This window comes from Lepidochelys kempii, chromosome 4, assembly GCF_965140285.1.
Source record: "Lepidochelys kempii isolate rLepKem1 chromosome 4, rLepKem1.hap1, whole genome shotgun sequence".
Taxonomy (NCBI): domain Eukaryota; kingdom Metazoa; phylum Chordata; order Testudines; family Cheloniidae; genus Lepidochelys; species Lepidochelys kempii.
The window spans coordinates 60,389,930-60,452,294 of NC_136383.1; the positions used below are offsets into that span (position 1 = coordinate 60,389,930).

Here is a 62,365-nt window from a genome sequence, read left to right on the forward strand (position 1 = left end):
AAGCGAAAGCAGTGGATGTATTGTATCTTGACTTTAGCAAAGCTTTTGACACGGTCTCCCACAGTATTCTTGTCAGCAAGTTAAAGAAGTATGGGCTGGATGAATGCACTATAAGATGGGTAGAAAGTTGGCTAGATTGTCGGGCTCAATGGGTAGTGATCAATGGCTCCATGTCTAGTTGGCAGCCGGTGTCAAGTGGAGTGCCCCAGGGGTCAGTCCTGGGGCCGGTTTTGTTCAATATCTTCATAAATGATCTGGAGGATGGTGTGGATTGCACTCTCAGCAAATTTGCGGATGATACTAAACTGGGAGGAGTGGTAGATACGCTGGAGGGCAGGGATAGGATACAGAGGGACCTAGACAAATTAGAGGATTGGGCCAAAAGAAATCTGATGAGGTTCAATAAGGATAAGTGCAGGGTCCTGCACTTAGGACGGAAGAACCCAATGCACAGCTACAGACTAGGGACCGAATGGCTAGGCAGCAGTTCTGCGGAAAAGGACCTAGGGGTAACAGTGGACGAGAAGCTGGATATGAGTCAGCAGTGTGCCCTTGTTGCCAAGAAGGCCAATGGCATTTTGGGATGTATAAGTAGGGGCATAGCGAGCAGATCGAGGGACGTGATCGTCCCCCTCTATTCGACATTGGTGAGGCCTCATCTGCAGTACTGTGTCCCACACTACAAGAAGGATGTGGATAAATTGGAAAGAGTCCAGCGAAGGGCAACAAAAATGATTAGGGGTCTGGAACACATGACTTATGAGGAGAGGCTGAGGGAACTGGGATTGTTTAGTCTGCGGAAGAGAAGAATGAGGGGGGATTTGATAGCTGCTTTCAACTACCTGAGAGGTGGTTCCAGAGAGGATGGTTCTAGACTATTCTCAGTGGTGGAAGAGGACAGGACAAGGAGTAATGGTCTCAAGTTGCAATGGGGGAGGTTTAGGTTGGATATTAGGAAAAACTTTTTCACTAGGAGGGTGGTGAAACACTGGAATGTGTTGCCTAGGGAGGTGGTGGAATCTCCTTCCTTTGAAGTTTTTAAGGTCAGGCTTGACAAAGCCCTGGCTGGGATGATTTAATTGGGGATGGGTCCTGCTTTTGAGCAGGGGGTTGGACTAGATGACCTCCTGAGGTCCCTTCCAACCCTGATATTCTATGATTCTATGATTCTATGATAAGTACCAGATTTAAGATGGATTCCAGTATCATGTGACATGGTCACATATCCTGTGAGACCCTAGGCTCCATTCCTCCTGGGCTGGCCCACAGGTACACAGGAAGATTTGCAAGTAAACAGAGCCATTTAGAGTTCATTGATTCTGAAGCACCCTTAATGGCTTCCACTTAATATGTTTACATCAGTAATACAAGTGTATATCTTATTCTCCTAACTTCAGACATAGAAATAATACATGTAAACAAATAGGATGAACACACTCAGTAGATTATAAGCTTTGTAATGATACCTTACAAGAGACCTTTTGGATAAAGCATATTCTAGTTACATCATATTCACATTCATAAACACATTTTCATAAAGCATATGAAGTGCAAAGTCACACCAAGTACTTCTTAACATTGATTAAAACTAAACTACGCACTTTGCTTGAGGGCTCCACATGGTTTTTCTGCTCAGTTTCCAAGTCAAAACCCTAATCAATTCCTTGCAGTCCTGCAGTATATATGAGAGTAGCTGCTATACTCAGCCATTTCCAGCAGTCACTAGTATCTATTAAGGGCCAGATTCTGTTAATGATAATTCCTTTGCTCACATTAAGAAGCATTTTACTCCACAAGCAGTCCCATTGGCTTTACCTCAGCATGAAACAGGATATCAGCACCCAGGCCTAAATGAACAGGAGATCTAGTCCAATAGCAAATGTTGAGCAAACTCTTCACAGTGTTGTCAATGGGAATTTGCCATTGATTTTAATAGGGGTAGGACTGAAGCCTTTATTTGTATAAATCAGAGTGATTGCAAAGCTGAGGTCAATCTAATTTCATTCCAAATAATGCTGTAGTCCTCTGAATGGAAAAGGCTTAGTTCTGTGTTTCATTTTCTTTTGACGAGGAGAGATGTTTGGAATAGAGTCCGTTTAACCACTCATAACATTTTCCCACACAATGAAGAGTGGATCCAGATGTTGGTAAAAGTGTCCAAAGGAGAATTTTCTTGACATTGTCCAAGAATGTTTTCATGAGTTGTTTATTAGTAGGAAATTGAGAGATTGTGTATATAGGAAGTTGGATCTTATTATTACTATTTATTTGGCATGAAAAAAGATTGCCTCCCCATTGTATCAGGCAGGGTACAAGCAGTGAGTATCTGCACCAAAGGGAAAATGAAATTGGTTATGTATAATTATGAGGTTTTATTTAAATTAGAAGATCAGAGAGCTGAGATATTCAATGAGACATCCCAAATTTGTTGTGCACAATCTTACCAGCGATCTCTAATTTTCAGTTATTCCAGACTGGCAGATGGATTGACCATCTAAGATACAAATGTCATATTGTGTGCAATTTCTTCATCACAGATCAACAGATTTCATAACTGGATTTCATTGAAGTGATGTTGAGGATTTATATAGGAAGTGTATTAGTATAGTAGTGTGCTATGATACATCTTTCTCAATACTGAGGCATCTAGGAATAAATTAATTCTTCCTAAAATCAAACCCATTTTACGATATAAGTGAAAGGTCAAAAATGTAGAAATAACCATGGAAGGGTCATGCTGCCTAAATGCCAGCTTTCCCTCAAGTGTTTAATGTTATTTGTGTGTTTCCCTCTGAATATAAGAAATGTGTTAAATGAATGATCTTTCATGTGTATACCACTTTTCCTCCAAACAGATCCTTTACTATCTGACTGTACATATAGGAATCACTTTGCTCACCAGAGGGTGAAACACAGCAATATTTAGAACAGGAAGACCAGATAGCAAATGTCAAAAATCAGGACACTTTTTGGGGGTGGGTGGTAGGGCAGGAGATGAATAGTAGCATATATAAGATAACGCCCCCAATATTGGGATGGTCCAGATAATATCAGGTCATCTGGTCACCCTAGTTTAGAAACACAACAACACAATAAAGATTTCTTAACAATTGGTCGGGACAGGAAGTAAAGAATGGCATAGCAACTGAAATTACGGGATGAATTTTGATAAATAGCCAAACTTGCTCAGCAATAGAAGCAGAGTGACAAAAAAGGGCTCTAGGATTGGGAGAAACCACCGACTTGCTGGTTGAAAATGCGGGGGAAGAAGGCCAATCAGAATTGCAGGTGGAGGTTCTGCAGGAAGTAAAATAGCAGGAAATGCCTGGTAAAACCAGTGTGCTTCCTCCAATGCAAAAAGAGAGAATAGTCTTGCATATGTGCTGTTGCTGTTAGAGCTGCTGGAATATCATCCATGATTCATTAAGGTATATTGCGTAAGACTTTTTCTTTACCAAAAAAAAGAGAGTATTCAACAGAGTATGTAGAGGTACCTTCAGAGGGAACAACGTAATTCTAGACAACCATCCATGGACAGTATTTTAACAAGGAAAAAAAAATTCCTTCAATTCTGATAAACCATGGGACCCAAGAATGTGCACGCTTGTAAATAAACTGTATGGAGGAATGGGGAGTTTATACATTTGTCTCCAATTTAAACAAAAATTCTCTTCAATAACCTTAACCAATGGGGAGGAAACTCCCTTTGCAAAAATCATATTTTAATAAAAAGTTTAGGCTTTGTTCCCGAAAACTATACTAGGACTGATTTACTACTGCGTTACTCTGGTACTAGCATAAAACCGGAGTAACATAGTGGTGAACCAGCCCCACTGACTAAACTGACAGTATAGTCTTGTATAATTTGAAGATATAAACAGGGGAGAAAGCCTTAGAGAGGAATATGGAAAGGAAATACATTTTAAAATATCTACCATTTTGAAATGCAGTGCATCCCCATGGCGATAAATGTGTTCTTCATAAATGTATTTCTGATCCTTAAGCTCTGGCAAATATGAATTAACAGTACTCAGAAAGGGGCAAATTCAACTGAAGGCATGTCAAGCACCTAAACCTCTTTTGAATTAGATATAATTTTTATATGACACATCAGGCACATCAGTGGAAGTCTATTTACCACAGTGCTTGCAGTTTCCCATTTCAAAGACAAATGAAACAATAATAATAAAGCCAGGAGGCAAAGAAAGTTAATATGTATTTTAAAGTTAAATTACCCTCCACTTTGCAACACATCTTTTGACTCTAAATCTGGGCTGAAAGTGCTCTCCAAAAAATGCAGGGTCTGTCATTACTTTTGTAGCCTCCCATATCCCCTTCTCCCTCCATTTGTTATTGTCATTCTTTGCTTAAAATTGTAAAGCTTAATTTTAATTGTAAGCTCCTTAGTGCAGGCACCTGCCTTTTTATTTGTCTATACAGTGCCATGAGCACCTAAATGTATAAATAATAATTAAATATATTAAAAGAATGCTAAGGTTGCAAAGTGAACCACTCCAAAGTAGAAAATGCAAGAATTAAGTTTGTCTGTGCATTGAGAAGAGACGCAGTCTTCCTACTCACAGTTCTGGTGTCTGGTGCCATAGCAGCAGGGATCATAGAATCTCTGGGTTGGAAGGGACCTCAGGAGGTCATCTAGTCCAACGCCCTGCTCGAAGTAGGACCAATCTCCAATTTTTGCCCCAGTTCCCTAAATGGCCCCCTCAAGGATTGAACTCACAATCCTGGGTTTAGCAGGCCAATGCTCAAACCACTCAGCTATCCCTCCCCCCTACTTGCAGGGAAAGTCCTGTGTAGCCCCTGCAATTCTGGATTGGAGCATGCTGGGTTCAGAGGGCATGTTTGGAGAATTTAGCTGCCAAACTCAAATGTTTTTACTGAGCACTGTGAACCAAGATTTTTCAAAGGCTTGTAACTTGTACAAATTTGGGTGGATTTTCAAAGGGACAAGGAAAAGGCACATCCCTGACACCAGCGTGACCCTGCCCGAAATCCAGTAGGATCAGGGTGACCCCTCCAGGCAAATTCCAAGTCCCTGCTCCAAAACATTGGAGGTGCTAGAACTTCTCAACAAAACAGTTGTAAGACTTTTTTCACATGGGCAACACAATGTATTTTTTTTCTAATTTCATTCTTGGGAATGAAACTTTCCAGAAAAGTCCAGCCTGAGGCACACACTTGGTACGGGAAATTTCAGACTTAAAGTTAGATGTTAATAGCAACTGAAAACAGGGGCTTATAATGGAAAGTGCTGGGCAACCTTAACTACAGATGGTCCTGTCAGCTCTGACTATAATAAATGAATGTAAATACTAGTAACAAGACTCAGGGGATGGAATGTCAAGAGTGAAATCAGATTTTAGGGCTCAACCAGATTATTTGAATACATTTATAAGGCCTTTGATCAGCACTGACCTAGCCTGGCCCACAGATGCCAAGGCCAGAAGGGACCATTGTGATCATCTTGTATGAGCACAGCACAACACAACCAATAGAACATCCCCCCCCCCCCCCCAAATAATTCCTGAAGCATCTCTGTAAGAAAAAAACATCCCATCCTGATTTGAAAATTGCCAGAGATGAATAATCCACGGGGACCCTTGGGAAATTGTTCCTAGACCTTCTTCTTTCTCTCTGAGCCTATTTCCCAGCTCTCTTCCCTCCTTCCCTGTCTCTTTGTCTCTGGTTCCCTCTCCCCCTCCCTGGCAGCCCTGCTCAGCACAGCCCTGATTGGGCCGGGGGGGAGGCCCCACCTGCCGCAGAGTGTGTGGCTGGGGAGGGGACAGGGGGAGCGGCTGCCGTCCGCTGGCCAAATACACGTTTCAAACATGAGTTTGCCGGAGCTAGAAGCTCTGGGAGCGGAGCAGCGCCTTCTCCAGAGCCTCTGAGCGGGCCGGGCCGTGGCACAGGGACAAAGCAGGGGGCAGCGCAGCGCTCGCGCTATGGTGAGCGAAGGCAATTTCGGGCAGCGAGATGCGCGAGTCTCTCTCCTGTGGGGCCGGACTCAAACTCCGGTGGCGCAACAGAAGCGGGGCGGGGATCAGCAGGGCGGGTTGTGTGTGTGTGGGGGGGGGGGGGGGAGGGGGTGGTTCGCCCTCTTGTGCCGCCCCGGGGATGGGGTGGGGAGAGTCCCGCCTGCAGAGCTGAGCAGCTCCCGTGCAGCAGGTGAGGAAGGGAAACAGGTGGCTCCGGGGTGTCTGTGTGTTACCCCCCACCCCCGTAGGGAGCGGCGCTGGGAAGGGGCTCAGCCCGCTCCCCCTTCCAGACTGATTCTCCCCCGTGTCCCTCTCCGGGTTTCACCCCCTGCCCCTCCCCCTCGCTGTTCGCACCCCGAGAAGTGACCGTGACCCGCCCCCTCCCCCGCTCCGTGTCCGCAGTACGGATTCGTCAATCACGCCCTGGAGCTGCTGGTGATCCGGAATTACGGCCCGGAGGTTTGGGAGGACATCAAGTAAGTGCCGCCCCCGGCGCGCTGCGAGAGACCCCGGCTCGCTCGCTCGCTCTGTCCGGGAGCCGCCTCTCCTCGGGGCAAGATGCGCCCCCCGCCCCCGCTGTTCGCCCCGCTCCGCCCCTGGCCTGCCCCTCATCGGGTCCCCCCGGGGGCCCCGCGGCAGGAGGAATCTTTCCCCTGCGGATCGTGGCTCCCTTCCCCCGTCGGGATCCCCCCGCCCGGGCACTCTCAGCGGCAGCCGCGGCTGGTTCCCACGCTCCTGAGCAGGGCGGGAGGGAGCGGAGGCAGCCGCAGCAGCCCGGGGGACACGGGTCAGGGCCGCGGGGCGAGAGGCAGCTCCCGGCTCGCTGGCGCTTCCTGGTCAGCATCGCTCAGGTTCGTGGGAAGGAAGGAGCAAGGTCGGTTCCACAGACTCCGCAGCCTCCTGAATGGGCCGATCCGAGCTCAGTTGCTCGTGGGAATGTTGCAACCGCGCCAGGAGCCTCCAGCGCTGATCCCAGGCTGAGCTCCCGGGTGAGAGTCCAGGGGCTCCAGCGCATCCCCGCTCGCAGCCCGATCCCTCCTTTCACACAGCGCGGCTGCTGAGCTAGGCTACGTGCAGTGAGGGACAAGATATTTATTAGTGCATAGGGCGAAATGTATGTTGCGCGCATGCATTACGGTTGAAGATTCATCACTCTGCAAAGAAATGTGTAAGTACTAACCCTATGGCTTGAAATATGTACGGGACATGGGAAGCTAAGTTAGCTGACAAAATAACGATTTGTAACACTCTCTTTGCTTAACGCAGGCCCATGACTATATACTGAGAAATGTATAGTAAATCCAACAGGAGTCCACATATGATATATGGCTTATGTATATTTCAGATTAATATTTGAAATAATCTCCAAACTAGAATATTAAAATAGGATGTGTGCTTACTGGAGCTTTGTACATTGTGCCTTTGTAAAAGACCTCACCAATTGATAGGAGATGTCAAGTTAGTGAAATCTGACTGGGTAGCTATCTCATTCTTTTCCTGGGTGTGTTTTCTGAATTTATATATAAAATAAAATGTACAAACATGGATTTAGTCAACATAATTATTTTATACTGTATATAATTTTACACTATTTCTTCAGTTTTATACTTTTTATTGCATATTTTCTGTGAAGAAATTGAACCCAAGGACTGTTTTATAATAATTTTTACTAAAAGTTTGCTTTTTTCTGTTAATTTCCCCAGCCTCACTATTTTTAATTTTAAAAAGTTGTTTTTGTCTATGGCTATATGCTTATGGTTTCTTTGTTGGGTTGATGGAGTTCTTTCTGCTTCAGTGGCACCAATTTAAGATTAACATGGGGCTTAGTAGTTAACTTATAAAAATCAGATGAATGTATAAACACTTGAAAAAGCTTCTCTCCAATATAAAGGAGTAGTTTTATGCATCTTAAGTACTCTGTCAAGCTGCTCCTAAAATGGCTGTATTTTCAGAGGTGGCTGTTTGGCCAAGTATGCACTGAGATGGCTTTCTTGTGTTCTGTGGCTGAATTAACAGCGGGAAAAGTCTTATCTAGAGATTTAACATTAATAAAAAATGAATATTAAGGTGCACATAGCTAGTCTCTGTCACAGTATGATGGCTTGTATTATGTGCTTGTTGATCTCTGGGTTACACTGTACTGCATTTGTGTTAGTCTAGGCAAAATTAATAAGACTTCTGACAGATACTGTAATTTTTTGAGGAAAACAGCATATTTGCTCACAAAGACTTTCCATTTTGCAATTATAGAACAATCTAAATGAAGAATTCTTCATTGGAAAATGTAAAGCAATAACAAAACAAAAGATGCTGGTGTTTGCTTATTCATTACATTCGTTAGGCAGTGAACAACGTGGGGTATTAGTAACTCTAAATGGTCTATTTCAGAGTATTTCAGAGTAGCAGCCGTGTTAGTCGTATTCGCAAAAAGAAAAGGAGTACTTGTGACACCTTAGAGACTAGCCAATTTATTTGAGCATAAGCTTTCATGAGTGCATCCGATGAAGTGAGCTGTAGCTCACGAAAGCTTATGCTCAAATAAATTGGTTAGTCTCTAAGGTGCCACAAGTACTCCTTTTCTTTTTTCTAAATGGCCTAATCCAACAACCATTGCTCAGGCAAAACTCCCATAGAAGTCATTAGGTGGTTTCCTTGAGTTAGGAATATGGGATCACCCCCTAATTGCAGAAAATAGGGGTGCAGGAACATGTAAATTAAACTAAGCGAAAGATGATACTTCTAATTTTTCCAGCAATTGTGACAGTACAAGACAAACATGGATTTCCATAATGGAAATCTTCTCTACTTGAAATCAACTGCATAACTAGGTGAATATGCTGGGTTATGCCATTCAAATGTGATATCAATACACTTAATGGGAAATTCAGTTTACTATATAGAAGTACTTGAGACAGCCCGTGGGTCATCAGGGCTGTACATATGGCTGTGGATTCTGTAGCGCTGATCAGCGTCTCTTTACCAATCATAAGAGCATAAGATGAACCACTAAATAAATGTGAGGTAGCATGTGGAGTATTGAGCAACTGGACTGGTTATATGGAAGCCATCAGTATCCACTATGTAAGGACAGCAATGAAATTACTGAAATTCCTCTGATCTACAAGCAGCCAGGGAAGATGAGGAGGAAGGAGAGAGGAAATATGTTTTTGATGTTTGTCTCATGGCATTATGTCAGTCTGCAATGATTGGCATGAAGCAAATACCATCACAGGATGTCAGGATGTTATGCACTGATTATTGTCTTTTTGACTTTGCTGATAAAGTGGCTCCCCATCTTTTCTACCATTGACTTAGCTATGTCTGCATATACGTTTAAAATAATGAAAAGTTTTCTGACGAAAAGAATAAAGGACATCACAGGGTAATATTAATGGTTGTGTCCATTGGTAAAGAGGAAATACAAGAAGGAAAAAGTCCATAGATATTTGTCTTACTGTGAGTAATGTTTGGTTTATTGTCTGTCCACACCCCTGAGAGACGTAGCGAGGCCAACCTAACTCCAGGTGTAGGCAATGCTAGATCGACGGAACACATTGGAAGGCAATTGAAACCTTGTTATGTAATGGAGAAGAATGTAAAATATCACAGAGGTACATACATATGCTATGCACTTGAAATATTGCGATTAAAAACTGTAAAAACAAACCAACCAGAAACCAATAAAATGTTTCATTGTGTTACAAAAATTATATTTGTTTGTTTTGTTAAAAACTGGCTGTGAAATGTTATAATTTTGGAAATTATTCTATAAAATATAAAGTATCTCAGAAATTTTGGAAATCTTGGGAAACAAATAGAATGCTATTCTAAATTCAGTACAAAGAAAGTAGTTAAAAATATGCATTTGTCTTCGTAAGGCAGATATATTTTGACTGGATTTTGCAGCTTTTGTAGAGATTCAGAAAGTGTATTCAGCATACACACAAACTTTTTATTTTTTTAAAACAGCTTCGGAATGGAAAATACAAGCTTTTAAAATATTTGTAAATGGTTTACTGGAAAGGCTTATTGGAAACTAAAGTAAGATATATCTAGAAATCTTTAGGTGCCATGTTGCATATTTTCTTAGCAATTCAAAACTGAGTTATGAAATGCTAACACTTTTTTGTTGCTAGTCATACATTCAGTTCTATCATCACTTTTCAAACCATTTTGTCTACATAGTTATGACAACATTACATTTATTCAACTGTTTAGCATTATATTGAAGTTTTGCACCAAATAAATTTTAAAGGACAAAAAAATCGAGCCATTTGATGTAACATTTGAAGATTCCTTCTACCAGGTATTCAATAACCTGAAGTGGTTTTAAAATGTAGAGCTCCAGTAGGTTTTAAATGGGCTATTTGTACCAATGGTACAGAATCATACTTATTAGATAAATGTGATACTTTAAAATAATATTTAGAGCTACAGCCTCGATTCAGGAAAGAACGCATCCTTTTGAATACAGAGCTTAAACACACACTTAACTTTAAAATTCTATAGGAACTTAAGCACCTTCTTAAAATCAAACAGGTACGATGGATTTAAGCACTTGCATCAGTGCTTTCCTGTACCAGGACCTAAACCCTGAAGTCATTGGTTGTTTTCCTTTAGTAAAGACTCCAGAATTTACTGAAGACAGCAGTTAGTAGTATTAATTTAAATTCTTGTTTATTGCTCTGCTAGTATGAAGCAATTGAAGAGACTGTTCTGTCATCTCTAATGAAGCCTTTTATACATGCTGCACAGCTATTGATTACTACTGATTAAGTAATGTGCTGTTATCCAAAGTTGTTGCTCCTGCTAATGTCATTCTGAGATACACAGCTAGTGTTCTTTAGACATTCTTGGCTCCTCATTTATTTCAGATAATGTGCATTGTGTACGTCTTCGTTCTTCCATATGTGGAGTTTGCAGGAGCTTTTGTTTTGTTTTGAATTTTCTGGTAATAATTTCTAGATGGTAGATTGATCTGACATCCAGCAGTGTGTGATGCAGTGAGATTTTTTCTCTTAAGGAAAACAAAGTGAAATGCTTTACTGCATGATAGTCTAAGTCAGAGCCGTACTATTCTCTAGGGGTAAATTTCAGCTCAGGGCAGAGGGCCCACACAAGGTTCTGTGCACCATTTCAGCTCCATAAGATGACTTTTAGGCTTTACAATGATTAGGGTCTTGCACAGGCCCTCTACCTGTAGATGAATTTCACAGTAAAAAAATGTGTGAATTTTGAGGGGGGAGGGGATTTTATTTAACAACTGAGCCTGCTGGCAGTTGCTCTTATCATTTTTTCTTTAATATTATGTTATGACCTTTATTTTATTTAAAGTAGCATCCATGCCACCTCTAAACATTTGTTACTTCTTTTATTTTTAGCTTTAGGGCCTGTCACTGGGTATGATACCCCACACTCTGCCTCTTACTTTGCAAGCAGTCCTCATACACTCCTGAGTAAGTTCATCACAGTGTGCTTTATTTACAAAGTCTTTGTACAGTTTTGTGTCCCCACAGCATAAGACTTTCCGCAAGCTTCTACCTACTCTCTAGGTATGGGGAGAGGGGTAAAGAGATCTTACTTCTCTGAGATCATGGGCTTCTTTGCCTGCTCTCCCTCCCAACCCCCTCTGTTTCCCTTCCAGTCTCTTATTTAACAGCCCCCAGCTGATGAGCTGAATCTCCTTATTAACTGGTTAATTACTCAATACTCATCAATTATCTCACAATTTGTCCTATGTGGAATGCTTACTAAGTGCACAGAATGATCACTCAGCTCTGGGCTACTCCCATTCTGTCACAAGGCCTTTTTGACTGATCTCATTTTACTAGAAATCTCCCTTTCTAAAATTTAGCAAGACTGTTACTCTTTGGTACCTTACCTCTCCATTGGATGTTGAACCTAATTATATTGTGATCCCTATTACTTAGTGACTCAGCTACTGTCACTTCTTGAACACTTCTGTGTGTTACTTAAGACTTAGTCAAAATTAGCATCTCCTATTGTGTGTGCTCTAGATCTAGTTGTTTCAAGAAGCAATCACTTAAAGTGTCATTAAATTGTTTCTCTGAACCTTGTCTTGTTGTGCCATTAGATCAGTTTATATGTGGGGTTTTTATCATTATTATCTTTTTGTTAGATTTTGTTGCCTCTTTGATGATACTCAGTTGCTTTTACTTGATCTGAAGGCCAGTAGTATAGTGTACTTACTAGTGTATTTACATTCTTACAGCTTGGGGTTTTGTCCATATAGGTTCAACTGTGTGGTCTTCTCCACTCACAAGTTTTATCTCTCTGGATTCTATGAAATTCTTTAAATACAGCTACTCCTCAGTCTCTTTAACTTAGTCTGTCTGTCTTATGTAGTTTATAGCGAGGTATTACAGTATCCCAATGGCTTTTGTCATTTTCCCCAGGTCTCCGTAATGCCTGTTATCTCGATGACTTGCTCCACTGCAGGGCATTCTAGCTCACCTGTTTTTGTTTTTAAACTTCTTGCCTTTGTATAGAGACATTTATAATTTTTATTCTTGAGTAGGAGCCAGGTTTTTTTATTTAACTCCTCAGTTTAGTTTGTTACATTTTCCTTTTAGGGCCCTGTTACTACTATTGTTTATTTGTAGTGCAGTAGCACCCAAAGGTCCCAATCCGCATTGACACTCCCTAGTGCTGGATGCTCTACAAATATATATACCCTGTGAAGATTCAATACCTGCCAGGAGGAGTTTACAATCTAACTGAAAACAAGATGCAAGTGCGGGTAGGGAGAGTAAGGATAGCACAATTACATTCAACCAGTTATGTAGTTAAGTGATATGAATAACTTGATAGTTGTGGTTCATTTGAAGGATTTTTTAAATTAATAAATAAGATCAGCAGTCTCTGACTGTCCTTCATTCTAGTCAATGTTACTGGGCTGATTTCTTGTAGATGTCACAATAGAGGTGAGCCTTGAGGATGGATATGAATGAAGAGAAGGTAGTGACTTTATGTATTATTTCACGGAGGCCATGTCCTGTGTAAGGGACTTCGCTCCACCCCTCAGGCATTGTGCCTTGTCTGAGTGCATGGGGTGACTATACTGTATCTTTTTAGGAGATGCAGCAACTTTCTCCCTCTCCAGCTGCAAAAAGGGATCGACACCCTGAAGAACTGTGCCATAGAAGGGTATCTGTAAGGCACAGTGGTGCCTGGTGCTCCCCCTGGGTCTGTGTCATCTATGCATCACTCTACTCATAGCTGTGTGTATTGGCACACTCTACTGAAAATTGGTCAATCCAATAGTGGAGGAACTCTGGGAGAGTGCATTAGCTGAATACACAATGACCCAGAAAGCAGGGTATGTATGCCATCATGGCAGGTGTGAGCCAGTTCCAAAGACTTGATTAAATGCTGCAGAGTCTGGCCCTTAGGGCTTCATTTGCACTGTTTATTATCATGTAGAGTAACTCATACACGTAGTCCAGGAAGTTAGCTGAGAGTAAAAACTAGTCAATGTGAGGAAAAGGTTTGGAATCAGTCCTCTAGTTATTTCCCCTCTCCAGTTGGTTCTATATGTAAAGCTGAAATTAAAACTGAATTAAATGCACGTTTATGAATGGAAGTCTCCACCAACCAGAATATGGCAGATGATCAGCACAAAAATAACTACTGGTAATTATTTACAATTTGCTTTTTCCTCTGATAGAAATCCTCCTGGCTCTTTGTTTCAGTGACATGCTGGCGTGTCACAGATTCCAGAGATTACAGTGAAACTTCTGGAATCTGTGATGTCATAACACAGATTATGTTTATCCGTTTCCATTTAAGCAAAAGCTATAAAAGAGTTTGCATTTGTTGACTGAATGCAAAACACATTGATTGCATGTAAGCCTAGCCAAAATTAAGAGAAAAGTAATTAAATCATCTCTTTCTAAGCCACAGACATTCCACTGACTAGAGCAGATTAACATAGTAGATCTTATTCCGTTAGGAGAGCACAGAACGGCATTAGAAAAATATGTCTGTGTTGCTTTAGCATTGGTCTGTACAGTACAGCAGAACATGATTTTCCACAAACCTTTTCTGAGAACACTTTACAGTGTTAAGTAATACCATTATAATTTTAGATAATAGATAAGGGAGGAATTAAAAGGTAAAGGGAAGCAATAAAAGATGTCTTTTCAGATTGGCTTTAAAGATTCTAGGTGGCAGCAACTAGAGAAGATTCCTCTTTTTCCAGTTGTGGCCAGATTTTGGTTAGGGACAAAGTACAGTGGAGCTAGATGAGATGAGGCCGTGAGAAGAACAGTAAACAGGAGCAAGCTCTATGTAGGAGGCTGGAGGAAGTCCATGGAGAGTTTTAATAGCAATGCAGGCAATTTTAATTGATTCTGAAGTGCCACGCATGTTTGATTCTGAAGTATGATGTGACTGTTTGTACATGTGAGGAAGCAGGTAGAAGTATTCTGCACATACTGGGAACTGGCTTTTGGGGAAGTGAAAGAAACAGCTGCATTAATAGTCTAGATGAGAGGAGATATAGGCATTGAAGTCGATTTTATCTTTAGTAATTGGAGAAAAATATCTACCAAATGCCAGATTAAAAGATAAAACTGCACAATCTTCCAAAAGATAAAACAAAGGGAAAAAGCTATGTGTATACTGATATAGGACGCATCTCTTTACCATTTGCTTATTATAGTATACAGGGCTGTAGACTGGTACAGTTTGCATCATGTACATGAGAAGTGTAGCTCCCCAGCACTTAAACCTGTCCAACGCCAAATCTGAAAACATTGCTCTCTCTGTTTGAAAGATGATGCTTAAAGTCAATACTTTTACCAATGTATAGGATTTACCACTGCTCAGAGCAGTCACTGTGTGGCTCTTCCAGTATAGCAGGATGAGGCTGAAAATTCTTAACTGAACAAGAACATTGAGATATATGCCTATTTTAATACTCTTGGACATGAGACTTATCTTTAAAAAATCAATGCCATTTTAAAATGGTGTATTCAGAATTTTATTGCTATTGCTGTAATTTATGTACTGTGGATGGCTGGTCTATCTGATGTTAGAAGAAGAATGTGATAGGCGAAGTTCTTATGCAAATGTTTATATAACATATCACTACTATTTTATTTTAACAGTTACTGTACAACTAGTGGAAAACATTCATAATCTTAAGTCAAATATTAACAACTGCTTTCTGAGCCTCAATGCTAAACTTAGGTTTGGCTTTTAGTTACAGAGCTGCATTACTTTGGAATTCACTCCTGTTGTCAGTTTGATGTACTACTAGCAACGGAGGATTTAATCCTCTGTTATAAACAGAGTTGAAAACTCTGTGCAAAGATTTTTAATATTAATGTGTTATAAAGATAGTATTGTAATGCTGTGGTTATACACCACTCCTTCATTTCTCTGTCGCCCTAAGACACCCTTGGGGATTAGATATTTTGTCGCGATGGAAATTTCGTGGTGCAAATATTTTAAATACATTACAAAAATTCCAGTCTGATCTGGGCTCAAAACAAAGAAATAGCAGGGTTCTGATTCTGGCTCCACCTGTATGAGTGAACAAAGCTGGAGAGGATGCTGAAGACTTCTTTCCTCCCTGTATTATGTACCTACATAGGAGACAGTCACAAATCCTAGAGCATAAATACCACAAGATTCAGAATACTGCCAGCAGCGTTAGATACTCCAAAAGAGGTGGTGTTGGGCCCTCATCCTGCTCCACTGTGGTATCCATTGGAATTCTAGGGTCAGCGCTGGAATGGAGTGTGTGCCGCCCTTCACAAAAGAGATGTAAGAGCTGCTTCTTAGCATGCTTTCCCCCTGCGCTTCTGTCCTCTGGGAACTAGCACTCATGCAGCATTCCTGCACACCAAGTAGCAGAGCTGCTATGTCTTCTCCACCCATAGGCTGTCTCTAAGAGATTTTATAGAATCCCTGCTAGCAAGTCTGTGTGTAGTCTGAATTTTGGATTTTTCATATTGTCATTTCATATGTAAGATGGCTCCTTACATAACACACACAATAAGGTTTAACCATCCTTTATGGGGTTTCTAATGTAAACTTCCTACCAGAAAAACTGATTCAATAAAACATTCCTATTTGGGACAATACTCAATTACATGCTTAACTTTAAGCATATGTGTAAGTGCTGTCCTGAATAGAAATGGATTAAGCGGTTGTCTAAATGCTTTCCTGCAGCTGGGTCGGGTTGTTCTTGGGCTGTTTTTAGGGTTGTTCTCCTCAGGTAGATAGACACTCACATTGCTTTATATCGTGGCTTGGAGCTAATTGTAGGAGTGCCAGTGTGAACCAGTAGAGGAGCTCTGAACCTACGCATAGATTCTTAGAACCGGTCTTCCTGTTACAAGACCACCAAAGAGCCATCAAATTAAAATCAGCTTTTGATCATTTGGCTGGAATCTAACTGGTAACCTATGATGAGCATGGTAAAAAAGCTAGATAAATAGGTAGAAAGTTTACATACCTCATTATGATTCCCAGAGCCATCTAGTCTCTTAATATCAGAGTCTTCAAACAGTCATTATCTTATTACCCAAGTCTCCAGTGTAATGAGACTTCTGGAAATTCATTCTGTCTCTAAATGTAATGAAATAATAAGTGCCTCGGCAACAGATGACTTACCCAATTTATATCTTAAGAAAATAATGAGTAAGCACAGAAATTGCTTTATTTTTAAAACGGTGAGTGGGAAATAGTGTCGAATGGCTATAAGTCTGATAAAGCTTAAAATTATTTTTTTATCTCTGTTCAGTACATCTATTATTTCATTAGCTGTTGGGTCAGACAAAAAAAGGAGCCTGCCAATTCTATGTCATGTCATAATACTCTTGTCAAAGTCCCTAGGTAGGCTGTCCCTTCTTAGACCTTCTTCCAGTCCCCCGTGCGCTTCACTTTTCTTTGGGATGGGATCCCGTAATCCAGCTGCTCTCCGAGGGGATCTCTGGGTTACACCCCTGTTCTTGCCAACAGTGATACCTAGTGGGCCCAGTGGATTTGGCACCTGAAAAATTTTCCTTTGGGAGACTGTGGAAAGTAATAATATGCAGAGACACAGAAGCAGTTTCTTAATAGCAAAGTGTGATTTACTTCTAAAATGTACATATTGCTCAGGGAAATTGATTTAAAACAACAAAGAGACCTATATGCATGCTGTTTTACCTACACCTGGCATTCTCCCCAAAACTCTCCTAGGTAGATGGGATTTAGCCTTGGTGCTCCTCCCTGTTCACTTATGGATCAAGTAATAGCCAGCTCACCTCAGTCTGTGTCAGCCTGCAGTGGCAGACAACTTCTCCCTCCATTTCTGCAGGCTAGTACCTTGTAAGCTTTTAGTATCCCCTTTGATCTTAGGTTTGGTCTGAGAAGAGGAGGCTTTGCCAGATTGGAGGGAGCCAGGCACCCTCCATTGTTTGCTTAAGGAGCCTTGGTATTCTCTATGATATTACTTTATTTTTGTCATTGTTTTGCCTTTCCTACTTGATTCCATTAACAACCTCTTTTTATCTCACCTTATAGCAAATAATCCATTGTACATAAACACACAGAACTATGCACAATATTAATAAAAAGTAATTCAGATACTTCTGAATCAATAGGACAACTCACAGAGTAAGATACTACACAATATGAGTAACAGTGATAGAATCTGGCTCCCCTCGTATCTGGCAGAGTTGGGGTGTGAAACGCAGAATATTACAGAATGTGCATTCTTGACTCTTGACTGCAGTACAGGAGTTTGCAAGTTTCACATGAACTCTCCGCAACGGAGGTTGGAATCTTTAAGGAAATCCCATATACAGTGTTTCCTTCTCAGGATTTCAGATGCAGGAAGAAGTGTCATCCCAGTGCTAGTGAAAAAAGGAAATGTAGAGGAGGAAAAGGAGAGATGAAGAAAGGAATGAGATTCTCTGTGGACATTTCATAAAAGTGGAATGAAATATGTTAAAAATGAAATGCAAAGCTATACAATCTCGAATCAGTAACAGTATATAGCCTTACATTTAAATTGCAAATCAATGCAGTTTAAAACAAAATAGTAGGAATTAATTTCCTTCTTAACTTACCTGCCAAGACCAGAGTTCTGGGTTTGGTGTTTTCCCTGCTGCAGCAAATGACCTCACTAATATCTCTGGAAGGTAGTCTGTGAGACTGCAGCTCCCAGCTCCATGGTGTTGGTTAGTGAAACAACCATCAATTGAAGGAAGAAGAAGAAACTCGAAGGCCTTGATGCAGTTCACTTCACCTTTAAGCTTACTTGTATCCTGAACTAGATTAGTTAACAGAAGCAAACAAAACATTTCAGAGGTAGGAGAGCTGTTTGGTGTTTCACAGCTGTTTGGAGCTGTTTAAGCTTTGGTGTTTCACAGAATTCTCAGCAGAGAAAAATGTGAAATAACAAGAGTACCCCCACATTGTCTATGCCCTTTTGATTTTATTTTTCTCTGTTCCATATGTTTTCCCCCTCTCCGTTCCCATATCTTTTTCTCCCTCTTTTTGCCATTTTGTGATCGTTCTTCTCTGCTTTTTTCTGTCCTTTCCCACCTGTTTCCCATTGTATCCTTTTCTGGCTGTTTTAATTTTCTCCTTGTTCTCCTTTATTTTCCCCCTTGTTTCCCCCCATTTTTTCTCCCCTGTGAGATAAGCAGCAGGAACTATTGTCAAGCAATAATAATTTACACCTGGGAAAAAGTTTAACTACAGCAGAGAAATGACTAGGGCTCTGATCTGTATGTGGATTACACAATGTGAATAGTCCCATTGTACTCAGTAGAACTACTCACAGTGTTGCATCAAGGCCTAGGACTGTGCAGGACTATGCAGTTCTAGTAGATTTCCTCTTGCAACTTGCTCCTAGTGCCAAGTGCTCTTGGTCTGGAGTGCTGCTTTGGCTTCAGCTACTGACTGATTGTCTTACACTTAAGGTGAGGTCCACCACAACACACTGATATCAAAATGCCAACTATGTGTGATGGGCCTGCCAAGCAGAAGCATTTCCGGAGTGGAGGCCCAGCAGGCTCTGTACCTTAACCCCATTTATTTGAGCTACAAGACCACCCAATTATTTTAATAATTTATAATAAATATTGTTCCTTCCTTTTGAAGGTTCAAAGCACCATGTAAACACTAGTGTGTCAACATCACCCCCCTGAGTTATTGGAAATATTGTCCCCATTTTACACATGTAGAAACATACAGCAAAAATTAGAGGGCCAAGGTCACACAAGAAGTTCGTGATAGTGCTAGAAATAGAACCCGGATGAACTATTTTGATTTCAGTTGCCTTCCTATTTAAGTCCATACTTTGTGTCCAGATTTAGGGGTCCAGTATTTTTGTACATCTAAATCCATGATTCTACAGTTTCTTGTCCTTTGGTCTTCCCTCATATTTCAATCCCACCAAATTCCTTTATCAGTTTTGTTCCACTTGCAGGCAAACTCTAGGGAGTGCTAATATTTGTCCAATTCAGGAAACCATCCCTGCTCAGGACAGTGCTTAATTACATACCTAAATCCTGTCTATGTGCTGTCCTGAACAAAGACCTTAAGATGCCCAGAACTGAATGTAGTAACTAGATTTTAAAAGGCTGGATGGTCTATTGTTCTGTGGGATACAGTATGCAAATTCAGTAGTTCTGTGAAATGCTGAAATTTTTACACTTACTTGAAGTGGTGTTAGGTGTAGTTTGCAATATGCTAAATATTTTTAAATGTGTTAGTTGTTATAATTAGGACAGCAGCATAGATCAATCATGTTAATCAGCATTTGATAATATTTGGGGCAATGTTTGTAGCAATATTTGCAATGTTGAAGAGTTCTGTGGAGCTCAAAAGCTTGTCTCTTTCACCAACAGAAGATGGTTCAATAAAATATATTACCTCACCCACTTTGTCTCTTAATTAATCTTTTGGCTATACTTTGGAAAATATGACAGTGAATTCTGAAAGTTCAAAGTAATATATATGTCCTCTTTGACTGACTTTTCGGGGATCTGGTTTTCAGTGAAAGTGTTATTAAAACACTAAGCCAGTTTTAGAAATGATTAGCTATTTCTGATGTAACATCTCAGATTTTTAGACCTAGATAACCTGTGTTTCTACTGCAGGCTGTTGCACATACTTTTTAAATATAGTTGTCACATAAGAATTACTATTGTTATTTTCAGATTCTCACTTCAGTCTTTGCACAAAACTCCTACTGATGTCAAGGAGAGTTGCAAATACAGAACAAGGGCAGAACATGGCAATTAGCATGGAGATCATTTTACATGTCCTCTCCCTGTTGCTGTCATTTGCATATGCTGACTTTTCCTGTGCAGAAGTCTTTCCAGAAGCATACTATGCCATTTGACAGTAGCTCTTCCTTTCCACAGTGATGAGAAAGCAGAATATTTTGAATGGAAGGATCTCACAGAAAAGCAGCTGAGATAACTGCAGAAGTCCCACTGAAAACAATGGCCGGCATAGCAGAGATTAAATATCCTAAGAAATACCAAGATTTGCCTTCTGATTTATTTACTTTCCAATTTGTTGCAGAGGTTCAGTAAAGCCTGTTTTGCATACACCTTAATAGAAAGGCTGACAACAAAAGTGTTTGTTCATTTACTGCAGTCAATCCATTGTGCTGCTTTCTCTTAACGTTATGTGTGCAAGATAATAAGCTGGTGAGATCTCAAGGACTGGAGAAGGGCAAACATAATACCTATCTGTAAAAAGGGGAACAAAGAAGACCCGAGGAATTATATATTGATACCTGGAAAGACATCAGAACAAATTATTAAACAATCAATTTTTAGCACCTAGATGATAACAGGGGTATAAGTGATTGCCAATGTGAATTAGTCAAGAACAAATCATGCCAAACCAACCTAATTTCTTTCTTTGGCAGTGCTACTGGCCTTGTGGATGGGGGAAGCAGTAGAAGTGACAAATTTTGATTTTAGTAAGGTTTTTGACTGTCACACATGATATTCTCGTAAGCAAATTAGGGAGATATGGTCTAGATGAAATTACTATAAGGTTGATGCACAACTGGTGGAAAAACCATAGTCAAAGAGTAGTTATCAATAGTTGGCAGTCAAACTTGGGGGGGTTGGGGGAACATATCAACTGGGGTCCCATAGGGTGTCTGTTTTGAGTCTAGTACTATAAAATATTTTCATTAACTTCTTGGATAGTGAAATGGAGAGTATGCTTTTGTGCAGCTGACACCAAGGTGCAGGGGGCGTGGGGGGAGGCGGGGTTGCCAGCCCTTTGGAGGATAGGATTAGAATTCAAAGCGTCCTTGACAAATTGGAGAATTGGTCTGGAAACAAGATGAAGTTCCATAAAGACAAGTGCAAAGTACTACATGTAGAAAGGGAAAATCAAATGCACAATTACAAAATGGGGAATAACTGGCTGAAAAAGATCTGGGGGTGACAATGGATCACAAATTGAATACAAGTCAATAATGTGATGGAGATGCAAAAAAAGCTAATGTCATTCTGGGACGTATTAACAGGTGTGCCGTATAAAACACTGGAGGTAATTGTCCTCTACTTGGAACTGGTCAGAACTCAGCTGGAGTACCGTGTCCAGGTCTGGGCACCACACTTTACAAAAGATGTGGACTAACTGAAGAGAGGGACAGAGGAGAGCAATAAAAATAAAAGGTATAGAAAATCTGGTGGCTGAGGAAAGATTTAAAACAAACAACAAACAAACAAAACCAGGCATGTTTAGTCTTGAGGTAAGAAGACTGGGAGGGTTGGGGAGGAGGGATCTGATAACAGTTTTCAAATATGTTAAAGGCTGTTACAAAAAGGACTGTAATCAATTGTTCTCTATGTCCACTGAAGGTAGGACAAGAAGTAGTGTACTTAATCTGCAGCAAGGGAGATTTAGGTTAGATAATAGAAAAAAATCTTTCTAGGTATAAGGATAGCTAAGCAATGGAACAGGCTTCCAACGGAGGTTGTGGAATCCCCATCACTGGAGGTTTCTAAAAACATGATTTGACAAATACCTGCCGGAGATGGTCTAGATACCTCTCAAGATCCCTTTAAGCCCTATGTTTCTGTGATAAATTTAATCCTGCCTCATCTGCACAAAAATGTTTCACTTTCTGTTTTCCCCATAAATTTGGTGAAAGAATAAAAACCACCCTGGTCTTTTCACATATTGTAGACATACATTTAATTATTAAGCTCTGTGAGAAACATTGTCTGCTTACAATGAGGTGTTTGTAACTCTGAGGTTCTACTGTATATAGCCTCAAATACCCCTTTTCCCCCCAAACCAGAGAAATCATGGACCTATGACCTTCTCGCCCATATGACAAACCATCTTCTCTAATTAGGAAAGTTCCTACTCTTACATAGCCTCCCATGCAGCCTACCTCTTACTAGCTCTCAAGGATCTCAGAGGAGTTGGTTCAGTTGCTACTATCATGTCTAACACATTCACCTGCAAAAGTGCCAGAATGTCAAAAGTCATGGATGTGTTTTCTTTCAAATAGAAGAAAACATGCAAATCTCTGAATCTATTTCCGTGACAACTGTGGCAAAACTACTAGGATCTGATCCAACTACTGTTGGATTCTGAAAACTGTTGTTGACTTCCATGGGAGTTGGCTTGGGCATTTAACTGCCTTTCGTGTTTACTCATAGTTATTAGTGATTATTCTGTGTGAAAGACACAGTAGTGCTACAGGTGGCAAACATTGAGTCAGAAAAACCTGCGGTTAGAATTTGTTTATAAAACACTGCTTGCCTCGAAAGGGCTTAGTTTTCGAACAAATATGTGGGATCCAGAGATTTCAGGGAAACTTTTGGTACACAATTGCTTTTTAAACTTTCTGTTCATTACAATTTAAAACAGTGAACACAACAATATGTACCAGGAAATATTTAGCCATTTAGTATCTTAATACAATCAATGTTTTATACCACCACGTAGTGTCCCAGTGCCTTAGGTAAAACAATGGCAATTGTACTTGTGCAAGCTTGTGGCTTAATATGGCAAACATACATGTTTAACTTTACTGATTATGAAAAAGAGGGGGGGGGTTGTTTCAAGGGCTGTAGGATTTTGGAATCTCTTAATGGCTTGTTTTTAAATTCATCCACTGTTATAAAAAAGAAACAACAAATCTGTTAGATCATGAATATCAAACAAAAATTATAGTTATAGCCACTGTCAGATAAAGGCTATTAATGTTCAGATTTTATTATAATAAAGTATTTACTGTATCACTGCAAGTCAAGTGATTTTGTAGACATGTACACAACTAACTTTATTCCTGAGAGCAGTCATGGGACTACTCAGGTGAGTAAAGTAACTTGGGTGTGTATAAGTTTGTGGGGCCAGGCTGTAAGTATGCAATTAGAGAAGAGGGAGCCAACCAACAGAACACTTGACTGTCACAGTTTTCATCACAATAACTTCATGTTTTTGGACCTGCAATCTCTTTCTCATTTGTTGATTCCAATTTACATTGTTTGAACTGTGGAAAAAATTCTGTTCTCAGTCATATGCATATAACTCCCATTGGTTACCATGGAAGTTGTACCTGAGGACAGGATTTTGCACTATAGGATCAAGAAAAGATTCTGTCACGGGACTATTCGTAGATTTATTTCTTTGACTCCCCATTATTATTCATTACAATTATTCAGTTAAAAGCTTTATTGCATTTTGACAGATTGCAAATCCAGAGAATAAGAGGAAAATATTACATATAAGTCTATGTATTTCACTTAGAAGTATGAAAATACAATTTCCCAAAGTTCAGTGGTGTTTTGAAACCTGGATTTGGGTTGGGTCCATCTCTGAGAAGACTGACTGATAAATCATGATATGCATCTTTGTTCTCTTATATTAATAGTTAATCAACTATTCATGCAGCAGAAACATAAGTCACATGTTAGGTACAAAGCCCTTCATTTTATCTTTAAAATGTACACATCTGTGATTTTTAAAGTCTACTCATGTATTTTATGGAGCCCTCACTTCACATTGATTGCAATGGAACCACTGAGGACTAAGGTGCTACTCAGCATGAGTTGTGGTGGAAGAATCTGATTTAGGAAACTCCCTATCCCCAAACCCTCCCTCCACCTCCAATGTTTTTTCTTCCCCTTATGGTCTATCTCTTGGCTGGACAGCTGGCTAATTTTGCAGTAGCAGAATTATTGGTCCCGTTTTCTCTGACGTAACAGATTTTTAAAAAGAATAAAATATTAAAAATTAGGAGGAGCTATCACACTAGTCTGAGAGAAGGTCTTTCTTGCGGCTCAGAGTGAGATATCAAGCAGGGGAGTAACTGGGATGATGTTCAGTATTTAATTTGGATTTCATAATATGGTTTCATTATTGCAGGAAGTCATTAAGACTTTTAAAGTAATGGTAATCCCATGAATGTTAAATTTCACTATTGATGTTTTGAAATATTAGTTTGTAATCACTGAAATATTTCAGTAATTATTATGACTGCTTAGTACTGTGGCACACCAACCTCTTAAGGTATTCAGTAGCAACAGATGTACCATGCCTTGGAGGCAAGCCTTGAAAGTGCTTCAGTTGTTAGGTCCTATAGTCACCAGCCCTGGTGGATCTCAGTAAGTACTCAGACATGTGGCTAAAATGAAGGGATATTTTATTAGGCAAGAAATGCCAAGGGATATTTTACTAGGACTTGCAAGGATACAAATACCTTGCAGAGCAATAAAAGGTTTGGGAGGCTCGGCCTTAGTGCCTGGGATGCGTCTCCAGTCCAGTGCCCTACTAACAGCAGGTAGCAAACTTGCAGGTTTCCTGGATAAAATCAGTCCATGGTGTGTCTCATCGGGGGGCCCCTTTACATTGTTCACAGCTACTGTGGCAGCATTTTCTGCACAGCTTCTTATAAGGGAATGCTTCAACAACAGTGGCAGCTATGCTATACACCTCCTCTCCCCTCCCACAACATACTCCCTGGCTGAATGTAATTGTCCTGTACAAGGTCAGTGAGCCCTTCTTATGTATCCAACTCCTGGTCACAAAACACTGACCACTTCTCAGACTAATCTCCAGTGTTGAAGGCACTTTGTCTGCAATAGACTTTTTCTGGAGCCTGTATATTTAAGAGCCTGAGCTAGCCACCAGGCCCCCTCCCTGCTCAGTCATCTGGCTGCAGGTCCCATACCTAGTCTCTGCTGTTTCCCTGCAGGTTCTGCAGAACCCTGAATCTGGTAGCAGAGTCTGCCCATCACAGTCTGCTCTGCATTTGGTTGTCCAGCTTCTGCTGCAGCCTGTTCCCTGCTTGCCATGTGGTTCCTCAGCAACTTCTTCCCTGTAGTCAGCATCTTTATTTTGCTATTGGCTCATCATGCAGCAAGTTCTTGGGTCAGAGTCTTTTATAGAGTTTCTGTCCCTCCCCATATTGGTCAAGACAGGGGGCCTGCATCTATGTGTCCATCCTGGAGGGTCACAGGGCAGCCAGGAGGCAGATAGCATTTTTCTGCTTAGCGGATTCATCACTTTTCTTTACATTTAATAATACAGTCCCAGTCCTTGTGGAGTATGGTGCCAGTGTGGACGCTGGCCAGAATCTAAACCTCTGTGTACTACACATGATATAGAATAGATGTTATGCTTTTTAAAGGCTGTATTCTGCCCTTCATCTTGGAATCATGATTATGTTATATGTACCCATAAAATGCCTGTATGCCAAACTCTTCTTGATGCTAATGAGAGTTCTGTGCAAGGAATGAGGACACTCAAGGATAGATTCTCAACTCTCTCCAAGTTCTGCACAAGCAAACTTGATTGTGGCATTTCCTAGCTTTTGAGTGCTAAATTGTGCAATCTTTTAATATTGTTTTCTTTTGTATGTTATAGACATATAAAAATAGGGTTATGTAGTGTTGCCAGTGTTAAATTGGATATCCATTCTATAGTGTGAGTATGAAGAAGTTTCTGGGCCAGATTCTTAGCTGGTGTAAACCGGTGTAGCTCCTTTGGGATCAGTGAGCTACCCTGGTTAATACCAGATGAGGATCTGATGTTTATGAAGTGTATTTTATCGGCCTATTTTTAAATTTTTATATTGTTTTTCATGATTTCTAGGTACTAATGCAATTGCCTCAAGGCAGGTTGGCTGATGTGTTTGCTCTGCTAAAATTAGGTCCAGATTATTGGCAGGAGGCAAGGTGTGGTGTCATCGAACACCTCAATGGGAGAGTTAATCTCATACTGAAAAGACACAAAAAGGTTTAACAAATATCTCATTGAGGAGATGGGCACGTTTGGGATCACATGGGTCACACTCTTCTCCAAGATCTGCAGTACCTAACACAGCAACTGGCACTTGTCCACCTGAAACCACTCTTACTGACACTGAGAATACTGTATGCAGATGTGAATATATCCTCCAATTGTTGAGCTGCTGTGTGCTTGAAAGCAGTCACCAACCCAAAACAAATGAATGTTTCCCTGATATGTGAAGTCTGCATCTGCTTCATAAGGTAACTTACCAACAAAGCAGATGAAGCAGATGAAGAAATACAATTAATTTTTTTATACATATGAGATTTAATGAGATTAAATGAGACTAAACAAATACTTTAAAGTTCTTAAAAGATGAACATGTTTTTTGTTGTGGGTTTGGGGGATCTTCTCTGTGTGTATTTTAACAGAAACTTGATTAAGATGCTTGGGACTAGACAAAGTACTCTCACTTAATTTCAAATCACTGAGGATAAGAGATGCCATAAATCCCCATATTTCACTATATGTCTGTACTCCACATAATTATAAAATCAATCTTTTGGTTTACAGACTAGTTTGCTTATGATTTTTGTCCTATTTGCATGAAATAAGATTATTAAATAGTGCTTGTTAAATGCTAGTTAACAAGTAGTCATGCATCTGCTCTTCATGGAAATTTTAATATTAACCTGTTTTTGAAAGGTATGGTTGATCCATTGCACTGTACTTAACATTTATTTTTCATGGACATTTATTACTAGAGTAAAGAATTCACAGGTAAATAATACAAGTGAGCATAGAGGAAGGCACGTCACCTGGTATACAGGCAAGTATAGATGGAAGTATACTGAAAAGTATTAAAAACAAAAGATTTTGAGCAGTGCAGTAAATATCCTGTATAATTTCATCAGTGTTTTCCTCTGCATAGCATGGTATAATTTTGGACAGAGTCAAATGATCAACACATTTACTGTTTGTTGTTTGATCCTGGGAGCTGTGAGTTTTTTTATTTTAAACTTGCTTCCAAAGGTAAATATAATGACAGTTAATATGAGATAGAGGGAGAACATGAATTAACACTAGACGTTGTCCTGGGATGCACTCTGTAAGAGCAAGATTTGGGCAGGAAGGACAGGGCTAGAAACTTTCCAGGTTTCCTCATATCTCTTTAAATTATTATTTGTTGTCAGTGGGTGTGTTCAAGTATTGTGAGCAACCATCATTCTTCAAACAAGTATTGGGACTGTCTGATTCAGGCTGTGATGTACTCCATGTCCCATATTTCTCATACTTTTTTAAGGCCCATTATAACTGACGATATTTCCCCAGTAAACAGTAGCATGATAATGCATTGTCTTGCTACTGTCAGTATATTAAATACCTATATCTCTATATTGTTTGAATTAGGGAAGTGTCTTCCATAACATAACAAACTTCATTTTCTTACTTCTACCAAACTGAGTGCCAAATACATAATGTAACTTTTCGTGTTCATATGACTAGAATTTGTCTTCTAACAGTTTCAGGAGTGCCTGATATCTCACTTGCCCATATTTTCTCCAGCAGAAGTCAGAATTCAGGGGTTTGTTTTGTTTGTGTTTTGGGAGTGTAAAAGATGCATGTGATGATGTCCTCCTATAATTTCTCTCTGTGATTTTTATAAGGTGGTGGTGTATGGATGCTGGCATGTTACTGTACATGAGTCTGCCAAGACATTGTAGAACTATGTTTCCTACTTTGTTTTCATTAAAGGTTTGATTCTGTGTAAGGCAATGTAGAGGTTCATGGTTTGGCCCTACTTTGTTAGGCTAATTCAGTGCATTGTGGTTTTAAATGGGGATATAGTGTACCAAAGGGCCATCCAGTTTCTTTTTGTAAAAAAGATAATGTACTTAGCGATAGAAATAACAAATCAGTTCTTAGGAATACCTTTGTTAGGAGTAAGCTTCAGCCTTTTCTTAAACTGTTTTGAAATTTAAATATTAGTACAGTAATAATATTTTTATTAATATTATTGGAGTAATTAAGGCTCTAATTCTTCTCACTTGAAAATCTATGAGGGTTTGATATAGACTTCAGTTGAAAGAAGATCAACCTCATGTTTGGAATAGACTTACTGGAGCCATAGGTTCAAATGCTACTGGGATTAACACAACCCTTCAATCTTCAAAAGCTGAGAATTTGAAATTTTCATACAGTTCATTTCTGATCAGAGGCAGTGTGTATAAATGAAGAATTTCATTCATCAGGAGCCACTTTCCAAGGGTCACTGTTTTTCAATGCTACATTGTTTTCCAAAAGATCTTTTCAAAAAGAAAATTTTCTTAAACCCTAGTGTATTTCATACAGTGTTTATATAAAGTGCTTCAGTATTGATATTAAACTGATTCAACATTATTCTTAAAAAGTAAGGCCCCGAATCAGCAAAGCACTGAAGCATGTGCTTAAGGATAATCAAAGACCTAAAAAACATTTTTTGACAACGTAGCACATACATTATTATCAAGCTTGGAAGGATTAGATTTTTTTGGATAAATGTCGGTAAATGTTGATTTCTCCATACATATAGAATTGGTTGAAAAAATATTTCCATAGATGATAATCAGAGTTTACAGATAGGCAAAGAAAGATGAATGCTGCTTGAGAACTTTTTAGAGTCAAAATCCTGTGATTTAGACTTTTGAATGAGACTTATTATAAATGGACTAAAATGAATAGTTAAAACTGGCATGATTTGTTGATTTCTGGATATTTACTTTCTATATTTCGACATGTGATGTTGAAAATTTGTGTTTTAATGGTTTATAAAGCTTGAACTTTTTGAATTTTGTCTATCCCATTCCATAATTGTCTGACCCTGCCCCCAGTCTGGAGGTTAAGTCAAGATATTGCAATTTAGGAGGTAACAGGTACGGCATATACTTGTTACAAAGGGGATATAATTGAGTGATAAACAGGAGTTGGAAGTAGTTTTAAGGAAGCTGGGAAAAGGAGGGTTGGGGCTTCTAAAATCTGGTTCCATGGGAGACAAATCCACCCTTTTCCTATCCCCCTTTAATCCTCATATGAGGGGAGGACTGTGGGGTCGCAGCAAGAGGCTTGGACCAGACTGGAAATGGGGAGAGCTGGTGGCAGCCCTCTCAAATGATTAAGGAAAGAAAGATGACCAGCAACGTACAATGTATTGCTGCATATTCCCAGATGTGTTAAGTGAAAACAGTTGCAGCCTAATTAAACCACATCCACTGCAGCTTGCCTTTCTACCTGCATGGCCAGGACAACAGCCCTGAGCTGAGGGGCTGGATCTTGGCATCCAGGTCTTACATTCCAGAAGTACATCCAACTCTGTCATACTTGCACCGCATATGAATGTGATGCTGTGAGTAGTAAGAGCACTGAGGCTTAAATTCCCATGTTAGTAAAAACAAATCCCATTGTTCCACTTCAGGTAGTTTTTTTGAACAGGAATGAAACATGTTTTCTGACTGTTGTCAGTGTGTCTTTGTTTGTTTTTCAACAGAGACCTATTCCTTCAACATGATCACAGTTACAGTTCAGATAAAATATATTTCTGTATAGCTACCAGGGCCCCAATCCAACATGCACATAAAGTACATCAGTAGTTGAAGTCAATGAAATTATTCATGGGCTTAAAGTTAGGCATGTACTTAAGTTCTTTCTTGGGTGAGAGCCTCTGGGTTATGGTAAGACTGACCTTACCATAACTTGACATTCCCATAGCCATAAGGCAAACTAAATTAGTGTACACTATCAGTCTTTCATGTTTTGATTCTCTTTTTTTCTTTCCTCTTGTTTTGTAGGGTTATAAAGCTACATCTGTTCCTGCAGTGATTTATAACGACAAATAATCTTCCACAGCAATTGCGTTCATCTACTGTTCTGGCTTCTACTGTTAGTCAGCAGAAGAGAATTAAACACAAAGCAAAGCACTCTTAATCTCAATAGACAGAGAGACTTTGTACAGTATGTTCTGTACCAAACTGAAAGACCTGAAGATCACCGGGGAATGTCCTTTCTCCTTACTGACCCAAAGTCATATATCTGATGAACATGAGGAGGAATGTGGAGAAGTGCCAAATAGTTCTAGAGCAGCTTTGCCAATCTGCAAAGAAGTCAGTGAAAAAGACGCTCACAGGAACCTTCCACAAAGGAAAACCAGTAGAAGCCGGGTGTATCTGCACACGTTAGCTGAAAGCATCTGCAAACTGCTCTTTCCTGAGGTAAATGATTACAGGGTACTGATAATAGTATTTTATTAGAGCATTACGGATAAACGTTCAAAGAATGCATTTTAAATAAGCATTAAAGTATATGTAAGTCTTTGAATCAAGTTCAAGCTCCTTGTTCTTCCTTCAGGGCCTTGCCTAGCTCTGTCCTTGCCTACATCTCTGCTCTCATTTCTTCATTCTCCCACTGCTGCTGGATGTAATTGTGCCAAAATCCATTTTGAATCATTGTGCCTCTTTCGCTTCATCCCTTCTTCCATGCTGCCCGGTACTCTTCAAAGGCCTCCCTTCGCCTTTTACATTAATCATCCTCCATCACTTCATTTAAATCACTCCTTAAAAATATGTTTCTTCTGCAAATCATTACACATAATCCACTACAGATAGGTAAATAAATCCTTTTAATAAAAATGCAAAATAGCTATTTCCATACTGAAGGCCCTTCTGGCATATTGCTTGTTTAAACTGTATTGTCTGTGTTTGATTTAGGGCCCAAACCTGTAATGCTTATTCATATAAGTAGTCCTTCTGAAGTCAACAGGATGCCTACGTGCAGTATTGAAACCAGTGGGCCTACTCGCCTCATTAAGGGTTACAGCAGCTAGCTTCCAAACTACTTGAAGCATTTCTTACTGTATTGCACTGAACATAGAATCATAGAGGGTTAGGGTTGGAAGGGACCTCAGGGGGTCATCTAGTCCAACCCCCTGCTTGAAGCAGGACCAATCCCCAATTTTTGCCCCAGATCCCTAAATGGCCCACTCAAGGATTGAACTCACAACCCTAGGTTTAGCAGGCCAGTGCTCAAACCACTGAGCTATCCCTCCCCCCAAATGTCTGTGCTAAATTAATGACAGGTTTCAGAGTAGCAGCCGTGTTAGTCTGTATTCGCAAAAAGAAAAGGAGTACTTGTGGCACCTTAGAGACTAACCAATTTATTTGAGCATAAGCTTTCGTGAGCTACAGCTCACTTCATCGGATGCATAAAGTGGAAAATACAGTGAGGAGATTTATATACACACAGACCATGAAAAAATGGGTGTTTATCATACACATTGTAAGGAGAGTGATCACTTAAGATGAGCTATTACCAGCAGGAGAATGGGGTGGGGGGAGAGAAAACCTTTTGAAGTGATAATCTTGTTTATTCCTCCTCCTCCCCCCTACCCCCACTGTTCCTCAGGCGTTCTTGTTAACTCCTGGAAATGTGCTGGAAATGGCCCACCTTGATTATCACTTCAAAAGGTTTTCTCTCCCCCCACCCCACTCTCCTGCTGGTAATAGCTCAACTTAAGTGATCACTCTCCTTACAATGTGTATGATAAACACCAATTTTTTCATGGTCTGTGTGTATATAAATCTCCTCACTGTATTTTCCACTTTATGCATCCGATGAAGTGAGCTGTAGCTCACGAAAGCTTATGCTCAAATAAATAGGTTAGTCTCTAAGGTGCCACAAGTACTCCTTTTCTTTTTGTGCTAAATTAATAATACAAATAATAGTGACATGCAGAAATAGTAAAGACATATTTTCTCAGGTGCAACTTAAGGCCTAGTGCAAAAAGAAATAGAGGATATACATGCCCTGCTCAAACTAGCTGAGCAGTCAGGTGCCACAATATCGGTTTCAAAAAGTATTGATAGCAGTTGTTTTAAATACTAAAAATAAATAATTAAACATTGCCCAAATAGTGAGGTCCATGCACAGGCAAACTCCATTGATTTCAATAGTAGTGAGAACTGGATTAAGTCCTGAGGGTTTGACTCAATGAAAGGAGCTATGTGAACCTGCACCAAACAGATTTTAGAAAGCATCTGCTTGACCTGCAAGGCAATATGTGCACTGCAGATGAGAGGGAGACTGCCAGTCCATATAGACAGACTTGTGCTAGCTTGCGTGGGTGTTGCAGCATAGGTAGCAGCTTGGGCTAGTCACCCAAGATTGGACCCAGGGGGTTGGATGGGCGTGGACTCAAGTGGCTATCCTGAGCCACCACCCATGCCACAGCATCCACACTGCTATTTTTAGCATGCTAGCTCGAGGAGAGCTAGCGCATGTCTGTCTACTCAGGCTGGGAGACACACTCCCAGCTGCAGTGTAAACATAGTCCAATTGTCTGGCTTAGGCTGAGTTCCATGACAGGTGTGATGTCATGTGTATAGTGCATGCTGGGACCTTCTAGTGGATGGGGAGTTGGTGATCAGTGGTTAAGTTGGTTCTCATGAAGTCTTAATAGGGGGAAATAAATTTTCAATTGTTAATGTTCTGAGTGTCTATGTTAGCTTGGCTGGTGACATTCAGCACACATTGCAGCAAGCGATGGAATGTTGTTCATTCTATTTGCATGTCTGTTTTCACAGCTCTTCCAGTTCTTATACTCAGCCTATCAATTTTTAATAGACTCTCTTCTTTTACTTTCTGCCTGGTGCAGTAACATGAAAGACATCTATCACTTAAAATAAATTCAGAGGAAATTAAATTCTGCAGGCAAATGTATTGGCCACAGTGCCTTCTCGCAGTGGTCCCACCACAGTCATTTGTTAACACATTGTCTGTGACTGAAGCATATTTTGCTTGGCTAATTTTATTTTTAATTTGCTGCTGCTAATTCTCTCTCTCTTGCTCTCTCTCTCGCTCTCTCTCTCTAACAAAATAGATTTTTTGTTTTTTGGAGAATGGTGTAAGTGTACACAGCTCTTCTATATAGAAAGACCATAGTCCAGATCCTCGTTGGGTGAAAAGGGCGCAGCTCCACTAATGCTGTGACCATGTGCACTAGCAGAGGACCTGGCCCAAGGTTACTACAACAGGAGTCAACAGTAGTTGAAATCAGTGGAGCTCTGTGCAGGCACAGCAGTCTGTTTTCATCCTATCAGCTGCAGGATCAGGGCCTGTTTTCCCAATCATCCTCCTTTCTAGATGGATTTAAGTTTGTTTAAAAGCTTATTTCTTACTAGATTACCTTGTGCTTCCTTGCCTAACAGTGACTTATGTCACCCTTTTTTCAATATGAAAACTTCAAAACAAAATGCCAGATTGTGTCCCTGATCAAAGCGTGTCACTTCCATTGACGTCGATGAGACTTATGCGTAGGAATCAAGAGCACAGTATGGCCCAAAATAACTTTTCTTTAGGCTCAAGATAAAAGAGAATGCATGTGGGTTTTTTGTTTCCTTGCTTGTTTGGATTTTTTTTTTTTTTAATGATAGAGTACAGTACTTGGAGTTGAGTGAAGAGTTGGATTGCCCTCCACAATCTGTTCCTGTTGATATGCTCATGTGAATTACGTCTTGTTTAAATGAGGTTTCTTTGGGTTTATTTGAAAACCAAACTATTTGCCTTTCTTATGATATTTGTTTTTCCAGCAGAGTATCCTTCCGTCCTGGCCTGTCTTCTGGAAGCATACAAAGTGGAAATTACAGTGGAACTGATACATTTCCACTGGATATGGACAGGCCAGACCAAAGAGAATCTGCACACAGGGACCCTGAAATGAGAGGATAGCATGCTCCCTGGTGGTTTTCTGTGCTGGACCATGGAGGTGTGGGTTTTGAGTGGTGCTGGGGCATGGTCAATAGATCCAGTCACAGGGCAGATTCACTGGTCTGGAGCCATATATTAGGTGTGTGCAGAGAGCTGTGGCCTGTGTTCCAGACCGGAGGCTGGAGTAGGAACTGCAGAGTGGATGTGCAAGTGTGGGCTGGAGCGGGGTTGGATTATATCCTTCAGACACCCTAGTTGGCCATTCTCACCAAGTCTTTTTACCTGGCTCTTTAAATAACCAGAATTTCACCCTTAGGATGCCTTTTTTAGAATGGGCAGAGTCACGCTGGGGTTATGGGAATTCCTATATTCAAAACTGTTCTCTTTTCTCAGGTATTTTATCATCACAAAAATGGTTGTAGAGGTTATTTGAGGCACTGGTTGGTGGTTATTTTGGAAACTATATTTTATGACTTTTCATCTTGACCCCTTTAACGTGACTTCCTAAAATTGCCAGGAAAAAAATTGCAGCACTTAAAGCCCATAGAAACGTTATTGCTTAAGAGAAGCACTATCTGTTGTCCTTCAATGTGGGATGTACAAGAAATATAATTAGTTTTTTAGGAAAAAGTTAACTGCAATATGAAAACATGGCATTAGTAGGAACATTGCCAGCAGATCGAGGGAAGTGATTATTCCCCTCTATTCAACACTGGTGAGGCCACATCTGGAGTATGGTGTTCAATTTTGGGCCCCCCACTATAGAAAGGATGTGGACAAATTGGAGAGAGTCCAGCGGAGGGCAATGAAAATGATTAGGAGGCTGAGGCACATGACTTATGAGGAGAGGCTGAGGGAACTGGGCTTATTTAGTCTGCAGAGGAGAAGAGTGGGGGGGGGGGTTGATAGCAGCCTTCAACTACCTGAAGGGGGGTTCCAAAGATGATGGAGCTAGGCTGTTCTCAATGATGGCAGATGACAGAACAAGGAGCAATGGTCTCAAGTTGCAGTGAGGGGGATCTAGGTTGGAAATTAGGAAAAACTATTTCACTAGGAGGGTGGTAAAACACTGGAATGGGTTACCTAGGGAGGTGGTGGAATCTCCATCCTTCGAGATTTTTAAGGCCCAGCTTGACAAAGCCCTGGCTGGGATGATTTAGTTGGGGTTGGTCCTGCTTTGAGCAGGGGATTGGACTAGGTGATCTCCTGAGGTCTTTTCCAACCCTTATCTTCTATGATTCTCTGATTATTTTTCTTATCCTTACAGCCACATTTCGTAGGGCAGTTTTGAGCTATGGTGTTTAGTCTTTTTCATTTTTAATTTATGGCAATAGAAAGTAGAGCTGATTATGTCAAAAGCTACATTTTAGAAACAGTGTTTTCGTTATCAGCATCTAGCAACATGGAAGTAAAGCCACATCACAGTATTTAGAATACACCACCATAGTGGCACATTGACACAGATTACTTGATTACAGTGTTACTGGAACTGAAGATACCAAAATAAACTAATCTCTAAAAATTGATATTTTATGCTTTTCTAATGACTTTCACTCTTTGAAAGGGAATATTAATTCTTAAAAAGCAAATAAAGCCTTTTTATAATAATATAATTCTTTTTATTGCATTTTTTGGTTGGGATTCCTCTGAGACCTTTTCTACTCGGCTTATCCAGAACACTTCATCCAGTTCTCTGGGATTCAGAAAACTCAGTTCAACTCCAGAGTTTGTCACTGAGGTTCCTTTATTTGGCATACAGCAACACTATGCTGAGTTGATCCAACTCAAACCCGGGGGTGCGGTGGTGGGGTGAATGCAGGGTAAATCACAGCTCCAAAGTTATACAGAAACTCTCTCCCTTTACATACATTTACACATCTCACTCAAATTAATATACCTTACATCACACGTTTTTGAATTGGCTTGATTACTCTGCAGGAAAAATTCCCAGTGTAGCATGCTCTGTCCCTGAATTGTACATGCGCTACCTATTCCTTACCTACATTCCTGTGAATGATTCTCTGAGTGTTCTCCCTCTTGTCTTAGCTGACTCAGACATTCTATGCTTACTTCCCATTCTGTCTTCCAAGAAATGAAACCTCCTGCTAAGTGTTAATTGCTCATGTCAGGACAGGCCTCAGCTACAATTTTAAGCAACTGACATTTTAATTAACTTATCACTTTTCATTTCCAGTTTGAAAGGTTACATCTTGCACTTCAGAGAACATTAGCAAAGAACAAAATAAAAGAAAGCAGGTATGTTTAATGTGTTCGTGTAAATGACACTTGGTAAAGGAGAGTGGAAAGGAGTAGTTAGTGAAGGTGAATCAGGATTCCTGAGATCTATTTTCAGTTCCACCACTGATTTGATGTGTGGTCTTGTTCATGTCATTTAATTTCTCTGTGCAACAGTTTATTTAAAAATACTTACAGAGGTGTTGTCTGACTTAAATAACTAAAGGGATAATTCAACAACATTGGTGCAGGGACCACCCCTTGGGTAGGGTAGGCAGGAGTGTTTATAGGAGCCCAGCTAGCAGAGGCTGCAACAGATATATGCAGTGTAGATGTTTGTTTGGGTTATGGCTAGAGCAAGAGGGTACCAGAATCTGGGCTCTAGCGTGAACCTAAATGCCTATGCTGCAATTAAACAGCCCCTAGCCCAAGTCAGCTGACACGAGTCATCTGCAGGTGTTTAACTGCAGTGTAGACATACCCTCAGTCAAAGTCAATGGGAGCTAACTGTGCTCAGCATCTCTAAAAGATAAGGCCCCTCAAGGTGTCTCAAGTTGGCTATTCAAAAAGCAAGGCCTCTTGAATTAGTGGATATTTTTGAAAATGTTGGCTTAAGTGTTTATTGTTTATATCTGCAGGAGAAAACAATACTGAATTAGGGGAAAATGTTGCTACTAACTACAACAATATACAATTCCTATGTAGCATATAAATAATATTTTACATTTTAAAAGTACTTTACAAACACTGACTAATCCAAAATTAACCAATTGGATAGTATATGTTAATTGCTGCTTCCTGAACGGTTCATCAATGGGGATTATTTTTTTCTTGATCTTTAATTTTATATTCCTTTTAGAATGTTAGTCTGAAAGAGAAAAAAAATAAGCTATTGAAAATCCGGATGATAATGAAGAATGTAGACATTTCCAGTACTATGGTGATATATATATTTCCAGGTATTTCAGATTCAGAATGTAGGGAACAGTATATGTACAATGTGTTCAAAATGTATTGGTTAAATTAAGGTAAGGATAATCCTTAGTTTAGCTCAAAGTTTGTCAGTGAATGCTGATTACCTCAAAAGAATTCAGTAGGTCTAATTCTTGTCTTGTGCAAATCTGGAGCAACTCCACTGAACTAACTAATTTTGAAATCAATGGAGTTACCCCTGATATTTATCAGTAAAATAGAAATATTTTCTGACATGCATTTTTAATGTAAATTAATTCAGAGAAATGCATAATTTCAATAAATGCCTGATTATATTATAGAGTATAGAATACAAGTACAGGTAAGTAGAAAATGTCACCATAGGTACAAATGCTGAAGTCAATGAGAATTTCAGTCAATTAAGGTCCATAGCATTTGACCTATATTTCTTACCATTTAATTCAAGATCAGACCACTTAAAACATGAATGTATCACAAGTTTACAGGGCAATGCAATATTGTACCAAGGCCCATTTGTGATGAAATGAAAATTTGCATGTTGATCAACAGAGCCAATCTTTACACAGCATGCATGGGGAAAATATTTTATGTTACTTTCCTAGTATTTTTTTCATTGCACTGTGATCTTCATTAAGTTTTATTGTTGATTTTGCAGATTTTTTTTTTAAATTTACATTTTTATGGTCTTTTCAGGAAATACGAGGAGAGAGAAGATTTTGAAAAAATAATCACTGATCATGCAAATGCAGCAGGTAATATGACACCATTAAATAATATTAAGTAATCACTAATCTTGGTTGTACACACCTGGGATTGAACTGGGGACTAAATGCTAAAAGAACTAAAAGCATGAATTGCACAACTTGAGATAAAGAGCCAAAGTGCTTTATGTAGGGCTGTAACAGACTCATATAGAGTGGGACATGTTACACATACTCACCAGTGGATTACAGATATTGCTGGTCAAACATTTTCAATTGAAATTGAAATCCAGATTTGTTTGAACCTGTACTACCCTCTAAATAACTAGCAGCCTACTGCAGTCTGGGGAGAACAGATCAAGTTTGATCTAAAACATGAAATTCATAAGAATGGCTATACTGGGTCAGACTAATGGTCCATCTAGCCCAGTATCCTGTCTTTCGACAGAGGCCAGTGCCAGATGCTTCAGAGGGAGTGAACAGAACAGGGTAATTTAATCAAGTGATCTATATCCCCTGTCACCAGTCCCAGCTTCTAGCCGTCACAGGTATATAGGGACACTCAGAGAGCATTGGGTTGCTTCTCTGGTAATCTTGACTAATAGCCATTGGTGGACCAATCCACCATGAACTTATCTAATTCTTTTTTTTACCCAGTTATACTTTTGGCCTTCACAACATTCTTTGGCAATGAGTTCCACAGGTTGGCTATGGGTTGTGTGAAGAAGTACTTCTGTATATTTGCCAGCCTATTAATTTCATCGGGGACCCCTGGTTCTTGTGTTATGTTAAGGGGTAAATAACATTCCCATATTCACTTTCTCCACACCATTCATGATTTTATAGACCTCTATCATATCCCCTTTAGTCATCTCTTTTCTAACCAGAACAGTCCCTGTCTTGTTTTTAGCTGTGCTGTATATAGGACTAGCTTATTGACCTAGAGGTAAGTGCTGTGCCAAAATATGTTTTAATTCCTGAAGCCAAGAGTGGCTCTTTCTGCATCTCTGGAGGGAAGGTGGAGTCTTGTGTCCTTCAATAGCAAGACCTACTAACTGGTTAGGAATGACACTGGCAAAGTTTTGAGGAGCCCAGTTCAGCACTACTGGGCAGAAGATGTTTAGCTGAGACAAAACTTGTATTTGGTAAGGGAGATTATATAAGGAGAAAACAAGAGGTTAAGGTGCAAGCTCTACCCAGACTCTGTGTTTCCCAGTCACTGGATATTATGACTTAACTAAGTTAATTCTAACCCAGAGTCTCTTTTGACGGCTGTGCTGGGATGGGGAAGTGTAGTGCTAGAAGGGTATGAGTTCGTGCTGGGTGGGGAAAAAGGATTGAAACTCAAAGTGATTGACTGAAATGTGGGTCTACATTTGTAGGTGTTCCAGTTGAAACTGTAAAGGAATCTCTTGGTGAAGAGCTATTCAAAATATGTTATGAAGAGGATGAACACATCTTAGGAGCTGTTGGAGGAACCCTTAAGGACTTCTTGAACAGTTTCAATACCTTTCTGAAGCAGAGTGGCCATTGCCAAGAAGCAGACGAAAAGAGCAAACTTGAGGAAGCCTCCATATTATGCCTGGAAAAAGATCAAGACTTCTTAAATGTGTACTGTTTCTTTCCTAAGAAAATAACTAGTCTCATTCTGCCTGGCATTATTAAGGCAGCAGCTCATATTTTGTATGAAACCGAAGTGGAAGTTATGCTTATGCCCCCCTGCTTTCGTAATGACTGCACGGAGTTTATTAACCAGCCATATTTGTTGTACTCTGTACTAGTCAAAAGCACAAGACCTTCCTTATCTCCATGTAAACCACAGTCCTCTCTTGTGATTTCCGCCTCTCTCTTCTGTAAGACTTTCCCATTTCATTTCATGTTTGACAAGGATATGGCTGTTCTGCAAGTTGGCAATGGGATAAGGAGACTTTTGAACAGGAGAGAATTTCTAGCAAATCCTAACTTTGAGGAGTACTTTGAAATTCTTACCCCTAGAATAAACTGCACATTTAGTGGGATCATGACAATGCTCAATATGCAGTTTACTGTACGAGTGAAGAGATGGGACAATGCTGTTAAGAAGTCATCAAGGGTAAGAACTGATGCATAAGTATTATTTCTGTGAAGCATTTATTTGCTTTTCTTTTCTTTATTGGAGGCAGAGTTATAAATCAATAGCCACTATAAAGAAGGCACAGTCTGTAATCCTAGATTTTCTGCCTCCCATAGCTAATACAACAAATAATGATTATAATAATATTTTCTAAACTTGAGTATCTCCAGGAAACAGGAGACTATACTGTCATCTCTAGTCAGATGCAGAATGTTGTGTAACAAAATGTAGGCCAAATCCTGAAGCTTTTACTCAATCAAAACTCTTTTACTTCCCTAGGAATTTAATCTGAATAAGGACCGCAAGATTTGGCCCTATATTTGTTTATGTTAAGAAAATGTAACAGGTGGTTATTGAGATGAAAAGTAAAGCCAAGGAAGCACTGTCCCTTTGGAGACAGTTACATTCGCTAAGGGACAGAGCAGCTGCAGAACAGAGGCAGAGAAAGTGGCATTGAAAGCTTTACCACACTGCCCTGTTAGTCTGCCTTATCCCTGATCTGGAGAGGGTGAGAGGATAGTTCACTCTCCAGATTCATTCAGCCTTTGATACCTTTGCTGACAGTGTCCTCATGTATACCAATTAGTGATATATTTATTTATTTAGTGCTGTGGACACTGCGTCACTGGCAAACAGGCTGAGACACAGTAGCTCAGACAGCGGCTTTTGATCATCATTGGCCTGTGCTCAGTTCGAACTTATGACTTATATGAGATGGGCTCCAAACCCCCATTAATGAGTAACTGAGCCATTCAGCCCCACCATCTGAAGAACTCTATGTATTAAAGGTTTTAATCAACTTTTACCTTAAAGTGGGGGGAAATGACAATGCTGCTTTAGTGAGTTTATCTAAGGTTTGTTTCTTTTACTGGTAGCTCAAATACAGTAATAGACTGTATCTTAAAGACTCCAAGAGATGACAGATTCCAGAAATATGTGTATTTGTTTGTGCCTGCAAAAGATACATTTGCCTTTGCAGGTACATACACATGCAAATGTCCATTTGCAAACAACATAGGGTATCTGCTCTTTGAAAATTTGCCCATAAAAGCAATGATAATGAAAGCTATGCATTACCTTCATATACTATATGATTAGGTGTGAAAGAGAACAATAGAAAATAGTTAATGCAAAACGTTTTGCTTTCTTTTGTAGAGAATTAAAACATGATGCTCATGTTACTTATGCCTATTTATTTTTAAATTGTGCTAGTTTGTAAAGTTCTTCTGCTGAAATAGAAGCGGATTCCCTCCCCCCCTTCCTTCAGACACACAGACAAACATAAACAAGTTGGTGCATGAAACAGATAATGTAGTTGTTAACTCAGATCTATAGATTTCTGATCAACAAATGCACACCAAAAATGCACAAAATTATGCTCTTGGCTATTGGTTTCTCCCCAGTATACACTGACACTTACTGATGCCATATCAGACATAGGCATTTTATCAGTAAGTACTGCTTTACCCTGGCACCTAGGAGTCCAACAGTAGTTCTGATAATTGCCTGGGTCCACTGGATGGCTTTAAGGGAACTTCAGCACCATATGTTTCCCTTTAATTATTTTTAAAAAATACAAGGCCATAGGACCAAACCGTTCTTTGTGTGATACAGCCTGTCTGCCCTAATTCTTCCCCTTCCTGAATTATTGCCATAGCTGTGGACGACTCTTCTTTCTTTTATTGTCTCAGGTAATGGATCTTAAAGGCCAAATGATCTATATTTTTGAATCCGGTGCCATCTTGTTCTTGGGATCTCCCTGTGTGGACAGATTAGAAGATTTTACAGGACGTGGATTATACCTTTCTGATATTCCAATTCATAATGCACTGAGGGATGTTGTTTTGATAGGAGAACAAGCCAGAGCTCAAGATGGACTAAAGAAGAGATTAGGAAAGCTTAAAGCTACTCTTGAGAAGGCCCACCAAGCTCTGGAAGAGGAGAAGAAGAAGACAGTAGATCTTTTGTGCTCAATTTTTCCTGGTGAGGTTGCTCAGCAGCTGTGGCAGGGACAAGTTGTGCAAGCCAAGAAATTTAATAATGTCACAATGCTTTTCTCTGACATTGTAGGATTCACTGCCATCTGTGCCCAGTGCTCACCTATGCAGGTTATCACCATGCTTAATGAGCTCTATACTCGCTTTGATTACCAGTGCGGAGAGCTAGATGTCTACAAGGTAGAGAATTTATTGCATTTCTATGGCAATCTTGGGGGTCAGAGTAGGAGGAGGGGGGGAAGGAAGGAAAGGGAGACTAAGCTGGTATAGAGAATAATAGGATTTGAAAAATTATTTTGACACAGACCTTAACTATAATAGTTTGACAGGTCACAAAATGAAACAGAGATTGTCTACAAAGTCAGCTGATTGTGCAAACATGTGGGAAATTTGCTGAAAGTTAGGGGCCTTAGGTTAAAGTTCTGCTCTCAGGTACACTCTCAGGTGAATCGGGGGTAAGCATTTGATCAAAGTAGGTGCCAGAGTCCCACAGCAGGGGGTAAGTATTTTAGCATAATAAAGCAATTGCCAGCACCAGTGCAAGGCAGTCTTTGCAACTGCTCTTTGCAGGACTTGATCCAATTATCTTTTAGGACTCAGTCTTTCCTCAGATAAAACTCCAATTGAATCCAGTGGCAGTTTTGTCTTAGTAAGAACTGCAGGGTGTGGCCTATTGAGAGCATTTAAAACTATGCCATATGTCTTCTTCATCTCAGACTGCATAGACAGTAAGAGACAAATGTATATGTTTAGGTGGAGACCATTGGAGATGCTTATTGCGTGGCTGGAGGTTTACACAAAGAAAGCGAGACACACGCTGTTCAAATAGCATTGATGGCACTGAAGATGATGGAGCTGTCAGATGAGGTGATGTCTCCCCATGGAGAGCCTATCAAGGTCAGGCAAATATATTAGAAACATATTCATGTATAGATTTTTTTTGCTGGGGTGGAAATGTTTATTATTTTGTCATCAATGAAATGTCACCTACATAACATTTAATAACTTGGAACAAACAGGGAGAGTGTGGGAATGATCTGACAAGAGGACCAGAGTTTTAATTCTCTTAGGGATTAGGGTTCTATAAGGAAGGAAAGATTAAACCAAAAATGTAAAAATCCATTAGGAGGGCTGAAATTCTCTGAAATCATTTGCAGAACATTAGTGTACTGTTGTTCAGTGTTTCAGCAGCAATAAAGTTGCCATGGATGTGCAATATTCTGCTATGGTACTTTATTTAGGAGACTAAACCTGTCTCTCTCAAATTAAATCAGTGAGAAAATTACATTTGGAAGGGACTATTTTGAGGCAGTGGGTGAATATGAATCACCAAAAGGACAACAATAATCCTTATTGCAAGAGTGTCTAAAACATGACAGTTTTTTCCATCCCAGTTTTGTGTTAAACCATTAACATTAACTTGGGCAAAACTTCAGTCAGCTATGGTGGGGTTACAACAAAGTAAGGCTCCAATTTAACAAAGCATGTGCTTAATTTTAGGCATGGGTTTACATCTCATTAAAAAAAAATGGGACTAGTATGAACAAATTTACTCCTGTGCATGTTTGCATTAAAAGAATGGTCAACTAAACATTTTATCAGTTTCACCAGGAAGTACTAAATATGGCACTAATCCAAAATACATATGTCAAGAGAAGTCTTTCTATTGAATTCAGTGAGATTTGGATTGGATCCTGTTTTTATTAAGTCTATAGGCCTCTGGGACCCCAGACATTATTATTATTATTATTTAGTACATTTCCTTGCATCTTTATTCATTTGTTTTTAAATCCAGTTCCTCTTTTATGGGTTAAAATAATTCTTGTGGCTCAGATAGAAGTCCAAGAAAAGTTATTTTGAGATGGCTATGTACTCCACATTTTATCAGCAAGAACGCCACCCTACTGTTATAAACATGTCCCATTATTTATTATAAGTCACAACAGATTAAAAAAATAAAATGTAATTAGAAAGATGCTGGAAACATTTTAACAATATTTAATGAAGAACTTCACAATTTCCATCACAAATGCTGACGTCATAGTTTTGAAAGACAGATACTATTAAACTTATAAAATTCATTTAAGAGTTGCAGAAAATAATGTGTATTGCATAAGAAGTTACAAGCATCAAATGGAAGCTTTTTATAAATGAAAGTGAAGCTTCCTCCATTTCTGATCTCTTAATAGAATTATTGGCTGTTTTGTGCACTGTGTCTCAGCTTTATTATTCCATTTTTTAAATACATTTTCTAAAAAAGATGCCTGAGTGCACATTTCTTATTTTAAGCTAGCCTGCTATATTAGTGTCCATTAGTGTCAGACATCCGTGGGCTCTGTTGTGTGGTGGATGTTGTTTTTGTTGCAGAGAGCTCTGCTTTTCTATTTAAAACTGTACAGAACGTCAGTTCAGCTCTTGTTAAAGGTGTAGAATTGAGAGTTGTAGAGATGCAAAAGAATGGTCTAGCACAGGTAGTAGCAGTGCAAGCTCCTCCACAGTGTTCCACCACTCTGCCAAACCACTGTTCTGGAGAGACCCGCTCTAAGTGCGAGAGAATCGTTCATCTAAGAGGTCCTTTAAAGGGAGAACAAATAAAACAGAAGGAACACAAAAAACAATATCAAATAAGCAAAATATGCAAACCCTAATACTAATTACAGAAGAAGAGACTCCTGCACACTCCAACCGACCTATGCATTCGATAGCCGGCTTGTTTGATCAATTACTCAATTCCCATGTCTTAGAACCAGGCTTTACTCTAGGTATGCCCACTTCTACCACTGGAACTGTGGTGTACATGTGTCATCATTTTCCTTCTTTAGAGCTCAAACTCTGACCTTAAGACAAAACCCAATGCTTCTTACATTTATTTAATCATGTCACCAGCCCATCTTTCCACTGTATAATTCCCCTTCCCTCTAAATACCCAGGAAGGTAAACTGAGAGTTATTGTGTCTCCTGATGTCATTTCTAGATCAATTTAGGGCTGTAGAGACCAACTTGATCACAGTTATATAAGCAAATGAATGTCTGTTTAATATTTATGGCAGTAAAATTAAGCAGTTTAGTCTCTCCCTGAGCAGGTTTACTTCCGTCTAATGAAAACGGAATACGTGCATCTAAAGGAGATGACCCCCACCTCATGATCATTCTAATTAAGGATGAACCAATAAAATGAACTGATTTCAATAGATTAAACTATTTTAGCTAACAAATATTGTTTTATGTATTTTATTTAAAGATGCGTATTGGCCTCCATTCTGGATCCGTCTTTGCTGGAGTTGTTGGGGTTAAAATGCCACGTTATTGTCTCTTTGGAAACAATGTAACTCTTGCCAACAAGTTTGAGTCTTGCAGTATACCTAGGAAAATAAATGTCAGTCCAACAACTTACAGGTACAGTAATTTACAGCATATAGTTACCAAAAAAATAATCTAAAACTAGTGACTGTTTCTTTAGTACTTTCACAATTGTTTCCCTCATTTTCTTTTCAAAATATTGTTTGCTTTCCTATTTTATCCATTGACCTTACTGCTCATGATTGTACCTTGATTATTTTTACTCAAGAGCTGGACAGCCACAAGCAAAGTGTGGAGTGAGGCTGAGTAGCTAATATGTATTTTCTCCCCGCCCTATTTAGAACAATAAAAAGTCTTGATAACTTAAATACATTTTGCTACTAACCTTGAAGCTTTGTATCTTTTACTTTTTCTTCATCTCCTGGTATCTGGTCTTCATTGAGCTAAGTGATTTTCAATGGGAGCTGGGAAACTAACTCACTTAGGCACCTTCGAAAATAACAGCCTAACTGAACAGTTGGTAGGCTCTTAAGAAAACATCTCTAGACATTGACAAGCATGGCTACTATCACCAGATCTTGAATATTCCTTGTTTAAGAAAGATAACTGAGTAGATTGTAGCAAAGCAACTCTAGTGACATCTGATTTATAAAAATTTCGTTGATGCCATTGACCCCAAGGCATTGTTGACAGTTCTGTGGACACTACTGGAGAGACACAGAGTTGCAGTTAAGTTGCTCTGCTGTTTTCTCACAGGGAGGACCCAGAATACAGGGTTAGGAGATTATTCAATCAGTCAGATAGAGAGCTCTCCCTTGTGAGATACAGAAGGATCCTGTTCTGTCACGCCTCCTGTTGAATGTATATTTGAGGCCACTAGGGGAAATAATGCGGTTTGTTTGAATTTGCTGATGATACACAGCTCTAAGTCTTTATTTCACATCCCCAGATCGATATAATCTGTTGGCTTTTCCAGCATCTGGCCAAGATCACGGCTTGAATAATAATGGGCTGGTTGAAAAATGAATTCAGATAAAGTCTGAGGTGATGACGTTGGGTGGGGGAAGAAACCAGTGACAACAGGGAAGTGATATTTGTTCCTTCTATTAAGGAGGTACCCTGCCTTTTGTTCCTGTAGCTCACAGTGGAGGTCTATTAGATCCCTAGCTTCTTCAGAGTGTCAAGATAACCTTGGTGGCCAAGAATGCTTTTTTTTCTATATGCACATGGCAAAGAAGTTGTGAGGATGTAGTCACATATCAGATGTAGTCCTCAACACCATTATTCATGTCTGTGTCACTTCTAGATTGGATTAGTGCAATATACTTTACTTACGGTTACACCTGAAGAACACCTGGAAACTTCAACTAGTGCAGATTATGTCTTCTTGCTTTCTTAGTAGTGTTTTGCACATAGACCATATTTTACTTGTGTTTCACAGACTGTGCTGGCTTCCACTTCATTTCTGGGTTCAATTCAAGGTGCCAGTTTTGATCTATAGAGTCCTTATGAGTTGGACCCTAAGTATCCAAGTCCATCTCTCTTGTCCTGTTTTACCTGGCAGTTGAGATCAGCTGGAAAGTTTGAGCTGATAGTTCCTTGATGTATACTTCATTGGGAAGTATGCAGTGTTGTTGTATCTGTGTTGGTCCCAGGATACTAGAGAGCCAAAGTGGGTGAGGTAATATCTTTTATTGGACCAACTTCAGAAGTGAAATCCTTGCTGATCTTAAACACAAAAAAGAAGCTTACAAGAAGTGGAAGATTGGACAAATGACCAGGGATGAGTATAAAAATATTGCTCGGGCATGCAGGAGTGAAATCAGGAAGGCCAAATCACACCTGGAGTTGCAGCTAACAAGAGATGTTAAGAGTAACAAGAAGGGTTTCTTCAGGTATGTTAGCAACAAGAAGAAAGTCAAGGAAAGTGTGGGCCCCTTACTGAATGAGGGAGGCAACCTAGTGACAGAGGATGTGGAAAAAGCTAATGTACTCAATGCTTTTTTTGCCTCTGTCTTCACAAACAAGGCCAGCTCCCAGACTGCTGCACTAGGCAGCACAGCATGGGGAGGAGGTGACCAGCCCTCTGTGGAGAAAGAAGTGGTTCAGGATTATTTAGAAAAGCTGGACGTGCACAAGTCCATGGGGCCAGATGCGTTGCATCCGAGAGTGCTAAAGGAGTTGGTGAATGTGATTGCAGAGCCATTGGCCATTATCTTTGAAAACTCATGGCGATCGGGTGAGGTCCCGGACGACTGGAAAAAGGCTAATGTAGTGCCCATCTTTAAAAAAGGGAAGAAGGACATCCTGGGAAATACAGGCCAGTCAGCCTCACCTCAGTCCCTGGAAAAATCATGGAGCAGGTCCTCAAGGAATCAATTCTGAAGCACTTAGAGGAGAGGAAAGTGATCAGGAACAGTCAGCATGGATTCACCAAGGGCAAGTCATGCTTGACTAATCTAATTGCCTTCTATGACGAGATAACTGGCTCTGTGGATAAAGGGAAAGCAGTGGACATGTTGTTCCTTGACTTTAGCAAAGCTTTTGACACGGTCTCCCACAGTATTCTTGCCAGCAAGTTAAAGAAGTATGGGCTGGATGAATGCACTATAAGGTGGATAGAAAGCTGGCTAGATTGTCGGGCTCAACGGGTAGTGATCAATGGCTCCATGTCTAGTTGGCAGCCGGTATCAAGTGGAGTGCCCCAAGGGTCGGTCCGGAGGCTGGTTTTGTTCAATATCTTCATAAATGATCTGGAGGATGGTGTGAATTGCACCCTCAGCAAGTTTGCAGATGACACTAAACGGGGAGGAGAGGTAGATATGCTGGAGGATAGGGATAGGATACAGAGGGACCTAGACAAATTGGAGGATTGGGCCAAAAGAATCTTGATGAGGTTCAACAAGGAGAAGTGCAGAGTCCTGCACTTAGGACGGAAGAATCCAATGCACTGCTACAGACTAGGGACCGAATGGCTCGGCAGCAGTTCTGCAGAAAAGGACCTAGGGGTTACAGTGGACAAGAAGCTGGATATGAGTCAACAGTGTGCCTTTGTTGCCAAGAAGTCCAATGGCATTTTGGAATGTATAAGTAGGGGCATTGCCAGCAGATGGAGGGACGTGATTGTTCCCCTCTGTTGGACACTGGTGAGGCCTCATCTGGAGTACTGTGTCCAGTTTTGGGCCCCACACTACAAGAAGGATGTGGAAAAATTGGAAAGAGTCCAGCGAAGGGCAACAAAAATGATTAGGGGACTGGAACACATGACTTATGAGGAGAAGCTGAGGGAACTGGGGATGTTTAGTTTGCGGAAGAGAAGAATGAGGGGGGATTTGATAGCTGCTTTCAACTACCTGAAAGGGAGTTCCAAAGAGGATGGCTCTAGACTGTTCTCAGTGGTAGCAGATGACAGAACAAGGAGTAATGGTCTCAAGTTGCAGTGGGGGAGATTTAGGTTGGATATTAAGAAAAACTTTTTCACTGGGGGGGGTGGTGAAACACTGGAATGCGTTACCTAGGGAGGTGGTGGAATCTCCTTCCTTAGAAGTTTTTAAGGTCATGCTTGACAAAGCCCTGGCTGGGATGATTTAGTTGGTGTTGGTCCTGCTTTGAGCAGGGGGTTGGACTAGATGACCTCCTGAGGTCCCTTCCAACCCTGATGTTCTATGATTCTATGATTCACCCACCTAGTCTCTCCAACTTCATTGGGAAGGACATTCTCAATGCAGGACACTTAATTATGGAATTTGCTATCTTCCTTGTTGCAAAGGAGCCCAAATCTGTTGACCTTCAGTAAGACCTTCAGTCAGGCTTGTTGTGATGGCAGGGATTTGGCTTAGATGGAGAATTCCTTTCCCTATCATTTCAGCACTATCGTAAGTTGTTGATTACATGTATTCTTGCAGCCTTTTAATAGTTTACACACAAAGGTGTATTAAAACTTCACATATGTTGTGTCAATAATTATCTCTAAAATGTAGAAGTAAACTTTTTGTTTGTAATTCAGATGCCAGAGGAGATGACTGGCTTTAGTGGAAGTTTGTGTAAAATAGCATGAAGGTTATATTTAATATTAGGTCTAAATATTTTACTTGAGAAATCCTTCAGCATCTCATTGGTTGAAAGATGACTTCTGGTGCCAGGTTTATATAATAATTTGATTTATTATTTAATGCTAAATAGTCTCTTGAAATGTTAACAACAAATCTATCATGTACATTCAGAACAAGGAGAAATACAAACATGCCTTGTATGGACAAAAAAGGAGAGACTATGTTCCTGTTTGAGTATCTCATGTACCCGCATGTCAATCAATGAGCAAAGGTTATGCTAAATAAGCAAGACAATATTTTAAAATAACATATAGATACTGGAACAAATTCTGCTCCAATTTACAAGATATGTAAAAAGAAGAATGTTGTCACTAGCAGTAGCAGTTAGTGTTTGATTTCATATTTAATCAAGTCATTTTAATTGTCTCATAGGCTGCTAAAAGAATATCCAGATTTTGTGTTCACACCTCGCTCAAGAGAAGAACTTCCTCCAAACTTTCCCAGTGATATTCCTGGTATTTGTTACTTTCTGGACGCTTATCTTCAAGGAACAAATTCAAAGCCTTGGTTTCAAAAGAGAGCATTTGAAGATGGTAATGCAAATTTCTTGGGCAAGGCAACGGGGGTAGACTAAATTGTACATTCACACATTTACAAAAGAATTTTATAAATATTTTAATTTTGTATAAATTGAGAGTTTAAAAAAGTATGAAACATGAAAGCACTTTAGATTGTTAATACCTGAAAGCCAGTATTAAAATTTCAGGAAGTATGTCAGATACTACTTTTTATTTTTACTTTCCAGAAGATATATAGTCACTAAAATAATATTTCAACTTCATTATTTAAAACACTGTTTAAGAGTACTTTTTCCCCCCGTGGTAATCTGTGCTACATAACGACCATTTCAACTCTACCTGTCCTGAAAATTCCAAACATGTTGTACGTACGGTGTATCAAAAAATGTTGTGTACAAATGATGCAGTCAGATGCGGTTTGGTTCGCTGGTGCATACCAATGACTATTAAAATGCAGTTTTCTTAGTTGCTCCATATGAAAAAGGAAACACCCATTACTGAAATAACTCCTTCCATTGCATCTTTGCATCTTCCATTGCATCTTTACAGTCCTATGTGGTGCTGCCCATCTCCTAGAGGGAGCTGAAGTCAACAGTAATTGAAGGCACTCAGCACCTTGATGGATCAGGTTGCTACTTGTAACTAATGCCAGTATATACAGTGGAATATGGATGCTTACTGTTCCCTGAACTTTGATTTCTTTGTGCATAAAATAAATATTTATAGACTATTCAAATATTGTATAATCATACACTAAAGCCTCTGTAATCAAATAAGATTTTAGTTTTTGGAGTTTTTAAACCCTATTTTAAAAATTATTTCCCTCTGATACTATGTATCATAGCAATAAATGTTTTCTTTTTGTTGTCAATTAATTTTTAATTCTTTTGAGGGAAGTAATAGTACATAATGTAGAGTGTTTATATAGAAAGGAAATTCCAAGCGGACTGTATCGTGTGTAGGATACAAACATATTGCTTTGAACATATGATCTTATACTTCAGCTAGAAATAATGTAGAGGTGAAATGGACTCTGAAATATGTACAGTTCACTCACTTTAAAATTTGTCAATGAGACCTAAAGGTGAAGACAAATGCTTTGAAATATACGAGTACACATCTGCAGCCTTCATATTACTAATACATACGTTTTAAAAGTAAACAGAGGTTTCTTTAGCTATTGAGACTTGACTTCAGGATTCTATTTCTACTGCAAGTTAATAACTTTGCACAGTCACTCTCCTGAGACACACAACTTGGCCCCTATAGTAGATTGGGACTGGCATACCTTGCACTGACTTAGGGTATTTGTGATAACATCAGTTCCTTGCAAGAGAGACACTGATATCTGAACTCATAAACGTTCTTGTGTATTTACTTACTGATTTAAAAAGCATTTCAGTTGTCCTCTAGGGCTGATCCAACAGAAAATATCAGTGGGCTTCGAGTCTGCCCAGGTACTAGAAATCCTGCCCCAGAAAACAACACGGTTAATCACTGCTGAGCTATCCAGGATGTTGGCAGATATCATAAAGTGACTTCTTTACTTTCCAACTCCCCTTCTGATTTTTGGAAAAGAGTTGTGTGTGGGTATTTCTGGGATCATGTGTGTATGCTAAGTGACACCATTAAGATTCTGCAGCTGTATAGTCCTGCTGGTTTTAAAAGTGACACCAAGGACGTGTCCACATGTCGGGGGGAGGAGAAGGTTAATCCACAGTTTTTCGAGTTAATCTGCTTTGAAAACACTTGCATACACATGACGTAATTCATTTTTAGCGCACTGACTCTACATTTATTGCAAACTCTGGAGTGCTCATTCAAAGTGAACTAATTTTGCTGCGAAGCAAGCTAGTCCAGCCTATTGTTCATGTGCATACAATGCTGTGGCAAAATACTTTCACAGTCTGTAATGGCTATCCCACACTCCTTTGGGGGTGACCATTACTGACCTGTCTGTTTACCTTTGTGCCCTCCCCTGCTCTGGGGTCAAGTTGACCAGATGTCCCCTCCCTCATTTATAAACTGGCACACAGTCAGATTTTGTCCATTCTCCCCTGGATTCCAGTTTACCACCGAAGACCTACAACATGCCTTGAGTAGCTTCACCAATATCCTGTCTCATCGCCATCTGGGGAGGTGTCAGTGCAGGGAGCTCTTGTGGCAGCCACTGGAATAAAGACCGTTCTGTAGCCATTGCTAGGCAGATGTCCATGAGGGACCATGACCAGAATGCGGAACAGTGCTGGATAAAGAGCAGACCGCTCTGGAGCACCTCCACTGAAATGACGGAGAACTGAGAAACTCCAGTGGGGGACATGTAACTTGTCCATTTTTGAGGAGCTGGACAGGATTTTATATAACTACAAGCCCACCCAACCTAGGCAGCTTGTGGAGTCTGCTGGCTGCCTTTCTCCCCTCCCCCTACCACCACTAGGATGACCAGCAAGACTCATTGAGGGATGAATCTGAGGAGGCCAGTGAAGAGATCTCCCCAGAAAGCCAGGATCTGTGCAGGACTCAGGACCCTGACAATGGCCAGGTAGAATCGAGCTCAGTTCCTGCTCTGTAGCAACCAACCCTGATTACCAGGTAGTAACCCAGATTGGGGCTGAGGGGGCTGATCCCATGGAGGGAGCTTCAGCATATAAATTTTGTATTATTGTTTTAAAATAAATTTACTATTTACATTTCTATTTATTATTATGCTATCCTGCCATGCTATCTTCTGTTCTGGGTGCGCCCTGGCCACAGCCATTGTAGGCAGATGTGAGCTAGAACCTTTTCCAAATCCAAGGTCCCACTTCCCTCCCTCTGCCCACACCGTCCATTCACTGCCTGCCACCCCTACCTCATACATCTTTCCAAAATGGCAGCTGCTCTGGGGGAAGTCAGCCTGTGTTTCATGTTAATGCCCTGGCTGCTGACTGTTTTCAGAAGGTACATATACTATGTCCCCTATTTTCCTTTCTCTTTCCCTCAGCTGTCCTGCCTGGAGAATGCTGCCCCCACTCCCACACCCTGTTAGCCACTTCCAGAAGCAGGGCAGGCAGCATGATGCAGCCACCATGCCCGTCTGCACCAGATTCGAGTAAGGAAAACATTATTTCATGTGAAACGTAAAAGTTTATTCAGACAGTGATTACAGGAAGAGAAATTTGGTTCATGGTCTCACTTTTCATGAGGTGGACATGGGCATTTCATGCTCATAAAGCCACAAAGAATGGCTACCCAGTAAATGCCCTGTAACACTCATTTTTGCTGATGGGTAACAGTTCCTGAAGCATACAGTCATTGCAGAAACCTATCTATTTTTCTTTATACTTTCAACTTGTCTGCAGGGGAGATAAAGCAAAAATCTCAAGCTGAGAAGTTGCTCAGGTTTTGTTCAGAGATTGAGAAATATCTACACAACCATTCCCACCGGCATAGCTTGGGACTCCCTTCCACTCTGGTAATACTTCTGGCGGGAGCATCTTGGTGAATAACTTCACTGTGTATCTCCCTGATCTTTTGCCTTTTGAATAGGGCCATTCTCTGCCTCTTAGTCACCTAGTATTAAAAAAAAATGCTATCACAGCCTCCCTAGAACATGAACAATAATCATCTGGCATTTTTATTACCCCCACAGCACTGGCCAGACCCTCAAAAGACAGGGCCCCATGAAGGGGGCCTGCTCCCCACAGATGCTGCCTAGTGGCTAAGCAAGGGTGTGACAGGACATCTTCTGTCTTTGTGCCTCCTGTTGACAGCTGCTCTGGCCATGCTGCAGTCTCTCCCTTTCTGTGACTCGGCACTCTGCCTGGGCCATAAGTTGTGTCCAACCCTTCTGGGGTATGTGAAAAGTCCAACAAATGCTAGTTCTGCTGCCCAGCAAGGGGCTTCAGGCTTCACCCAGCGAAAGTCCCAGAGTCGGGACTCTTGAGACATGGGCTCTTCCTAGTCCCAAGTTTCTAGTATTAGAGATAGTCTTTTTGCCTCCAGCCCCATGATGGGTTCGGTAGGTGAACCCAGATGCACCCTCTCCCCCAGCTTCCAATACAGGGCCCAAAGGTAGGCAATTGAGTCCCTCAGCAGGTCAGGTAGGCCATCCATAGTCCATAGGCCATCCATAGTCAGTGGGTCTGGCAGCTGAGCCTCCCACAGTGCAAGTCTGCTAACCTCTGCTGGCTGCCTGCAAGTGAGCTACTTTGCTCCCTTTTAAAGCTCATCTTCCAGCCTGTGCATGCATTGCAGGTGTGGCAGGGCAGAGTTGCCTGGGCTCAGAGTGGCTCTTAACCCTTCCTCTCCAGTGTGGAGTTTGTGCACCCCATCCTAGGCCCTTATCAATGGCTGTACAGCCAGCAAACCTGAGGGGGAGAAAATGGAAAACTTTGATGAAACGTTTGCAGCCATCACTACAGAAAGAACAAATAGAAAAATGTAGAGAGGTGGAGTCAGTATCTGACGATTGAGAAAGGGAATCTGATAAGGAGCTTTCCATGGAGATCGTTGCAATGGCAAAGGACAGCATAGCAGTTGCTAGGGAAAATATTGCCATGGCCAGAGACAGCACGGAAAAAGGGAGGTGCAGAGGCGACTCCTGGAGGCCATATAAAGCCGAAGTGCCCTGTTGTAGCACATGTTGCTGTTAGGGGAGGCAGGCAATGCAGTACTGCAAACCAGCACGTAGCCATGTTATGCAGCCCTTGGACAATACAGGTTGCTGGAAATAACAGCATCTCCTCCTCCCTGTACCCCCGCAGCACTGCTCCTAGAGGCCATTCCCCACGCTAATCAGGGCAGCAAGAACAGTGGCACCTAGGATCCCAACTCTTTTGAACCCTCTCTCACCCTTGGTAAATTCAAGTCTCTGCACTCCATGCCAGAAGGCCATGAACCAGAAGAGGTATACTTGCCTGTAATTTTAAGTCCTCCTGCATCTTGCGTTGTGCCTTGTACTGTACTGTTACACTTTACTGTTTTGTTTCACTGCTGGTGTAATAAATAGGTTCTTCGCAGTTAGATAATAAGATTGTTTTGTTTCTTAATTAAAAGCTGTTTTTTCATTTTCATGTCAGTTGATGGTTTATTTCTGTTTGTTACATAATATTTAATAATAAAAACCTTCAAAATTGCATTCATAACGAGGTGACAGTTCATTTTACTCAGAAAAAAATTAAACTTGCATGAATTCAGAAGGTTTTACAAACATAGGTAGGCAAAGAGACAAGGTACAATAGGGATCGCTGCAATGTTGCACTTCGTTGCCAACAGACACTGAACTACACAAACAACTTCTACCCCCCTCCAGGGTTAACAGCTGGATGTACAGCCACCAGTTTCAGGCCTGAGATTCAAAATAAGAGCAATAGGAATACCTGACAATACTGCCCTGGCTGTTTGCATTTCATATTAAACACATCGCTGGCAGCTCAAACCACTGAGTGAGTTTCTGTACCTCAGGCTGCCACCTGTCATTAAGGTTTTCTCTCTTAGTCTCACAAATGTTGTGCAAAATACAACATGCTGCTATAATCTTTGGGATTTTTTTTTCTGCTTCCAACCTATTCCACAAACAACATCATCTCCCTTTCAAAAGGCAAAATACACACTCTACTGTCATTCTGCAACTAGTGAGGAGGTAGTTAAATAGTTCTTTCCTTCTGTCCAAGCGGACGTGAATGGCTTCATTGTCAAGGAAGTAGAGGGTAAGCTGGATCTCCCAGGATAACTAGTCCTTTCTCTATTAATTTATATAGAGCTGAATTCCAAAAGATCCTAGTATGAACACCACACGGTCTTTAATATATTTATTCACAAAACACTCCGTGAGGTACACAAATATTATTATCCCCATTTTACAGATGGGGAAATGAGGTACAGGGACTAGCCCAAGCTCACAGAGGAAATCTGTGGCCGATGAGGGACTCAAGCCCAGGTCATCCAAGGCATAGGCTAGTACACAAACCACTGGAACATCCTTTCCTTCTGAGTACATACAGGAAGCAGATATGTTTGTGTAAAGTGCCATTTTTACATAGTCACTCTTCTGACCATAACTGTGTGTATGAACTTTTAAAGCATATTCCTTTCAATCCTTTAGTTTTGTGATGAGAGCCAATGGTTGAGGACAGCTGGACAGAGCTAGCACCTACAGAGACTTGAAAAAAGTACTTGCAAAATGCAGAAATTAAGAACAAAGTTTGAAAAAAGTATATATTAATACAGATTTTCCATAAACACCATCTTGAACAGGATTGCTCATGGCCAAGGTGAGACAATTCCATTTCAAGAGCTTTAGAAATCGCTCTGTTACAAAACAAGAAAGATAAGAGAGGAAAAATAGCAGTGCTGCAGGAACCCAAGAACTTTGAACAATGAAGGTCATAACAGTATTGTTTTTATATACAGATTTTATCCTCTTGATCAAAAGTAATATCCAGCAAAGACTTAAGAGTCCTGTGAGGATATCTCTAAGTCTTGAGGAACAATAGTTCTGATTCTTTGGGAGGCCCACAATAGGCAGTGATCCAATGAATATTGAAGTCAGTCGGAATCTGTCCATTCCTAGGATGGTCTGAATGGTAAAACATAAAGTTGCTTGTTTCTTAAGAAACTATTTTTTCCAAATCTGAGTTCTTTTCCACAGTGTGGAAAGGACAGGAGTCAGTAGCAACTACAAATACCTTTACAGGGAGTGAGTTCCTTTTTGGTCATGGAAGAAAGGAAATGCTGTGTTTGGAGGATGGCCATTCTCAAGGCCAGATTTAGTACAAGTCTGTAACGCCATAGGATGTACAGCATGGAGTTTCCTGACTGCTCTCACCCCTTCCCAAGGGTATTATGGCAAGTGGGTATAATTTTGCCTTAAACCAAAGATAGTATATTAAATTAAATGAAAATAACTTCTTTTTTTTTTACTTCTATTTCATCATTAATTTTAAACATGTTGAACCAGTTCGTCAGCAGTGGTGTAAACCACTGACCTCAATGACCTTTCATCTCAAAATGCCAACACTTTCCTGTACCCACTAATGCCCCAGTTCAGAGGAGTGTCCCTATTCAGGAAAAATGCTTAAGCTTATGCTTCACTTTAAGCAGTATGTGTGAATCTCACTGAAGTCAACTGGATTGCAACACATGCATAAATTTATGTGCTTATATACTTTCCTGATTCAAGGACTTAAGCATGTGCTGAAGTCCCACTCAAATTAAGTACTTAAATTCTTTGTTGAATTAGCACCTAAGTACAAATGCAAAATTGTATATTTTAAAACTAATCTCTCTAGTTAAATTAGATCTGACAGGGAAAAAATGAGAATGCCAATAAGCACCTTCTTTGCATTTACAAAAGCAAGATACAGCTTAACTACCATAACATTTTTTGCAAGCAAATAAATGAAATGCAATTGTTTCCAGGCTGATGACTTCTGTGCCATTGTATACACTCAGATACAATGGCATGCTCAGATACCATGTGATGACAGCAATATAAATACATAATAGATTACAATGTTGTCAAGAACCTTTTGCATTAGACAGATGAATTAACTTTTTATTAGATCCAGAAGATTTTATGGGATTGATTCCCATTTAAACTAAGACCCCTTTATACTGATCAGGTGTAATTCACATTTATGCTCACTGAAAGGCCCTTTTGCTCTGCCAGAGCAGTATAAAGGGAACTTAGTGTAAATGAGAATCAGACCCTAGGAATCTAACAATGTCATTTGAAATATGTCATGGAAAAGGTGAGTCAAAATAATTCCATTAATAACTATGTTTCCATCAAGACCTGACATGATCTCAGTGAGATAGTTGGAGGAATTTTTCTCACCACTGGTGCCAAAGAAAGTACAATTAGTTTTTCTTTCTTTCTTTCTTTCTTTCTTTCTTTCTTTCTTTCTTTCTTTCTTTCTTTCTTTCTTTCTTTCTTTCTTTCTTTCTTTCCCAAACTATTGTGTAAAAACAAAGTGAACAAAAAACATGCAGAAACTGAGAAAACAATGAAATACAGAGATAGTTCAACCCCTGAGCCAGATCTGCTTCCTCCTTCATAAATCACACAGAAGGGGCATTCATACCTCTGTAGAACTGCAGTCGTTTCTCACATCCCTTTCCAGTGCATTCTCTCAAATGGCAGCAGCAGCACTGAGGCTCTGATTCAGGACCAAGACACAGCTTGCAAGGGCAGCATTTCCCACAGAAAGCAGAGATCCATAAGAAGGAAAGGGCACATTACTCTTGAATCTTGACCTGCCTGTACTTCTCCTACCCTCCTTCCACCCCATTGAACGGCTATTTACCATGTTGTGCTGTCTTTTTTCATGCCCACTCATTGTTGTGTAAAAGCTGTGGAAGGGGAGTGCTGGGAGTAGCAGTAACTCCTGTGGTGATTTGCCAGTCATAGTATGCAAGCATGCTACTCTCAAGCCCTGTTTTCTCAGGACGCACCCTCTCAGCCATGTAGTCAAGCTGCTTGAAAGTATGTAGAGTTGGCCTTAGTTTTAATAAGGCGTAATTGTGCAAATGACTGGCTAACCCTAGACCCCAGCTACTTGGGCATTAGGTGCGCCCTCTAGTGAATTTTCACACATTTAGCTCTTTTACAGACATTAACTGTCACAGCTCCCTTCTGAATAAGGTAAGTATTATTTTTATAGCTAGGAATAATGAAGGCAGAAAGTTTAAGTGACTTGATGAGGCCATGAAGAGTGTTGGTGTCATAGCCAAGTTTAGAGTCCTTGTTCTCAGCCCTACCTTGTCTGCTCATCCCTGCCTCATATTATTGTGCTGCCTCTGCCTGAGGATAAATTACTTGCTGATAGGGCAGCAAAGAAATTTGCTCAGCTGCTGTAGACACCTAGTTGGGATGGAGCTCTTGCTATCACTGGCACCTTGGGCAGCACTGCCTATCTCAGTCTGAGGTCCTTCCAAAAGATGGACGTGTGGTAGTAGAGTTCATTGGTAAGAATAAATGGTCAGTTTTCGCAGTGGAGAGAGGGAAATAGTGAGATACCCCCAAGGATCTGCACTGGGCCCAGTACTGTTCAATGTATTCATAAATGATCTGGGAAAAGGGGTGAACAGTGAGGTGACTAAATTTGCAGACAATACAAAAATACTCAAGATAGGTAAATGCAACGCTAACTGCAGATGAAATTCAATGTTGATAAGTGGAAAGTAATGCACAACCGGGGAGAAAATCCCAACTATACATACACAATGATGGGGTCTCAATGAGTTGTTACTGCTCAAGAAAGAGATCTTGGAGTCATTGTGGACAGTTCTCTGAAAACCTCCACTCAATGGGCAGTGGCAGTCAAAAAACAAAACAAAAACAAACAAAAAACCCTGCAAACTAATGGAATGTTAGAAACCAGAGCAGAGGGGAGAATATAACCCACTATTTGTAGTTACTCAGCAGTGCAGGAATGTTGAAGCTGAATATATGGGCGATAAAATATCAGTTGTTCTGAAACTCCTGCAATTTGCAGACACAACAGTTTAAAATGTGTATTCTTCTGAGCACAAATTCCTGATCTGAATGTTACATATGCAGTTATGGGGGAACATGAGGCTAGACATCCAGTCAAAGAAATAATAAACTAAGAAGCAATCTAAACCAACATAAACAACCTTTTAAACCTGTGAGTCCCATGTGCCTTAGAAGTTTTTGATGCTGACAGTAAAGCAGCTCTTCTAATTAAGCCAGCAATTACGTATTCTAAGTGGAAATGACTTCATCGTTTCAATACTATCTTCATTGTGCTGCTGTCGTTAGAACTTCTACTGGAATTGTTTAGTTGTTTTCTGATTGTTGTGAGGTTACAAGTTTCCCAGTCAGTGTTACTACACAAGCAAACAAACATTTGTTCAGTAGCTTTATTCAAACTTAAGTATTCCAACTTTATTCAAACTTAAGTTATTTTACAAACACTTAGGTCAAAATGCTCCCTCTCCACATGAAGCATGGGATAGAAAATGCCCCTTAGCCCTGGGGAATATCCTCAATAAAATTCAGCCTCTGCGGGGAGGCGGTGGCAGGTTAAATACAGGGGGTTAGCCACTTGCTACCAGATTCTCTCTGCCCAACCAAAGCTGCAAGGGAATGCAGTGCAAGTTCATGGTCCATCAGTGGCTATTAGCCAAGATTGCTAAGCCTCCAATTGCCAGACACTGGAACTGGACAACAGGGGATGGATCACTCAATAATTGCCCTAGTCTGTCCATTCCTTCTGAAGTATCTGGCAGTGGCCATTGTCAGAAGACAGGATTCTGGGCTAGATAGACCATTGGTCTGACCCAGTATGGCCATTCTTGTGTTCCTAAGTTAGTGCCCACTGAGAGCCTGATCCAAAGCCCACAGAAGTCAATAGGAGTCTTTCCATTGACTTCAGTGGGCTGTGGATTGGGCTCTGAGTTATCACTGCTCTTCTTTGGCCTGTCAAAATAACACTAGACAGATCCTCAAAGGTATTTAAGTACACAACTCATGGATTTCAATGGGAGCTAAGCACCTAAATACATTTGAGGATCTGCGACACTCCCCATTGAAGGAAGATTTAAAAGAAAGCTCACAGTTTCCCATCTTTTGCATAACTGGGTTATTCCAGTACAAGGAAGCATGGGATCTGGAACTTTTCTTTATCATCAAAGTCATCTTTCACTGCAGCTTGTCAATAACAGTATAAAAACCAGAATTTAAATGACATCTTGCTGCAGTACAAATGCTGAACCTTTCTGAGCCAATCTTAACAAAATTAATGTATATTTGCAGGCCCTTAGAAATATGTTAGGACAATCCAAATGTCAAGGCTCAGCCCACTGTGATTTGGAAACAGCCAAAGCAGGTTTGCTGTTGGTAAAGTAACACAACCCTCAACAAACTAACTCCAACAGTACCATATAAGGCTGAATTTTTATTGAAGTTTTTAAGAGCAAGAGCAAAGTCCAGAATAAACATGTAGCTTATTAAAACATGTAGCTTATTAAAATTTGCTGCATTTTATAATGCTTTTGTAGCAACAAAAACACATTGAAATACGTGTAAATGTTATGGACCAGCTAGTGTCTTCCATTCACATCCCCTCACACCACTGCACAGAGGCCATCCATTATTTCTTGCACTCCATAAGTTCAAGGACTACTCCCAAAGGGGTATGCAATGCGTGGGAAAGAGCACACGCTGTACCGTTTCTGAGGTGTAGTGGCAGCCGCTATGCTCCCTCTGCATTCCCATGCTGTATGGCTGGTCCTTAAAAACTCAACCGAGTTTTTAGCCTGGAAATCTGGTAAAACCAAAGGTCTAGGGGAATGGGATGACAATAATTCGGAGGCACTTCCCACTTCCAGTAACTCTTAGCCAGGAGTTTGAGCTCCTCCAGATGTGATGTGAAGTGAATAGTTCTACCCCATTTTTGTTGCTTTTCCAGTATATAAACATTTTGTGCCTCCTTTACATTGCCCACAGGTATATTTTATTTCTTTATTAGCCATGTGCATTATCCATTGCCTGACTGGCATGAAAAAGTGATATAAAGAAGATGATTTATTTGACCATGGATTTTTGTCTGTTTCTAGTCATGTGCATTTTACAAGTTATATACAGTATGTCTGGAAATTAGACATTTGTATGGTTAATGTGAACATCTAAAGAAGAATAAACATTTATTTTAGAAAACAGATAAACCCTCATGTTTTTGTCCATAAACCAACTTCAAATTCCCTGGGTTTCAGAAGACGCTTCCCCTGGGGGCAGATCATTCCATAACTACCTACTACAGGGTATCTTGCACTTTTTCTGAGGCACCTGCTCCTGGGGACTGACAGAGACAAGATACTGGCCTAGACAGACCACTGTTCTGATCCTATATGCCCATCCTCATATTCCAGTAGGCCAAATTTTCAAAGAGGCCTCAATAATTTTCTTGGTTTTCGCTTTTTTTATATACACTTTGCCTATATATTACAACAGCTCCCTGTGGGTCTAATCCTGCAAACACCTGCATACATAATAAACATAGGTGACTTCAGAAGGCATCCTCTCATGAATAAAGTTACTAATATATATGTCTGTAGGACTGAGTCCTTTATATACTCACCTAAATTTAGTATGTAAGGACCAACACCCTGATTTGGGTGTAGAAATGTGATTTGCTCTCCCGTGTCTGTTTCTGTGTATGCAGCAATTTAGAGGTTAAAAAAAAATCGTGCAAAATGTGTTTGATCCAGAAAATTAAGACTTCAGTTTTAAAGATTGCTTTTGAAAAACTGACCCTGTGAGCTAAGTTCACTACTGGGAGTGGCAAAACTTCATTGACATAAGTGGAGCTGTTGCCACTTAAGGAAGCAATGCCCCTTTGTGTTTAAGACAATATTATTTTCAAATAAAAATAGCATATTATAAAATACTTAAACTTTTTAAAAATCACTAAAAATATTTCAGTCGTATGATAACACACAGTGTTCCAGTGACA

General features: G+C 40.2%; 1 protein-coding gene across 4 annotated transcripts; it reads left to right on the forward strand.

The window, feature by feature from the left end:
- Positions 1-5,836: 5,836 nt before the first annotated feature.
- GUCY1A1 (guanylate cyclase 1 soluble subunit alpha 1) lies at positions 5,837-50,754 on the forward strand. Of its 4 annotated transcripts, none has more exons than XM_073341434.1 (10): positions 5,837-5,963; positions 6,396-6,469; positions 30,065-30,484; positions 36,169-36,230; positions 37,857-37,915; positions 39,247-39,956; positions 41,669-42,154; positions 42,728-42,871; positions 45,216-45,370; positions 49,759-50,754. In XM_073341434.1, exons 3-10 carry the CDS (start codon positions 30,230-30,232, stop codon positions 49,958-49,960), a joined length of 2,073 nt encoding a protein of 690 aa, XP_073197535.1. In that variant the 5' UTR covers positions 5,837-5,963; positions 6,396-6,469; positions 30,065-30,229; the 3' UTR covers positions 49,961-50,754. The 4 variants fall into 4 exon arrangements, with proteins under 4 accessions (XP_073197535.1, XP_073197536.1, XP_073197538.1 ...); XM_073341437.2 differs by lacking the exons at positions 5,837-5,963; positions 6,396-6,469 and adding an exon at positions 6,666-7,161 and having other exon boundaries at positions 41,669-41,960; positions 42,048-42,154; XM_073341435.1 differs by lacking the exon at positions 6,396-6,469.
- Positions 50,755-62,365: the final 11,611 nt, after the last annotated feature.

Excerpts from the sequence above, each read along its gene's own strand:
- GUCY1A1 (XM_073341434.1), top strand. The coding sequence starts at position 30,230 with ATGTTCTGTACCAAACTGAAAGACCTGAAGATCACCGGGGAATGTCCT. Across the intron at positions 37,916-39,246 it reads TGATCATGCAAATGCAGCAG|GTGTTCCAGTTGAAACTGTA; the intron begins GTAATATGACAC and ends CTACATTTGTAG. Across the intron at positions 45,371-49,758 it reads GTCAGTCCAACAACTTACAG|GCTGCTAAAAGAATATCCAG; the intron begins GTACAGTAATTT and ends ATTGTCTCATAG.